Source organism: Haliaeetus leucocephalus, unplaced genomic scaffold (assembly GCF_000737465.1).
Source record: "Haliaeetus leucocephalus isolate CR32 unplaced genomic scaffold, Haliaeetus_leucocephalus-4.0 Scaffold165, whole genome shotgun sequence".
NCBI classification, from domain to species: domain Eukaryota; kingdom Metazoa; phylum Chordata; class Aves; order Accipitriformes; family Accipitridae; genus Haliaeetus; species Haliaeetus leucocephalus.
Genome location: NW_010972601.1, coordinates 17,801 through 82,838, shown reverse-complemented (window position 1 = coordinate 82,838; position 65,038 = coordinate 17,801). Strand labels below are relative to the sequence as shown.

Genomic DNA, 65,038 nt, shown 5'->3' with positions numbered 1-65,038 from the left:
GGCTGCAGGAGATGCTCCCCCCCCCAGTGGTGGGGTTTGGGGGAGAGGGGGGTGACCCACGGCGGGTCCTGGCTCTCCAGTTCCCTCTGCCCCGCGGGGTCGGGATGTCCCCGCTGCCCCTAGGGCACCGGGGGGGGCAAGATCCTCATCCAGGCTGGGGTGGGGAAGAGACACCCCGATGAGGGTCCAGCCTCCGAGTGAAGCCCTGGGACGTCCCGCTCAGGGCTGTCCCCTGTCCTTCAGGGACAGCCGGGGGTCAGTCCGGATCTTGCCCCTTCCCTCTCCCCACCCGTGCACCGAGAACCTCGACAGCCCCCTCGGGCTGCGCTTGAAATGATGAAGGGAGCTGTTGTCGCAGGGATCAAAGGAGATGAACCCTGCTTGCCCTGCCTGGGGTCTCGCTCTCGGCTCGGTTTGCGGTAGATAGTAGAAAGCTTTGGGTTTTTACTGGCAAAGCAAGAGGAAAAGAAACCTCCGTACCCGCACATCTGGAGCATCTGGTGCTGGGGTGGGTGTGCATCACCCCATCCAGCTCCAGTCCTGCAGAGCCTTTCCCTGCCTCAGCTCCGCACTCCCTGAGCGCGCTGACTCCACAGCCCAGGTGCAGACATTTTCTTCCAACGCTTTCAAGTTATGACTGTCAGGAGGAAATTCTGGCAGGCAACTTGACAATTATCTGCTGAGTCCCCGAGGAGCTGATCCGCCTCTCACCGAAACGGAGGGGAAGTGTCTCCTTCCTTCCCGTGGGAGCGCAGGCTGTCTGGAGCGGGAGATGTGGGAGATTGCAGGGGGCAATTACAGTGGTCGGGGGCTCGACTGCTTTAAATGCTTTAATTGCCAGCTCCTCTTCCTCTTCTACATGCCCAAATGCTGGTGGTTCAGGCAGACGGCAGAACGGGTCCTACAGGGATGATCACACAAAAGCTGTGGGGAGGCTTTTGGGGCAGGGGGGCTGTTCAAAATAGCACTCTCCCCATGATTTCTACCTGCACGTCTTGGCTGGCTATGCCTTTTCTGTTAAAGATCTGAGATGGGGAAGTCTTATTTCAAAGAATTTGGGTTTACATCAGCAATTTCTTCCCCCCTCTATTTTACTTTAGCTTGTACTACCCAGAATATTTTCTTAAAGATGCTACAAACTCAGTCATACACTCTCCAGTTTTAAAACGTGCATATGTTTGCAAACAAACTCCCAGTACAGAGTCTCTTCTTACGCGGACATGGGTTTTGAGGCGATATTTCTCTAATTGGATACCTGCACTGGGAGAAGCATTACATTCCCTCACGAGCAAAGGAGAGGGACCAGTCCTTGTGCCCTTTGAATTCTGTTTATTCCCTCTGTCACTGCGGCGATCGTGAGCGAGTACCAGAGAGGCCATCTTAGGCAGAGGGGTTTGGGCTGAATCCTCACTTGCAATTAATGTTGTGTGTCTGCCGATGGGGAGGGGTTGGTCCTCCCTGACCCTCAGGGGCATTTTGGCCCTGTCAGATTTTTTTTTCCCCTGCTTTGCTCGTGTATTTTGTATTTTCCATTTCGGTAGTGTATCTGTACAAAGGCTTAGGAAATCTGCCAGATTGCCTAAATCAGTGCCTGAAAACAACTATATATAGTAACTGATAAGTCACATGAGCTTGGCTCGCATAGATTAGCATTTACCTTTCCTGAGTGATGAGAATATTGTTTGATACTTGTTGATACCATTGATTTTTACTAAAGAAATACAACCCTGATAGCAAGGGACCGGTTTTGAGAGGAGGCTCCAAACAAAGCTAAAATGCCTTTGCTCTACTCACGCTGTTCTGATTGTATCTGTGCATTAAATCTATATGCGTGATCTGATCTCTCGTACGTAGCCGAAAATAAACATATTGTGTCCCGAAGAGGGAAGGATCTGTAAGCCACTGTCTGGCTGAAGCCGGATGAAAGCGTGGTTACTTCCATCTGCTTGTTCCAAATTAATTCTGCGATGGGCTGTGTGCGATACCTGACCCAATGCACCCTGCACTGCCACCCTACGTGGCAGCTGTAAAGCAAGCAGAGTGAAGTACCGATATGACACCAAGCACGTGCTCAGGATCTGGCTGTGGGCACGAGAAACAGGCGGTCTGGAAAGCCCATATGTTATCAGTATGTTAGTTCTATATGCAGAGTGTGAAAACCTGCAAGTACTCTGTGTGTGTATATACAAAACCAGAGGTATTTATGTTCAGGCAACTCTTTCCGTAGCCTCTCTTTTACATGACAATTCGGAAATGCTTAATGAGATCTTGCAATGCCCTTCTAGGGTAGGCTTGTCTTAATCCCATTTTGCAGAGTCTCAGGCTTATGTTTTCAGACGTGCTGAAAACGTGCAGTTCTTCCATGCCTTGAAAGTCATCAAAGCTCAGTCTTTTCAAAGCAGGACCCATCCTTCATCCCCAAACACCATCAAAATGAACACATCCTTGGAAATATCACTGGCACAACTTGGCCAAGGGCTCCAGTCCCTCTGCAGTGCAGTGGGACCGTGACCCTGCCGGGACAGCCTGCCCCACCGCTGCCTCTCCCCATGATGCCAGTATTGAGGAGCAGGGACTTGGGAAGACAAAATCCTCTCCTCTGGCACGGGGAAAAGACAGGGTGCGTCAGTCCAAGGCAGCATCACCAGCATGGGACTGTCCCATGGGAGAAGGAGAAAAGCCCCAGGAACCGGTGAGGATCGGGGCCCGTTTCCATTCCCCTCACTCATGGCTTTCTTGCCACAGTGCCCCACGCCCAGCCCCGTGTTCAGGGATGCTGGCAGAGTGAGGATGATGGGGCTGATGCTGCTTCTAAGGAACGGCCTCGCTCTTGCTGGCAGTGCCTTTAGCAAAAATTAGGAAGCAGAAAATTCTACATTCCCCCACCGCAATCCTGCCCGAATTAGAGCCAGAGCCCTCAGTGGGACAAGGAACGGGTCCCAGGAGGCCCCCAGAGAACTTTGCCACCACCGTTGATACTATGGCAACAAGTGCTAACGCAAAACCCTAAGAAAAGCGCGGACAGAAACTCGGGGGAACAAATTATCTTCGCTTTTTGCCTTGCGCAGTCATCGAGAATGCCGGTGCAAAGAAGGCGAGAGCTCTGCTTTGACTCCGCGTACCAGATTAATTGGTGGGGAATCACACCTCTAGTCCTCCTGCACCTTTCAGTGTTGAAGAGAGACGGTAGCGATGCTCGGGGGAGAGAGAAAACCCAGCAGCCTTTTCAGCGGCAGGCTTTCACGGGGACCTGGCAGGAGGCTCGTGCCTCCAGACCAAGGAACCCAGGCTTGTGCCGTGAGGATGTTTTCCCGAGGTCTTTAAATAGTGATATGAGTCACTCTTTATGAAAGTCAGTGACAATAAGGTTTATTGCTATTTAGTGTCCTAATTGGGCTACTTCTCCCACTGGCTTGTTAGAGTGGAAAAATTTAACACCATGCTAGAGGGATTTTGGGGTGTCAGCAGCAAAGGAGGGGATGGGAACGTGAGCCGCTGAAACGAGCCAGGAGTTTAACTCCTGGACTGACTCTGATTCGAGAGCTCTGCCGCTGACTTTATTGATGCCGGCTGGCGGCTCTGGAGCTATTACAGCTCCAGCCAACCTGCTGCGATTTTTAAATTCCCTTTTTCTTTTTTTCTAAATGAAGCCACGATTCCCCTCTCGTGCTGCGACTGGATTTTGAGATCATCCATCAAGTGGCGTTTTCTCATTTATTTCCTATCTACCTATTTTGTCATTTAGGACAAAGTGGTGTTGTGTTAACATGGGTCCCATTTGTCAAGCTGGAATCGCTGGTGTAATTCCGATCCTCTCGGCAAATTGAGGGCGGTGAAATTTATGTTTTACAGATGGGCCGAGCCCTAATAAGAACATCAGTTTTAGACGGGGTTAGTGGTGGAATTGACAGATAGTGGTGGTTTTATCTAAACTCCATTTCAGCCGCACACCACAGGCGCCAAGAGAATATTGTACAAAACAGTAAAGGAGAAATGGCAGGTGTGTTACTGAAATATGTTAAACCTTGAACTCCAAATTAAAACAAAACCTTGTTTCTGTCATCTAAAAAAAGGGGAATTTTGTCAACACAGTTGTCTTGGCAACATTAAAATGTATTGCCTGCGGTCTGCTTGGAGAGATGCGGTTCGTATCAGATGGGGCGAAGGGGAGAGGGACGAGGGACTTCATTAAATTACAGCAAAGGCTTGGTGCAGGTTCTGCCTCCTCTAGCGTTGCTGCTCCATGACTAGCAGGACACTGGCCTGAAGAATAGAATAGAATAGATTTCAGTTGGAAGGGACCTACAATGATCATCTAGTCCAACTGCTTAGAAGACGTGCCGGTGGCTGCTTGCACCAGCAGAACCAGGCTTTCCTCAGCTGTTTAGTTCCCTGGAGAGGGATGGTTGGGATGAACACAAAAGCAAGTGCCAGGAGTTGGATAAATGTGCAGGTCTTGGGGCAGCTTCAGCCCAACAACATGGCCGTAAGCAATGTGTATTTTTTTGCTTTCCAGAAAGCAACCCCCTGATTGGAGGCAAATGAACCCTCTCAGGGAATGGACATAGATTTATTTGTATCAGAAAGCGAGCATTTATTTTATTAACTATTCTTTTACCAGTGATAGGCATGTTTTCAGTGCAAACACCCATGCCCTGCTGACACAGGGGAGGCAAGGGGGTCTCCAGGGCTGAGACCTCGGCACTTCATCCCTTCAGCAGCATCCTTCCCGAGCCTGCGGGTTCCCGTGGCTGCGTGGAGCGGTCCAGCAGCTCTGCAGCATCACTGGGCGCTGGCACCAGGGTATTGTACAGATGGCAAAGTGCCTCTTAGTTAATTCACTCCTATGTGTAAATCAGGTTTATTGGGGGTGAAGAAAATGTCATGGCCCAGGTGAAATAGGCGCTTCCCAGCCTTGTGCACTGGGGATGGGAAGGGAGAAGCGGAGCACGTCTTTTGGTTGTGAAGGAAAAAGGGCTCGTTCCTTCCCAGGTGGATTTTGGCAAGGTTGGTGGAAGATGGATAATTAGAGATAATTAGAGGTAGCTGGGGAAACATTGTCTATATATTCTCAGGATTAAAAGGCCATGTACATAGATATATCACAGCGTCAGTCTGAGCCGAACGGGAGTTAAGTGCAGAACTGCTGGCACGAGCAAGCCGGCTGCCAGTGAATCACTTTAATGCTCTGTTTTCAGATGCACAAACATGCAGGTTTACAGTAACTGTGCATATGTTGCATCCCATTGCTCCTCATCAGATTCACTGACGCTCCATGGGTCATAAAAATTAAACGGGCATAAATCCGTCAGCCCCGGGCTTCTTCATTGAATGCTATAAATCCCATGAAAACTAATTAAATAGGACAATGGTGTCCATTTAAAGCTGGCACATAGAAATGTAAGCCATTACCGCAGCGAAGACAAGACTCAAAATTGATTTGTGAGGGCAAGGGCAACCCAAATGCCCATGCTGAAGGGCTGGTGTTGGGTACATCCTAGCTCACTGTAGCCTGCAGCTCCTGGCTGGGAGAGTTAAGAGATTGTGTTAAGCTCCTAAGATTGATTTCTCCTCTGCTTTGCTTTCTAAATCAAATCATCCAATTAACATATGTGCTGGAGTTTGTTGCTCAAAATGTTGTCTGGCGACTCTAAAAGCTTTTCGTTATTGCTTTTCGTAGGGCTTGTTTGTTAAGCGAATGCCTTCGTCGCTGCCGTAGGGAAGCCTGTTCTGCTGCTCTTCTCCACGCTGATTAGAGCCTCCAAACAAGCAATGTCAGCGTGGATCGGTGTCGAGATCAGAGTTAACGCTTTTCGTAACGCTTGTTTGGGGTGCTACAAGTTTGCAGCTCTGCGGGGTTTGTTGCTCTTCTGTAATTTCAGTTGGTTTTATGCTTTGGAAGGGGAGGGAAACCGAGGCAGGGAGTGGGATGGCACCATCCGTGGTTGTTTATTCAAGCAGGGTGCCTCGGCAGGGAGCCCATGGCATCGGCCATCTCCCAGCTGTCTTTCAGGGGCGCAGTAAGCGTTTCCACCTGAGCAGCACTCACCCCAGTGAAACTCTTGCTCACCGCATTGCTCTCACTGGCTTTAAGGAGTTAGACGTGACACCTCCGGTAGCTTTAAATGTATGACCACGCAAACGTACTACTGCTCTTGGGTTCATAAATCAGACTCTTAATGACGCTCGTAGGGAGAACTGAACTCGGCAGAGCTGAGCACAGCTCAGCCACCCGCGCTGCAAACAGCCGGCGTCTCCCCGTCGTTTCGCATGGGGTTGAACACTTCAGGTTTCATCTGAAACGTGTCCCCTCTGGGACTAGACCTGCAGATGACCCAGGACACCCTGGGACCTGGGCATGGGGAAAGCCCTGACCCACGCTGGGTGTCTGAGGAAGTCTTCCCTGCGCTCCCGGGTGTCTCCTGCTGCCTTCTCGTGCCCTGAACTTCTGCCCCTCCCTCCCCTCTTCAGTCTGAGTTTGTGCAAGGTTTCGTAGCTGGAAAACGGTTGGACTCGACGATCTTAAGGTTATTTTCCAACCTAAATGGTTCTATGATTCTATGAAAATGCTTGTCCAACTCTTCCCCAAAGGAGCAGAAGGGTCAGGGGCTTAGAGGCAGGTTGCCCTCAATCTCCTTGCCTGCCCCTCTGCTTTCTTGCTTTTTTCTGACCGTCCTTACTCTGGGGAGCAGCAGAGAAAAAGGAAAGAAAAGGCTTGAGTTAGAGGGAGCGAAAAAAAATCCTAAACAGGCAAATAATGTCATTCCCTGTCTTCCAGCCAGCACCCGGCTGCTGCTGCAGAGCCTACAGCTGCGGTGGGGGGAGATACCAGCCGCCGATCTCCCACGGGCAAGAGTGTGTAATGTCCAGGAGTGAGTCACCCTCTTGTCTGGGGGGGACACGCTGGTGCTCACCCCCATCCTGGAGAAAGCCCTGGCTGGGTGCTTAGGTATCGCCTAGCATCTACTTTTTTCTCCTCTTCCCGCCTGTAAGGAAAGGAATGCTGAGGTGTCGGCAGGTTTCAGGGATGGGGAACGATGTGCACCCGGCAATAATGTTGTTCCCTGGGATCTTGCAGGCTGGAGCTGCATATATGTAACAAATGATAAGTTTTGCTGTAAGTTTTTGGAGGAAAGAACTGGAAATTGGCCTGGTGGGAGAAGAGTGAGGGACTGTAAACACTTTGGGGTTTCTCAGCTCTTTGAGGCGGGTGAGGGCCCTTTCCAGTGAGCTCAGCATCACCCTGCTCCCCTGCAAGCACTGCGGTAAGGGGTCGAGCCTGGCTGAAAGCCATCATCTCCTCTGGCTGTTGAGCATCTGCCCCTGGGAGCTGCCAGGGATGCCCAGCGGTGACAGGGGCTCATGCCAGGCAGTCCCCGAGATGGCCCTGGCCCTTCTGAGATGGTCATGATGAGAACACAGGCTTCACCAACTGCGAGGAGTTCGTGAGTGCCGCAGATTTGTCCAGAGCAAATAAGAGGGTTGTCCCCTCGAAGGGAAGCTGACAGTCCCGCACTCGCATGGTACTTACGCTGCTTTCAAAGCCTCGTTCGTCCTTACGGTGTCAGCTAATACGTTAGAAATGAGTCCTGCATGAATCGGTGGCTTGCCCGCACGTCAAGGTGATGGTGACCTTGGGGGATCCAGGGACCGTGCTGGTGGGCTGCTGGGAGCAGGGTGAGGAAAAGATAGACCCTGGGCAGGGAGAAGGACACCGGTCCTTGTGGTTTGGCACCGGCACCAAAGAGCTCGTGAAAGAGGGGGAAGACTTGGCCAAGGTCCTGCTGTGTCCAGCGCTGCTGGTGGAAGTGGGCTCTGGCTGGGGAAAGGATGGAGGGGCTGGAAAGGAAAGAGGAGAGGGACAGGACCTTCCCTATAGAAGCAGATCTCTGCTTCCTTCCATCCTCCCCAAATATGTGACCTTCCCTCCCCAGGTGGCCTGAAGATCTGGAGGAGATGTCCTGCTCTGCTGCCCCAAGCCCTACGAGGTGGCACAAGCCATCACGGTTGGCAGAGGTCCTGCTCCGGTGACCTCTGGCCAGGGCCACTTGCGGGAAGTCACCCAGCAATTAGGCCTTATGTCGCCCAGGTTAATTAGCCCTTGAAGAGGTGATTCCCCACAGACCTACTCAGGTCACATTTAACCCTTTGCACACTGCTACTGCTCTGCAGGGCTGAGTAATGGCAGGAGAAGGGCAATAGGGGTTAAATCCATCAGCCTGGGTTATTGGTCTCTAATTGCTTTATTCTTTACTCGCCTGTAAAAAGCCAGACTGGGGTCAGCAGCCTTCGTCACATGAGGATTAAAATGCTCAAGTGAGTTAATGCCAGGGCAGGTGTCACTGCCCCGCTCCTCAGATCCCTGTTTTTCCCATCTGGGTGCTGGAGGGAGCTCCTGGCAAAGAGGAGCTCAGTTCTCAGTGTCTGAATGTGCAAATGCTGCCCTGAATGTGCTGCTTCTGGGAGACAGGAGATCATTTTCCTTGGCATGTCAGTGGCTCCAGCCTGCAGATCTAGTGCCCTCTGTTCTCTCCCCAAAATTCAGATTTAAAAAAGAAAAGAAGGCATCTGCATTTCAGCTTGCTGCCAAATGTCAGGGCACAGTCCTGGAGAGAAACGTTCTCCAGATCATCTGAGAAATGGGAGGGGATCCCGGAGAGGGTTTGGGAGCTGAAGTTATCGAACACAAGCGTAGGCATGTAAGAACCAGGGTCCCATCAGGAGTCAATGAGACGTCGCTCCCCAAGCCACTTGAGGGCTGTAGAAAGCCATACCCAGCTGCATGAGGTTCCCCCGAGAGCTGGGTAAACTCATTGCATGTTCTCCTCTAGATGGTTTTCCATCAGCTAAAGCAGTTTGTTTGGGAACTGTTCAGAACTGGATGGCAGGGCTGGGCACGGGGGAGTGCTAGCTTTGCCTCCTGTATCCCCGTGCCAGGCTTGAAATATGGGGAGAGGAGGAGCTGAGCCAGGCTGAGGCTGTGATCCCTGTCGCCAGGCTTAAAAGCACTTGCTGCTGTAAGTGCTTTGCTGTAAAACTCAGGGTAAGGGGAGCTGAATGTCCTCTTCTACTGCCTCGTTTTGCTTGTGGCTGCTACTCTTTCTCCTGAAGCATCGAAACACTCTTGGTGTGACAGCACCTATGGAACAGGTTTACTCCTGGGCAGGGACATACGTCCCCTGTCCGGTCACCCTAATCCATCTCGACCATCGGGTGGTTGGATACTCTGGAAAACACAAGGAGACAAGATCCTCAGCCGGCAGAAATCACCGCTGAGCTCCACGCGGCTCTACCCATTGCCAGACCTGCACGGTTTTTGCTTGCGACCCATGGGCAAAGCGGGGAGGCTCCGAGCACGGCTGCCCAGCAGCCCCTTCCCAGGGCTCCCCTTCTCCCCCCGCGCTTTCCCGGCCCCCGCCGAACAGATGGTGCCGATTTTTGCAGGGGGAGTGGAGGAAACAAAGCCCAGAGCGATGGGAGGCTGCAGCCTGTCTCCCAAATGCAGCCCGGGGGATGACATCTGTGGGGACAGGCTGATGCATGTGGGTGTCTGTGGCGTGCTGAGCCCCGTGCCGAGCCGGCACTTACGCCTGCCCTATCTCACTTTTCTTTCTCTTTTGTTGGGTTTTTTTTTTTTTTTGTCTTCCTCTTTTCTAGATAAAGAAGCTCGTGGACCGTTTGCAGGGATGTCGGTGAAGCGAGCGGGCTGCCTTCCCCACTCTGCCCAGCACAGGACCAGAGGCTGACTGGAAAGCTGGCATGTTGCCCCCTCCAGCCCCTGCTTGGCCGCACGATGCCCAGCCCTGCCTGCCCTGCCTGCCCTGCCCCTAGCCTTGCTTTCCACCGGTAATATACCCTGCTTTCCCCAGGCTGCGTTTCCAAGAGAGGTGGCAGGGAATATGCTGCAGAAAGCCAGCCCGCAGCCGAAACCCGGAGGAGTTTTGCAGTGAGGCCAGTTGCTAAAACGCCAAAGAGTTGCCCCGTCCCCGCCCCGGCGTGGATAAGCGTCTCGGACAGCGAATTTCTCTGCGCTCAGTGGGTGTTGAGGTCCTGGTCTGCAGGCTCAAAGAGGGGGGCTGCCATGGAAGAGAATGTGTTCAGCGTGCAGCAGATACAGCCCAACGTCATCTCGGTGAGGCTCTTCAAGCGCAAGGTGGGCGGCCTCGGCTTTCTGGTGAAGGAGCGCGTCAGCAAGCCACCCATCATCATCTCAGATCTGATCCGGGGAGGGGCTGCAGAGCAGAGTGGCCTCATCCAGGCTGGGGACATCATTTTAGCTGTCAATGGCAGGCCCCTCGTGGACATGAGCTATGAGACTGCGCTAGAGATACTGAGAAGCATCGCCTCCGAGACCTACGTGGTCCTCATCCTGCGGGGCCCCGAGGGCTTCACCACTCACCTGGAGACCACTTTCGCAGGCGACGGGACACCGAAAACCATCCGTGTCACCAGACCCCTCTGCCCGACTCCGAAGGTGGTCGACTTGTCCAACCCAAGCCTGCACGGCAAAGAGCAGCCGCTGCCAGCAGCCGACCGCGCCATGGGCTCCCTGTGGACAAAAGAGATCGGGCGGGAGGTGGAACCGATGGTCCACGTTAACGGCGTCTTTACCGGCAGCAAAGGGCAGGATGCCGGGAAGGGGAAGGGGGGTGCTTGTGGTCACCCTTGCCTCAACGGCGGCGTGGAAGACAATGAACTGCTCAAAGAAATCGAGCCCGTCCTGGATCTCCTGAAGAGCAGCAGTAAGGACAGCGATGGAGATGCACCCTCCAAGGTAGAGACAAGAGATATAGAAGTCCAGGTGGACTGGTAGGTCCCTAAATACATTTTTTACATTTGGTGAAATGTGCTGGGTTTCGCTACCCAATGTGGCTGGTTTAGGCGTCAGTGAGCACCTCTCCAGAAATGACTGCTGTCTGACACAGCAGGATGGAGATGGAGAGGAAGGGATGTGAAAAAAGGGGGAAGTGGTTGACGAGGGGAAGATAGAAGTAATGAAAAATTGGGCGTAGGTGGTGGGAGAAAGGGAGAAAGATGTAAGCATGGGATATCGGGGAGACAGCAGGAGTAATGTCTCATGGAAAGCTGAGCTATGTGATGTGGTGGATCACAAGCTGGGCTGGGATTTGTTTCTGTTCCATGTTCTCAATCTCATTTGTGTTAAGTTTAAACAAAATCCCGTGCCTCAGTTTCCCCACCTGCCAAATAAGAGTCATGGTATTGTCTGTCCTTGCTATCCTGCTTTAGAGCTCTCCAGTTGAAATCTTCTATTGATTACTTGCCGGAGAGGGAGAAGGAAGGTCAGACCGGCAGAGTATGATGTTTCCCAGGAGAAATGAGTTTCAAAACCTTCTGTACTTTTGTCAGTCAGGCTCTGTCTTGGGGAAGGGAGAGGGGATCCCCAGTCCAGCTCCAGCTGAAGCCAAGGGGATCTCTGTGCAAGAGTAGTGGGAACTGCCTCGGGTACTCCCATCTTCTGGGAAGGGAGGAAATGTTGCCCATCGAGAGCTCAGAAATGGCCAAACCTTGTTGAAATACAACAGCGGAGCTGCCTGTTCATGCCCTCTGCTCTTTCTAGATCAAGCTAATTATTTCAATATGCATAGGCATGTATAACAAGGGTGGGGACATAGGGATGCTTGCCCTATGGCTTCTTGAGAAGGGTGAAGTCTCATCATGCGGGTGGAACGGTTTCATTTCCGATATCTGCTTCTGCAAGGGGCCATGTGCATAGTATTGCCCTCCTGATCTTCCTCGGCATTTCCCTGAGATGCAGACCATTGCTCCGGAGCCAAAGCAGCTCCCTGTGGCCTTTTGTGTTTTGCAAAATTATTGTTAGTAGCTATTTTGATTTTGGTACCAGCTCTCTCACCTCCTGGCTGTTTATTAGCAATGATAGGTTGCCTTTTTCTGTTGCCTTTCCCCAAGTCCCCAAACACATTTTAGCAGTGTCAAGTGCCGCAGCAGGTTGTGGCTGCCCTCGGTTATTGACTGGCTGTAAAAGCCAGGAGGCTTTTTCAGGAGGGTTCGCTGAAGCTGGTGATCTTGGTTCAGTGACAGAGCGATTTGTAGTTTCAAGTTCCCTTGCTGCACCTGCTTCCTTAGGGAGGGGAAAAAAATTGTATTCTTTTTTTTTTTTTATCAGAAGCAATGAGAGGGGAAAGGCAGAGCTGTGGAGGAGCAGGATCCCTGCGGTGGGTTCCCTGCCCGGCTCGGTGGCAGAGCCCAGGCAGAGCTCCCGTTCATTCCCATCACACCCACACCGTGTGTTTTCCATCTTCTTTTTTTTTAATTTTCGGTTGTTTTCGCGTCGTCGTTTCCGCTCTCCCAAATTATGCCTTTTTTTCTGCGGAGGACATAGTTACTCAAAGCCCATTAGGGTGGTCACACTGAGTCAGAGAAAATACAACTGCTCAGCTTAGCGCCGGCGGCGGGTGGCAGACGTCTGGGGAAGAGTAGTGGGACAGGGCACGCTTGGGGCCACCCCCGCCACACATACCCTCAGGTCTCGCACATTTGGCTGCTTTCCGAAACTATTGGGTTTGGACTCTGCTGTGCAATAGGAGGCAATTTAATCCCCTGAGCCCGGCATGCTCTCTGAGCTGAGGGCTACCTGCCCAGACTGCACGCCTTTTAATCCAGCACCAACCCATCTCTAGGGGAACCTGGTTTAAGCAACTAAAGAATTGAGACCTTGATAGGGTTATGCTTGACTGCAGGTCCAACAAAATGTGCAGGGCTGCTTAAAAGTCCCTTCTGTCCCTCTGTTTTTGCTAAGACTGCTGCGATAGAGCTGGGGGTCACAGCCCAGCAAAGCCCCCGGAGGACACAATCTGAAGAATTTTGATGCAAGGTACAGCCTCACCCTTCAAACCATGTCCCCCAGTGTCCCCATCCCATCCCACCAGCTGCAGGGTCTCTGAGGAAATTCTGCTCCAGCTGGGAGGAGGGATGAAAAATGTGTTTTTTCTTTGAGGAGTCTCTTCTACTCGGACATTAAACCAAAACACTTTGAATTCACTTAAACTGAAGGACCTTGAACCAACAAGAATATTAGCAAAGTGGGTACTTCACCAAAACTCCACTCACTTTATTTTTCAATACCCTTTAAAAAAAAAAAAAAAATCTATGTAATCTGTGTACCTTGGGACTGAAAATCCACTTTTTGGTCAAAATTAGTCTTCAGTCTTTTGCTTGATGAAAAGCTGTAGCCTTGCTCTTGTGGTAGGACTCTGTATGAGCGAGGAGACCTCGGCTAGAGCGGAGAAGTGGGAAAAGAGATATACTGCAGGGAAAACTTGTCAAGAGCCGCTCTGCAGGGTAAAGGGCATTTCTCAGCCGCCTCTCCTCCCACTCCTGCGACGTGCTGGAAATGATTCATCTCCTCGGCTTGGTCTCAAACAGAGCTGGGGCATCGTGAAGGTCTTCTACAGTGAGAGTTTTCTTGGTCCATAGGAGAAGTGCAGAAAGGTCAGGGAGTGATGGGGAGTGGATAACTGGGGAGATTGTTGGTCGATGCCAAAGAAATGCCCAAGGAAATAAGCAAGTCTTATCAGATTGATGCAGCTCTCACGCCGTAGGCTGTGACTTCTCCAGGCTGGGGGGGAGCAAGCAAAGCTGGCATTACTCAAAACAGGAATAGAGCTCTACCTAGACACTAGGAGGGTGCAAAACCTCACTCAAGGTTGAGCTTGACAGCTACAGCCTGGACCACTTGACCATCAATCCAGCTGGAGATGCTCGTCTCGGCACCAATCCTGTTCTGTGTCTGTCTTCGCCTGGTGCTGACCTTCACAGCCTGCAGCACTCTGTCAAAGCCAGTCCAGCTCGCAGAGCTGTGACAGCTTTCCTAGGGCAGAAAAGAATGGTACAAGTTTGAGGTTATTCACAAGGAGCCAAACACTTCTTGTTCAAGGTGGGCTTTGCCAAAAACGATTCAAATTACACCTGATACTTCGGGCTTCCAGCTCATGTCTCTCATGTTACTTCCAAGGAAAACTGGAAACTGTGAAGTTTGCATTGGGGGAAAAAATCAGTTCATCTCCCTCCCCTGCACCCCTGGTCTGCACTCCCCGAGGGACCTGTCCCTGCAATCACCTGGCCTTTGCTCCCTGCTGATTGCCAGCTGTAAGGTGCCCTGGGTCCATCGTGCGTGTCCGTGGGATGGGCTGCAGCCACAGCTCAGTGTCTGCTACTTGGCTCAAGCCATCTGCGATGAAGTTGATCATAAAACAGAGCATGGAAGTGGGGCACAAGGTATGATGAGAGCTGGCATTTCTGCCATGAGGCTCACCGTGGGCTAGAAAACAAAAATAGAGTTTGATTCACTCACTGCCAGCTAACCTAGGTCTGTTTTTCCCTCTGAGCTCTAGGGAGATTGTCATGTCCCATCTTCCCTCCCTCTCCCCCCTCACTGAGTTGCCAGTATTTATTTTTCTTCTCAGGTCTATTCCATAACATGAACAGCATGATGGAAACATGGCAGTTTCGGTCCAAAAAGCAGCATCAGCAGCCCTGAGAAGGACAAGTGTGCTGAGAGCAGGAATTCTGTTTATGAAGGGTTTCAAGGTTTCAGGCTCCATCCTGCATTGGAACAAACCCCGTAATTTTGCAGTTCTCGGAGAGAAAATTCTCTTCCTCCCACCTCCTTTGCTGCCGCCAAAATCTCTTTGTGTTGCTCAAAACATTTCATTTGCATTTCTGATGTCTTCATTATTCCGTACTTGGACATGAAACTTTAAAACCTCTGAAATGAAAAGGTTCCCTGAAACTATCATGTTATTGCCATTCTGCAAAGCAATGAAGTAGGAAGCTTTGGCAGTGAATAACCCTCCCCTTCTCCCTCGGCGGATTCTTCTTCCTCGTCACTCTGACTACATCAGTCTAATCCAGAGAGGCATTTTGTGCCTGCAAACAGCATATTCCACCCAAATATACCCCTGCGGAGCCTTCTCAGACCAGTCTCCAAAGCACCCTTTACCCGCTCAGCCCCCTGTGCTGGTGCTGCTTCTTACATCCCATGGGATGGCTGTTCTCCTTGTATGTGGTCCCAGCAGACAAACCCGTGGCCCATGTGCGAGTCTGCGCTCTCCCGGCAGACCCGAACTGTGTTTGGCCTCCAAATAAGATGCTGAGGCTGGAATCCTCCCGATGCTCTTTGGGCACGGCTGGGAAGGGACGAGCGTGGCGGTTGCAGGTTGCATCCGACGTGGGCTGAATCTTGAACGATACCAATGGGACTTTGGGATCACTTGGATCTGTTCCCAGGTCTTTATCTGGCAATGCCTACTCAACGGCATTTACCAACCTCATATTTCATAGACCTCTCTCCAAAGCAGCTCTGTGCAGCTTCCTCGGTTCATTAGTCCCTAATCCCAGCAATGGGCACAGCCCAGCAATGCTCTGACCTTCTGAGGGTGCAAGACCTTCTTCAAGCCATGCCACGTGCTTGTCGGTGAGGCTTTTGTCCTCTTCCTTCGGTGTTGTTCAGTCTTCCCCTTCTCATTTAGGAAGTGTTTTCTTGCTTTGATTGCTCTACCATCGCCTTCTCTGGGCACGCTGGCCCCGCTGCCTCTCCAGAGAGTCATCCCACCTTTTGGAGTTATTCCTTCTGCTTCCAACATTCCCACTTCCTTCCTAAGTTCTGCTCCATCCTCTGCACCCTGCAAATCCCAGATCTTGCCCGATCCCTTCTCCTGCCTCTCCCTCAAACAGGTGCTGTTGTGCCAGACCTTGCTTTAACCCTCGAGGCGAGGAGTCTGCAACCAGCACATTTTCCAACTTTGCAGACTGCGAGCTGCCCCAGGGGCATGAGAGCCAGGAAATATTAACTTCTGAGGATGCAATGCCCTCCAGAGTATGGTTTCCCGTGGGGCAAAGGAAAGGTGAGGCGAGAACCATTTACCCCAACCTCTAGTACTGGAAGAAGGACCAATACACAGCGGAGCCTTGCAGCCGTCTCCAAGGACATACCAGGAGAGGGGAAAAAAAGTAAAAAGGAGGTATTTCTCTCCCGAAGCTCAAAGCAAGCGAGCTGTGCACGTGTGAGCTTCCCACGCAGTCCCAAGCTCAAGCATAGGGTTTTCAGCCACCGGGACAAGGGCCTGGAAGGAGTCCATCCCCCGCGGTCACAGCATAGGGTGCTGCTGTCGGCATCACAGCACGAGAGCCATCATCGGAAGCGTGGACATCGGCATCCGTATCGGTTCATCCAAACTGGCCCCTGGGGATTGCAGCAGCTAGTGGTATCTCTCATCTCTGCCTGGGAAATCAGAGAGATTCTTCTGCCAAGCAAATTCAAAGGAGCAAAGTGACAAATTTTCTTTTTGCTCTTTTTTTTTTTTTCTTTCTTTTTGGAAAAGCTTTGGAGAAATTTCTCAAAGGGCTGCCTCAGCAACTTCCCTTCTGCTTCATCACTCTGAGCACTGCAACATCATCAAATTAGTCAAAAGAAAACAGTGGTGCCTCTCATTTCTCCAAACAGCCAGATGCTCTTTCCGAGGTGAGGCTGTGCCTGTGCACCAGTGGGGGAGGGCAGGATTCCTCTTCCTTTTTTTAAGTAAGTAACAAATTTTGCTTTCAGAACAAAAGATGACCTCAAACAGTGTCCCTTCCCAAAATCCTGCTCTGGATCCAAGAGATCTTGCTAACACTATTTAATAGATCTGGCAGCAGGACCAGGTCAGAGAAGGATCTCTGGATCCTGGATCTGGCCCTTGGGAGAGTTCAGCCAAACAAGTGCCTCCAAGGACAGATCTTCAGCATTGCTTCCAGTGCCTCAAAGATCCTAAAGTGGTGATTTAAAAAATCTTGTTCCATGCCCCAGAGCGCCTAGATAGGGTCTGATGGTGAGTCGGGAGGATTTCTCCAACTGTTGCTGGGGGCCGAGGGCAAGGTCCCCCCTGCCCTGCGTAGCTGCAAATGGGGCTGCTCCCACGGCAGCTCCTCGGAGGTGCCCAACCTGGCTGCCTCGAAACACCCCTCGGAGGAACTGCACCCTCCCCATCACCCATCAGGAACCTGTGAGAACGACCCTTTGGGTTCTCCTGTCAATAAAGTGCTTTTGGAAACGTTATCGGGAGGCTGAGCTCAAGCACGATGTTCTGGTCATCCTACTGGTCTCCTTGAGCGTGTGAGTGGCATCCTTGTATGAACGGGGCAGGCAGGTCACCCCGCGTCTCTGCTGGGGGCTGGGGAAGCCGAGTCAAGAGAGGAAAATAACTTACCCAAAAGACGCTGTTCCTGTCTGAGCTCGCAAACAAGGCAGTTATAAGAAACGGGCAGGAAATATTTGTAAAATGAAGCAATTGATTTTTTTTTATTTTTTTTCCCCCCATCTGGGCTAGGACTGGGGTGAGGCTGTGGCTGCTCTGAATGGGCTTTTCTCTCCCTGTCTCTCTCCAAAAGACAGAGCCGGATACTTCTGGGCAGCCTCATCCGGGAGAGGTCTGCGCTAGCTCAGTGCAGGGGCACGCACCCGCAGCCCTGCGAGGGACGGACCTCCTCGCCTGACACCGAGCACGCTGCAGCACAACAACCAGCACTGAGACGAGAGATACAACCACTAATTTAGTCTAATGGCTTTGTTGCAGCTATGCTTGACTGTGCTTTTATAGCAGAGACTAAGGGTAAGGGCAGCACCTCGCTGCCTTGTTCACGCAGCCGTAAGTCCATCAAGAATACCAATAAGCAACCTGTTTCTACCCCAGCTGCAAACATGCAATGGGATGTGGAGCATTTGCTCCTGAGCATCCGACCCTTAATGCCCACCTGGACTTCACTGTTCCTCAGGACAGTGCATCTCACTGTCGGGTGATACTCGAGGCCACTGAACGGGAGCAGCTTCAGCAACACTTGTAATACACAAAGTAGCCAACCACAGCGATGACTTAATTCAAGCATCTGGTCTTTTTCTGTGCCGTTGGCACAGGTACCAGCATTTATGGCTTTGCTGGTGTGCAGACAATGAGATTACATGTGCAGCCTCCCAGCCGAGACCTCCAACTGCTGCTGCCGATTGATGGATTCCTCGCTGAGGTTCCCTTGTGCCGGCAGACGCCCATTTAGACAGGCTTGCAAACACCTTCCTGGAAACAGCGGGTCGTGCCAGGCGCCTGCAGGCATATGGTCAGTGTCATTTTGGAGGCATCTGTGGGATATCTGGCACGCTGGGGTCTGTCTGCCCAAGCCTCTCCTGTCTGCATAGAGGCAAAGTCTGTGCCCCTGGAGAGGTACCGTGGTCCCTCAGGAGGCAGGTTCCCTCTGCTAAGTCCCAGGCACTAGTAAAGCCAAAGGATTTCTTCCATCGCCTTATGGATTTAGTGCTTGTGTCTTGATTTTAGGCCAGTTATGGGGAGCAGCATGTTGGGGTTCATCAGCTGCAAGATATGGCTCTTGTACGCCCATCATTTCATGTGCTCAGTGGCTCTGTGTTGACCTACCTCCACTCTCCCTGATATGATGGGGCTTAGGGCAAGAAGGCAGGGACGTGCAGCTGTGGAAACGAGTATTCTCCAGGAGGTTTAATAGCTGGCCTTGACTTAGGGGGAAGAGCCAGGTTTGCTGAATTTTCATCCTACTAATCCTCTGTCTTGCTGCTGGGAATTCTCTAGATGGAGGTAGGCTGGACATGTCAAGAGATCCTGAGCTTCCCCTTTGGATGGGCTGGTAGAGGGCAGAGTGGGTACTGCGTGGTTCGTGGTTGTCCCCAGCCTTGGGACTGCATGGCTGTAGCAGAGAGCTGGGACCTGTTGTCTTTGGCTGCGGCTGTGCTGTGCAGCGGGTGCGGTTTCTTGTGTTTTATCTGATTGAAACCCTTTCATGTACTCGTAGGAGCCAAGTCACAAAAGAACAGCTTTCTTTTCCTGGGGGAGGGGCATAGAAAACCCAGTAAAAACTGCCCCTATGGCACCTGTACCTCCTCGTTTGCACCAAGCTGGCCACTTTCACCCTAAGGCAGCCAATGTTTGGAAGGTGTCCAGGAACCTAGTGAAATATTTTGGCAGCTGAACATTGCTCTGTAAAGGCAGAAAAATTACAGAAAACTTAAAGCACTGGGAGGTCATCTTTAAGTGAAGTATTTTCCTTAAACGGTACCTAAAGAGATGAGCTTGGGGGCAAGGAGGATTGTGAAACGGAATTTGTGTGTACATATGTGTCTTCCTGACAGTGTCAAGAATTATGTCCTGAGTGCCAGTGTCCTACTTTGGTCGGTGCCCAAAGCCCGCCGTCATTAATGGGAAGGCTCGTTATTGACTTTAGTGGGCATCTGAAAGACTTTTTAAGAACTGACAGCAGGAGCAAAACAATTGCCAGAGTGCATTACCTCGACGGTCTATCGAGCAAGGGCGAAGGCAGCGTGGCTGCGAGCGGTGGGGCTGTGCCTGTACTGGCGTGGGGCCCCGTGCAGCCCAACCCACGGAGCTCCTTCCCACGTGTGGCCTCACCAGGGCAGTCGGTGCCTTTGGTGCGGATCCTGCAGCCTTTCTTCTCTGAATATCACGTCTCTAAACCCCATTTGTTTTTCTCCTTTGCGAGGGCTCATATGGCAGTGGTTTTCCATCACCTGCTTGGATGGCATTTAGCAGCCTCACAGACAGCCCGCGGTATGTTCCCCAGGCAAAACGTGCGCGGTAGACTGTGTGTGCTGTGAGTTACATCGGTCTAACTGCGCAGGCCAGGGCAGCCAGCGCTGGGGACATCCTCAGTCCCCCAGCCCTACCAACGTCCCCAGCTCTGGGGAGGCAATCCATCAGTTTCCTTAAGTAAAATCACTTGCACTCGCCAGCATTTGCAGCATTTGTAAAGGTCAGGAAGAGGAGAAAGAGCTGTTTCTCCCTCCTGGGAGCCACCTATTTTTCTTGGGTTTTTTTCCTCTCTTCCACTCATAAGCACCAAGCTGCTCTGCAAACCTGGCTGGTTTTGCTATGAGGTTTGCTATGAGGTTTTGCAGCTGGAAGCACGTGCAGCTGTCCTTTCCCCTGCTCCCTGCTTGCTTTCGCAGCGCTCCAGCTTGGGTTTTGGGGGCAGAAGGACGGGCGAGTAACCCTGCTAGAGCCAGTGTCGGGGCAGGGGTTTCCTGTTGCTTTGCAGGCACCGCGCTCACCCGCGCAGCAAAATTTCTATTGTGTTTGGGTTGCCCTCGCCACCGTGATTCATCGCCTCGGCCGAGGCAGAGCATTTCCTCCCCTCCTGCAGGGCGATGCATGAGTTTTCGCTCCTGTGGGAAGAAGCTGGAGCAGGTCCCGGAGCCATCACTCCAGGACCTGGCCCCATGGTCCCAGCACCCAGCTGCCCTCCAGCCCCCTGACCCAAATGGTTTTTAACCCTTCAGTTTCAGGGAAGGGGAAAACAAGCCGCAGAAAGCCTTACCGGCTCAGATGGAGAATGACCGTGTCTTCGGTGACCTGTGGGGGAAGAGCAACGTGCCCGTGGTCCTGAACAACCCCTACTCCGAAGCAGAGCAGGTAAGAGCCCACGGCTCATGCTGCTGTGGGTGGGAAGGGGGTTTGGGGGTACATGACCCATCCTGGTGGGCACACACAGCACAGAGATCCTTCAAGGCCTTACATGCACTACCCTGACATCTTTGATCCCAAGAGCTGGATTTGATGGGGCATAATGACCATGATTTTGTCCAGAAGCCGAATTCCCCATGGTTCGGGCAGGGTATGGGTCACTGGAGAACGATGGTCTTCATCCAAGGGGCCAGAGTGGGACGGGAGCACAGCCAGGGACCAGGACTCCAAAACCTCCCTCAGGACTGTCGTCCCTTTTTGTGGCAAAAAGCCGAGTTGCATCGTTAAAGTCATTTTGATTCATATGACGGTAATTCAATAGAGCACTTCAGATAATATGTTGTGCGGTGCCTTTTCATCTCCTCACACTCCACAGACATAAATTCTCAGGCTTCCTTGCCAAAAGTGGATTAACTCCACATTTGTAGCACAGCCAGAGACGTAAGGCAGACCCTGGCAGGCCAGAAAGATCACCTCAGGGAAAACATGACGTGCGTGAGCACTGCCAAGCCTGTTCGGGCAAATGTGTCTCCCTGATGGGATTAACCAGCATCAGGGCAGGACACGGGGGACCAGTCTGGGAACCATTTCGTCTCCTTGCCCCACCATGTTTCTCAGGGTGATGTTGTAAGGACTGTTTTCCAAGGGAGAGGAGAAAAGTGATTTAGCGGTCACATGAAGACTTCTGAGAAAATCAGTATTATTTCCTCAGCTTAGGAACGTCCTCAGCAGATACCTCTGGCGGATGCCTCTTCCCAGCTCCAACAAGCTGCAATGCAATGCTCCTCACTGACACGCCACGTGCAGACCACCACAGGGTGGGTGCGCTCGTGGTGTGGTAGACACCCAGATGTTGAGCCTGGCCTTGACACCCAGCAGCACCTCAAGGCCACGGCTCTGCCAGCAGATGTTTTCCCATTTCACAGGCATTTTGCAAGATGCAAAGCCAGAGGCAGGAGGTGAGGGCACATGGTGACGTGGTCCCTTCATGCCCATGGAGGTGACATGGTCTTGGCTGCGGTGGTTTAACTCTGCCCATGTCCTCATTCCTCCTGTGCCGGGACCACCGGTGTTTCTCTTGGGAATCCTGAGCAGAACGATGTTCACGTGTGTTTTTGCAGCATGCACAGCGTCAGAGGCTCATGGGACACACAAGACCTGCTGTGTGGGTGCTGATGCACATGCAGAGCATCTGAGATCGTGCCAGAATTGCTGCATGGTTTTAACCATCCTGGTTGGGTGCTTAGATGCAGTTGGGAGCAATTTCCATCCTCCCCTCGCCTGGCTGCAGCTCAGCATTGCGGCCAGGTCTCCGAGCTGCATAGGCAACCTTACGGTGGGTATTGTCCTCCATCGGCACACACAAATGGGTGCATCCAAGAGCTGCAACACACTTTGTTCGGCCGCTGGAGAGACGTCCCTGGGCAGCCCCATGTCCCGCCGCGCGGTTAATGCAGTGTGGCAGGGATCACGAGCCCGTCTCGCCCAAGGACAGGTCACTGCTCTGGTCCCTTTCCCCCAGCTCTGGAAAGACACTGTCTTTCTGCCTCCTTTGCTAAGCTCCTTGCATGTACGTGTCTGTTACCATAAGCACTTTATAACCTTCTGTGTTCAGAGCTTAATTTCTCTCCGTGTTAGGGCTGCCAAAACCCCCAGTCTTAAGCTGCTATTAAACTCTTTAATATTTTTTTTCACTAGATGTGCAGCTTTCTTTTTATCCTTCTTATCCCCAAATCGCTATGCCTGCTCTTCTGGAGGCAGTTTGGTTTTCCCCCTGCTCCCTGCAGCCATTCCCCTGGGCTGTATGTGGTCAAGGCAACTGAACTTCTTGCAAGCTGCAATAAATACTGTTAACACAGGGGCAAGTCAAGCCAAGCGTGAGATTTTATACACGTTGTTCTTTCTGTAAAGCAGGATTTGGTGGATTCACTTGGCCTGGCAGCGAATGCTCACTGAGGCTCATAAGGTGCTGAAAAATCTATTGGGCATCGATCCCTATCCCTCTTTTTTTGTTTTTTTTTTTTCAAAATCCCGCAGTGTGTTTTGCTTGTTTCCCAGGAGCCCAATCCCCCTGGCCCTAAACCTGACCGATGGAAAGATGCTGTGACTGCACCAGCCCAGGTCCTGTGTGAGTCGTATTTCAGTCCGTACAGACTGATTTGTTAGGAGCTCCAGGGTAACAGGGGGTGTGTGTGTCCATGTAGCTAGCAGGGGAAGGGAGTCATGTCAGCTCCACACTTGTAACAATGATTTACAGCTTTATAAAAGCAAAAAACACACTTTCAGCTACTGGGGTTAATGCAGTCGGGAAAGAAATGTCAGCATGCCGATATATCTATGACCTGGGCTAATGCTGCAGACCTCATCCTCCCATAGTCGATGCATTTCAGCAGGGCAATATATGCCATCATCACAGGGACGCCCAAAGTCCAGCTGGGATGTGGGAGGAAGGCTGAGGACCTGTAGAGCCCGCTTGGGTCTGCAAAAAGGGAGATGCTCCCCGCCATTCTGGCCCCAAGAAGCACCCGGGGCTGAGTGCATTTCTCCTGTGCATCTGTAAGAGCTGCAGACAGCTCGCAAGCTGCACGCTGACGATAAGTGCCAACACACTCCCTTGTAAAAGATGTTTGCATAATGCATGTGCGCCCCGACTGCTGCGTTAGTCTCTCCGTTTGTCCCACTCTTGAGTCACTAATATCACAGCTGCCTAATTAAAACATGAAAGGATCTCACACAACCTCCCTGACAGAACCAGGGGTAATATTTGGCTTCAGCTTTGCCGTGCAGGGAAGGCACACACACACACACACACACACACAGAGCACTCTTTCCCAGTTTCTTCTGGGTGTTGCTCTCTCCACAGCTGCTCTGCGAGGCGGTTGCCAGACCTGGCACCTTTGCTTCAGCCCGGCTGGCATCTCAGGGATTCGGCATGCCTCTGCACCATGGCCCTCTTTCAGCAAAGATTCAAACTTTGCCAGTTCTTGCAGGGAAAAGACAAAAAGGAAAGGGAGCAGCTTTGAGAGAGGTTTAAGGTAGAACATCTGTAGGCAGATGTTAAGCAGCTGATGTCCACCAGCCTGGACCATGAGCTTGCTTGCTCCAAGGATGGGGTCAATGCTACATCTGGATTCATAACACAGCTCTTGGGCCATACCTGCTCTAGCAAGACGTTGTTTAGCAGCACACCTCCTAAGCTGCACTGAAGCCCCATCAGCAAATCAAAACTAACTCAGAATAAAAAAAGTGCTGCTGGATACAACCAACACTATCTGCTCGGTACTTCTACTTTCTGTTTGGCAGGTGGAGGTACGGGTAAGGACTGGTTTTGTTTGCATTTTTGAGCAGCGGTTTTCAGCTATGTTTTACCAATCTCATAGAGCAATCACGCTCAGAAGGAAGGTGGCAGATTATGCCCCTTGGTCCTAAGGGTGGCCCAGGTTGGTTCGGAGAGCACAGGATGCTGGTAGTGGCTCAGGAATGGTTTAGTTCTCTTGAAAGAATAAAACAAGCAGAAAAAAATAACCAGGAACTGCCGCTGCCATAATTCAGGTCAGATTCCCCAAAACTGAAAAAAATGAACTTAGAAATAGTGCTTTTCCAGAACAACATTTAGGAGGTTCTTCTTATTTACTACTGGTTTTGAGCTCTGTATGAAGTCTTATATTTGTTTTCTGCAGCATGGGAAGGGGAAGCTGAGATCCACTGTGTGGTCATCTGGCTTCAGGGGCTAGGACTTCAAAACGCTCCTTGGGAACATCACAGGATTTGTGACATGAGGAATGTCAGAGAGACCCGTGACAGCATAGCCTGAGGGCATGCAGAGTGGCTTTCAGGTTATAAAGCTCTCCCTTCTCCCCTCTTGCTCCCAGTATATGCTTTCAGTGCATGGTATTACACTGTGAGCCTCAGGCTGCTTGACAGCAAAATCTTTATTTTCCAGGGGAAAAAAGTGTGGACCATATGGTAAAAACAAAAACTGGGCAAAAAATATGGCCAACATTGCCACCAGGGCAATGCAGCATTGTCTGCTGAGCCCAGGCATTAGTCTCGCAATCGATGAGGTATCAGTCTCTCTCTGCTTCGGAAAAGCAGAGCAATCCTCTGTCTGGCAAAGTAAGAACAAGTTAGATCTGGAGCCTCATCTGCTTTTGTCATCCTTGCGGCCCCTGTTGCTTTCCCTCCTGGGTTTGCTTATCAGCAAAAGTGCTTGTTCTGAAACAAGAGCTTCTTCCACCGTGTGCTGGCTCTTCAGCAGTTGGTCCTTCAGGCTGTAATGCTGGATTTGTACTAGTGCTGCTAGTCCATGAGCTGTAACCATGACATGAGCCCAGAACCACCAAAAAGGAGGGTGAGACGCTCCACAGCTCTGCTGAAGGCAGTGCCGTCTTTAAAAAACTTTGCAGATGCACTAAAAAGGGACACAAGCTACAGGATTCATGTAGGAAGGCTACATCAAAACTCGGTCCAAGCCTAGATCTGCTTTGCAGAGGTGCAAGCCTTCAAATGGTTGTGAAATATAAGTAGGTTTTGACAGGATGCTCTGGTGTGGGATCAGGTCTCCCCTTGAAACCTGCAGCAACACCGTTGCGGTTGCAGTGACTGAATTACATCCTACTATAAGATCTGATTCCTAGAAGACACATCTCTGCTTTCCAGGGCCACTGCGGATCAAACTGTCCCATGATACACTGGCAGACACTGATTGCTCTTTAATTTTTTAAGTGCTTGGGGGGGATAAGGGTCAGAATAGGAATACTAGACATTTTCTGTGAAAACATGTGCAAATACAAGCACTTGCAGCCAGCTTTTCTCGTTACAAGCTCTCTGCTGGCTGAGGCTCTTCCTTATGTTGGCATGTAACTCAGGATGTGCTGGATGAGCACGCCCTGACACAGAGTATTCGGGGGGGGCTAGAGATTCAGAGCTGAGGCTGAAGTAATCCAACTATGCATAATTCAGCAGCCCTCCCACTTGCATAATTTATCCATCCTTATTCCTGCGATCTTCCAGCATTGATATCAAAGGAGTTGTGCCTTTGGCTTGCTCAGAGGAACGATCGGCTGTTAGCTCTATCACACAGTGCTCGTATTAGTGAGGCAGAGCTTGGCATGTGTAAAAATCTGAGCAGGTGATGCTCCTTAAAAAGAAACATCTAATATATTTTAGAGAGGTAAGTCTTCCCCTGGGAAACTTGAACACAACGTTCTCCTAATTCACTTCTGTCTCCATTTTTTAACTCCTCTTCTACAGGTTTGGCTGTTCTGTAAACAGAGATGATTTCTCAATTGGATTGTGAGTTGGTTGCTCCACTGTAGGATTCTAAATGTTGCCAATATTTGGATCATATACCTTGTCATGCTATATTACACTAGAATTCAAGCACAGGCATCCATTAATACAAGATGCTGCTTGTTGTTGTGGCCTTTTTCCTATATCTCGTTGATGAAAACTAACCTTGTGCCTGGTCTTCACTGTTGTCCAGCCACCACCATCTGGGCGACAGTCCCCAACTAAGAACACAGTGAATGGAAGTCCTTCCAAATGCCCGCGGTTTGTCAAAATCAAGAACTGGGAGACAGGCTCTGTGCTTCATGACACTCTGCACCTCAAGACAGCAATGGTGAGTAGAGTTGATGGGACTGGCTAAAAGTTGTCTGAGCATAATTGAGTGGCTCACAGTGTTTCCAAGATGGCTTTACCTGGAAATGCAGAACTGGATGAATTCAGGCCAACCTTCTTGTCTCTGATGGTGTCTGAATTTCAAAACTTTGGTGCAATAAGCTGGGTGAGATGGAAGCTCGTCTGGGATAAATCAGGAAAAGCACATGACTTTATGCCAAGCTGGGGCAAGAATTTAGTGAGCCCAAATTGTCCGTATGGGTGTGACAAGAGATGACCACATGTGCTTGAGCTGTCTTACACAATGTTACCGATAGGTGTGAAAACAAATAAGCTGGAAATATCCTTGTTTGTCAAAGATGCCACCAACTTCTGTGTAGGTAACTGTTGACTTCATGTGACCGAAAGTGCTGCAGTAACCCAAGACACGCTTGTCTCCTTCTGTCTCCACAGGCCACCGCGTGCACCGAGCAGATCTGCATGGGCTCAGTAATGACCCCCAGCCAACACGTCCGCAAGTCAGAAGATACCAGGACAAAAGAGGAGGTGCTCCTCTTGGCTAAGGACTTCATTGACCAGTACTACTCCTCCATAAAGAGGTAAGTATTGGCCGGAGAAGGTCGCAGGTCCTGGCTGCTGCTTATGCTGAGATATCACATAGGATCTGTTTTTCACACTTGTGAGTCAAGGCAGGGTGAGACTGTGGTGAATCACATTCAACTGCTTCTTCAGGGGAGTTTCATTCCTAACATTTGTTGTGTACCTCTGTGCAAATTACTGACCTCTCCCATTTGCACTTGGTCATCTGTTATCTGAAAGCACACACGTGTGTGTGTGTATCCGTGCACACATGCACTTAAGAAGGAAAGAACTCATGCCCAGGTGGAGAGCAGCAGGATTCCCTGCCCTCCACCCAGCTTGGTGACTGCCATCTCCTCCGTTCCCCACATATGCAGATCTGGCTCCAAGGCCCACATGGAAAGACTGGAGGAAGTGACCAAGGAGATTGAAGCCACTGATACCTACCAGCTGCGGGACACAGAGCTGATCTATGGAGCCAAGCACGCCTGGAGAAATGCAGCCCGCTGTGTGGGCAGGATTCAGTGGTCCAAGCTGCAGGTGAGCACCAGCACAGCTGGAGACAGCTGGCAGGCTGCCTGCCAAAGGAGGCACTGGAGTTTTGGAGAGGCAAAACTTGCTCTTCAAATACCTGGGGAAGCACAGCATAGGTACAGTTGGGGGTGTTCGGCTCACACAGCAGCTACGCTCTCCTCGAGAGCTTTGGGGATGCACAGGCTGGGAGGTCAGTAGGAGCTGGAAAAGCACCTGTGGGGTAGGTGTAGCCTAGGTGTCTGTGTCTGAAGTGGGGCCAACTGGAACCTGGCACTCTAAAGAAGATTTTCCAAAATCAGATACTGCTCCAGTATCTCACATGCTGCTTCCAAAACTATTGCTCTGCCTGGAGAGAGGCAGCAGGACACACTCATCCTTGGTACAGAGATGCTATGGCAGGAGAAGATTTGGCTCAGTGCCCGTTTGACTAGCTGGAAGCATAGGGTAGGAACTGAATTAGTGGTTTCTAGTGGAATCCCTTGGTACGGAGATGACGTCTCCCTCTGTAACCTGGAGCACAGCTCAAGTGCTGCTGAGCAATTCTTGTGCCTGCTTTGCAGAGGCTATAGGCACTGCCTGGGGCCGGGAGGCTGGGCCTCCTTTGCTCCCAGCTCAGCCTTCAGCTCTTCGCTTCCACTGTTTCTTTTGGCATATCTGAACCTTGGGAGGAGCCATTTCTGCAAGAAGTTGTCTTCAAGCCTCCCGTTGACCCTCTTTCCTGGTTTCCCCATCCTTTTGTAGATGTCCCATCCCTGGAAAGATTCAAGGTCAGGTTGGATGGGTCTCTGAGCAACCTGGTCTAGTTGAAGATGTCCCTGCTTACTGCCGGGGGGTTGGACTAGATGACCTTTAAAGGTCTGGTCCAACCCAAACCATTCTGTGATTCTACGATTCCCCATCCTCTCAGTGGATCTCAGGCCTGACTGATACCTGTCCTGTTTCAGCTTTGACTCTTGATCTACAAGAGACAGAGAGCAGAAACCAAAACTGTTGGTGGATAAGCCAGGAACAGCAGCAGGTTGAGAGCACTGCCTGAGCAGCAGATGACTCATCTCTCCAAAGCAGAAGGGGCAGCTGGATTAGACATCCACATACTGTAAAGGCAGGGAACACATAATTGTGGAGCTTTAGGTACCTAAGAAGTCACAGTGGCCTCTAGGGCTTTCCCTGTGCTGTGTTTCTTCTGCTTGGCTCTGCCCTAGGAGTTGGAGCATCCTGTAGCATCACCACAATTGCTTCCACTGTTTCAGGTGTTTGATGCCCGGGACTGCACCACAGCCCATGGGATGTTCAATTATATCTGCAACCACATCAAATATGCCACCAACAAAGGGAACCTAAGGTAAGTCACCAGGGAGTCACCAGGTTTAATATCCAAAGGCCTCTGGGTGGGGGTCAACCCAGGGCTGAGCCCTGCTGACATTGTCTCCTTTAGCAGCTGCTGCACAACAGGATGGTTGTAGCCAGCACCCGTCCTGGGGAGCAGTGGAGGGACCTGATATCAGGGGAAGGTGTCCTGCTGGTCCAAGTATATCTTTTCTTGCTCTCTGTGGGACCTCAAAGGGCAGATTTTCCAATTTTTTCTCCTTTCCTATATTCTGCATCAAATGCAGAGCACGGACTGCTCTTCAGCTCTCTCGGAAACCCCGTGTTAGCAGCCAGCTTCTGCCTGGAGCTGAATTGCTGGAAACATCCCAAATTTGAGAGCTGGACTGCACCTGGCCATGACTTCTTCTGGTGAAGGAAATATAATAAATGTTTGGGGCTTGTCCAAGACACAAGCAGAGGTGGTGCCCAGGGTGGTGGCAGGCAGGGGCAGCACCTTTCCCGCGCAACACTTTGCAATTCCTCCGATGACCCCTGTCCTGTGCCCTCGCAACATCCTCGGCATTCACCAGCGCTGCCTCTTCCATCCAGATCTGCTATTACCATCTTCCCGCAACGGACGGACAGCAAGCATGACTTTCGCATCTGGAACGCCCAGCTCATCCGCTACGCTGGCTACAAGCAGCCCGATGGCACTATCCTGGGAGACCCTGCAAACGTGGAGCTGACGGAGGTACCAGCTGAAGCCACCCTCCCTGGGCACCACGGGCATGGGGCTGGTGGGGGCACAAGGAGACTCCAACCAGCCCAGGAGTGAGGAGGGTGCTGGGTCGAGCAGGGTTTATCACATCCACTGTGGTGCCACAAAGTGAAGCTGGGTTTGTCTCACCCTCATATATTTTCCCAGGAATAAAAACTGTTCCCATGCATGCAGGTGTTGGCCATAGCTGCACTGAAAGGCTCTTATTTCCCTTTTGCTGAGAAGGGGTCACTTAGTGTGGCTGAGGGAACTGTTGCAGGAAGATGTGTGTGGCCACCGCTGACCTGGGACAGTAGGAATCAGAAATAAGATTTGCCTTATGCTGCTGCCTGTTGGTGCTGCCCACCAAGCAGCAATGCTCTGCTCTGCTCTTCCCAAACTCCTCTGCTTTTCTCACCCATTTTCTCCTTTACCATTACAGGCACAAATAGCATAAGCAGCTTTTGCAGAGCCATGATCCTACCTGGGGATCTAGTTCTAGGCTCATTTTCAGCCCAAATCCCCCTTACTTGGCCATGGGTTGGCTATGACAGGCAACCCTGTGTCATACCTCCCTTGGATGGAGGTTATTACTCAATCGTAAGGGCTGAGCAGAGATGCTGTTAGGAGACCCTGCTCAGTGCACGCAACTCCCTGCCCATAATGCTTGAACAGCAGGTGACCTGCTGGGACTTCTAACCCCACCTTTGTTTTGCCTGTAGATCTGCATTCAGCAAGGGTGGAAGGCACCGCACGGGCGCTTTGATATCCTGCCTCTGCTCCTCCAAGCCAACGGCAATGATCCAGAACTCTTTGAAATCCCCCCGGAGCTCGTGCTGGAAGTGCCCATCCGGCATCCCAAGTAAGTCAGAGTAAGCCCCAAAACTGCTCGAGGGGATCAGCAGGACTGAGCTCCTCTGGTTGCACCCTAAGCCATCTCCTGTGCTTGGCCTTTCCTTGTGGCAGTTTGGATGCTTTAACCAAGACCCTCTTCCAGGTCTTCCCTCCACTCTGATGTAAAGCTGGAAGAACCTGGAGGTGGAAAACAAGTTGTGTCCTTGTCTTAGGGCTGGCTTCCCTTTTCCTGAAGTCTGCCAGGACATATGCCACTCTGTAATGCTCCTGATATAGCACTTTGTCCCCTTAAACAGCGCCTCAAGGAGATATTGCCTCCAGGAACCATTCTGCTCGCATGTCCTTCAGCGGCTGGTAGCAAAGCAACCTCCTCCATTCCCCTGCCTGCACTGGGGAATGACTGATTGCCTAACCCTGTTGTATCCCGGCAGGTTTGAATGGTTTAAGGACCTGGGTCTGAAGTGGTATGGTTTGCCAGCAGTTTCTAACATGCTCCTCGAGATTGGTGGCTTGGAGTTTTCCGCCTGCCCCTTCAGTGGCTGGTACATGGGCACAGAGATTGGGGTCCGGGACTATTGTGACAACTCTCGCTACAACATACTGGAGGTAATTCCCCCTCCTCAAGAAGGCCAGGCACTCCTGGGGTGCAGTGGGCATGTGTGAAGTTACTGGGGAGCAGGCAGGAGACTGGGAGAGTGTTGCCTTGAGTGGGAGAGTACAGGACATCCAAGTCTCCCTTAGACAGGGCAGTTACATTCTCCTGCAGCCACATGGCCAAGGGTGTGATGGGCTGGCAAGTGTTTTTTGTGCCCTATGGGACCATCTGGTATCTAACACAGTGAGTGTGATGCCTGTTGAGCTCCCCATAGACTTCTCAAAGCACCTTATAGATCAGCAGGCACCCGGTCATGTGCTTGATTGAGGTCAAGTGCTAAGACATGGTGGGGCTGGGAGGGTACAGAGACACTTGGTGACTCCTCAGTGACATGCCTGCCCATGGGGACCCTCCAGCTGTCCCTGATGGAGTGCTCTACCATGGCTTGGGGGCTCCCAACACTGGGGACAGGGTGAGTCAGAGACAAAGCCAAGCCATGGGGAGGTGCTGGTGCAGGGGATCTGCGCCCACGAAGGCTGGCTCCTTTGCCCTTCCAAGGGGCACCTTGTGTCACTTGGAGGGGCTGCGTCCCTCCCCAGTTGCTTGAAGGGGTGAGAGCTTTGTGTGTGTGTGTTCACATGTCCATCTGTGACAGTGTCGGGGAGGGAAGGACTCCAGGTAGAAGAAACAGGCTGAGAAAGAACAGAGTTTGGGAGCAGGAGGGCATCTGGCATAGGAAGGTGTGCGAGGGTCTGTTCCTCCCAGCACATGGATCACCACCATCTCCTGCTGTCCCACAGACCCACCCATTTTCTCTCCTGTCACAAAGAGCAACTGCTCTTGATGGCCCTTTTCAGCAATATTTTGTCATCTTCCTCTGCCCGGGGGAGGACGGGAGGCCTGGCCTTGCTCCTGCCATGGAGAGGAAAAGGCAGGACCATATTTTCTCAGAGGAAGGCAAAATGTCAGCCCTTCATTGCAAGTGTGCTGCCCTGCCCTGTAGATGCCTTGTGTCAGCCTGGGTCCCTCCTCTGGGTTCCTCTCCCCAGGCAGACATCTTCAGTCCTTGGTTCTTGACCATTAGAAGTGTTCATCTTTTATCACGTTTTGTTACAGCAAGTGGCCAAGAAAATGAATCTGGATATGAGGAAAACCTCCTCGCTGTGGAAGGACCAGGCCCTGGTGGAGATCAACATTGCTGTGCTGTACAGCTTCCAGGTACCTGAGTAGCAGGACTGAATTTTGTTTGGGTCAGGCTTGAGGGACACAGGGACTGGATGGGACAAGTATGGAGACATCTGCCCCAGGACAATGGCAGCAGCTGATACACTCAGCTGAAATTGGGCTGTGCCTTCCTAATTTTGGGCTGTTCCAGGAGCCTGCAGTGAAATTTAATAATCTCTGTGCCCTGGATGTTGCAAAGACAGCACTACCAGCATCTGAGCTCTGCTGGTCCAGAGGGAGTGTCCTGAGGGGGCAAGATCCAGCCCTTCTGTCCCATCCCTGAGGCAAGAATTGGCCCAGGTTCTCCCCCCGCCTGCACTTAAAGGTCGAGTAGCAAAACTAGTCATTGGCAACCCAACTGCAGAGGGTGGGAGTCCTTCCCAGAGCTGGATCAGAGCTGATCCTTGAGTTGTACAAGCCATGGAAGAGTTCTCTAAGGGGCTGAGCAGAGGATGCTCCATCCTGTTCATGCCATCTTAGTCTTTGCTTGGCCCATGACACATAACAGGAGGAACGGCCATCCCATAGCACATCTACTCAGAAAGGACAAGGGCAGCTTTACAGTCTCCTTGGGAAGACCAGGGTCAGCAGCCGCTCTATGTCATCTCCAAAGGTACGGTCCTGTAAGACCATGGGAGTGAGGCATATTTGGGTCAAACAGCTCCAAGTGTAAAATCTTGGCTTTTGCCTTCTGGGCCGTATTAACCCACAGCTGTTGGCTCTGCTCTCTTCTCCCTCCAACAGAGCGACAAGGTGACCATTGTGGATCACCACTCAGCCACTGAGTCCTTTATCAAGCACATGGAGAATGAGTACCGATGCCGTGGAGGCTGTCCTGCCGACTGGGTGTGGATTGTCCCACCAATGTCTGGCAGCATCACCCCAGTTTTCCATCAGGAAATGCTCAACTACCGTCTCACACCCTCCTTTGAGTACCAGGTACTGTCTGCACCCTGCCTTCCACCAGGTGCTGTGTGCCCAAAGGTATAGCCAAGAACAGGGTGGGAGCTGGAGCTCAGAAGATGCAGGAAGGAGAGGGACACCACCTAATCCCTTCTACAAGCTGTCCCTTGAGGCAATGAAGTCCATGACCAAGTCTAATTGATGACCCCCCCAATGTAGTGTAGTAATCCCCTGGATGTTACACCTTTTCTCAGGGGCAATGGGTTTTTGTCCCCTCCGTGAGAACATGGGATACCTGAGGCCCCAACTTTCACCCTTGCATCAAGCAGAGTTTCTCCCTTTGGAAATGCCTAATTTTGCACTTTGATGGGTAGGTGAGGAAATGACCTGGCAGTCACTGTGTCCCTCCTCTCTCCAGCCTGCAGGTTTGAGTGGATGGCTCTTGCCAGCTTGGGGATCTAACAATTTGATGGGGAGCTCCTGCCCAGCAGGCCAAGCAGTGGGCTGAAATGCTGGTGCTGGATTATTTAACACTTCAGATTGTGGGAAAAAGGGCCCCAAGCAAACACGCCCTCATTAGCCAACCATCCCTGCTCCGGTGGTTTTCACACAATGTGACCTTTAGTCAAGAGCCCTTAAGGAACAATCACAAAACAGGAGCAGTCTGTTCATTTCTGTAACCTACCCACCAGGAACCCCGATGGTTCCTGGCCCTGATTTTAGACAGCCACCTCCAAGGGCACTGAATTAGCTTCTGTGCTTTTGTTCCTTGCTTCAGCTGCCTCCCCTCCCCAAAGGGCCTCTTAGGAAAAAAAAATCGAAAAACGTGGGCTGGGGAGGGGGAAGGATATGTTTCCACTGCCTCTCCCCTTCGGGCATTGCCTGCCTTCTTTTTGCTTGTGGCCTATTAAAGCTCATCTCAGAGGTGAGAAGGCATTTGGCCAGGTGCTGTTACAAGCCAGCAAAGTTTTATTACATCGCAATTTTTCTGTGCGTACTCCATTGCCCAGCTGCTCCACGAAACCCATGGGGCTCCAAGGATCAGGGACCTATACAGGAGATTGAGAGCTGTGAAGAGGCCAGCTAGTCCTCCCCTTCGTGACTAGAGGAATTCAACGCTCAGTGCTGCGGGTACAGTATTTCTCAAAGCTCTGAGTACTGCCCATCAGCTGCTGCTGCTTTTCTCTCTCCTAGCCGGACCCCTGGAACACCCACGTCTGGAAAGGGGTCAATGGGACACCTACCAAGAAGAGGGCCATTGGCTTTAAGAAGTTAGCAAAGTAAGTACCGGTGGGTTCTAAAAAGCCCTGGAGTGTTTGGGGCCAGTCCTGGTTTTGGGCAGCTCTACTTGCTGTGCTGTTTGATAGTGCTAGCCTATGGTTGTATGCAAATGGATGGGTTGTGAGCCTGGATCTCAGGCCACTGGAGGCTTTAGCTGCCAAGAGGGACATTTGGAGAAACAGGCAGTCCTTTGAACACCCCATTAGACCACCAAAAGGTATGTGACCAGGTGAATACCAGATGTTGCATATAGTCTCTTCTCCCAAGCTGGTTCATTCTCCAGTAAGGTGGTCTTCAATGCTCAGGAATGGCTTTCTCACTTCTTGTGGTTATGCTGCCTCTTTCTCCTTTCGCAGCCTCCTGGGGCAGAGAGATCACCCATCACTGTTCAGGGCCATGCTGGCACGAGCGAGATGAAACTCCTGCAAATATTTCTCTTTTTCTCACTGACTCTTCAGCTATTTGAGGAGCACTTGTCTCCAGTGGGTGCCTAAACCTCCGAACACCCACATTGCAAGGAGGGGGGAGACAGGAATGAGGAATCTCCCTACAAGTAGCCGATGGATCAGGGCCGAGCTGAGATTTGCACTTTATGGCCAGTTGACCCCTAGTAATGGGCCACACGAGTCCCTCTCCCCTGCCAAAGCTCCTAGTCAGCAGGGGCGTAGGAATGAAGTGTAATTTGGAGCCGTTGGCTGATCCTGGCCCAAATGCCTCCCCCGTGGGCCATTGGCAGAGAGGTGCTTGTAGGAGCTGCTGGCTTGGCGGCAGCCGGGTCTGCCCCGGTATCTGTGGCCAGGCTGCCAGGTGGCCTTGTGCTGTTCACAGCATCTCCCCACGCTTCAGTTTCCCCGAGTCCCTACTATCAGTTTGTTCCCACTCTTCAGCTGTCACCTTCTGTAAGCTATTTTCCACGGTGCATCCATAAACATGATCAGCAGCTGATGAATGTGCTGCTTAGGCTGACACTGGTGCCTGGGTCTGGGCTGCAGCCCGGGGCTGGTGGAGAGCACAGGAAGATTAATTGAGCCATTGAATTAGAAGAAACAATGCTTTTATTTGTGTGTGTGCCATTGATAAATGATTTTATAAAAATGTGAGCGTGGCAGGTAATTTTAAAAAAAATAATCTCCATTGTTCCCGATGTAGGGCAGAGGAATTATTTTTGTAATTCACCATTAATCCTGCCTGGATCTGAGCTAATCAGCTGAACAAGTGGCGGACCGAGCCCAGCAGTCCTTGGCACTGGTTGCAGCATGATCTTGATGCCTGTTCAGACAGGCTGTGCTGGTTCTGGCCAATTCAGAGCGTTCAAACCTGCAGACCCTGCCGGTCCTGACCCTCCCTTGGGGCCACTGTAAGCCCTGGGGACAGCGGACACCATCATCCTGGGAAAGCAAAGGGGCAACTTGAATAGGCAGAACCCTGCTGAGGAGTGATTGCATAGCAGCAAATATAAATGTTCCTGAGGCTGACTTTGATATGGAGGGGAGCTGCCTGGAGGAGGCAGGACATACCAGCCTGGTGGGATTTCTACCTCTTCTTCCCCCCCCCCCCTTTTTTTTCCCCCAAGTAATTTTCCAAACCTAGAGCATTTCTTCCCTTCTGGGCAGGAGGGGCAGGGGGAATCTGGGCTTCTCTTATCCTGCCAGTGGAACCAGTCCAGCTGCAATCTCCGTTCCCCATAGCTCATCTGAAGGGGATGCAAGAGTCCTGCTGAACTTGATCACCCCAGGGCAGGGTCTGATCACTCTGCTGAAGTGAATCAAGTAGCCCTTATTCTTGCAAAGGCCACAGAGATGCTCTGTGCTCTCTCTGCCCCCCTAAAACTGCCCCTTCCCTATTGCAACAGCCCAGGCTAAATCCAGCCCTGCCTTTCTGGTGGCCCCATTTAAGGTCTTGGCGGTGCATTTAGAAAAGGCGAAGATATTCTGCACTTAGCAAAAATAATGTTGATATGATTATCAATGGCCCTAAAATAACAAACTTGCCACACCAGGCTCGGTGCCCCACTATGCATCCCAAAGCTGGCTCATGACAGCCTCCCTTGTCCCCCATCACTGATGCCAACCCAGACAGCAGCGCTAGCAGAGACAGGGACCCAGTGTTTCAAGCTCTGCGTCACCTTGGCCAGGATTAGAGGGGCCGGTGACCTCTCAGGGCCCCTCTGCCCTGCTGTCAGAGCTGAGCCAGTGGGGAAAACTGGAGCAAATGCATCCAGTCATGATTGCAGCCATGGGAGGCAGCTGGCTAGACACAGCCCTGCAAACACTCAAATAAATGTGCAACCTCTCAGCCTCAGGAGGGCTGCTCCTCTGAGTAAAGTTCATAGCGTCGCTGGAGTGCAAATCAAAGGGACTACAGACAGCTTCGTCTGACCTCAGTGTCTCGGGGCTTTGTGTGCGATGTGTGGAGCCCAGGCACTTCTGCTCGGCTAGGACACCTCCTGCAGAAAGGCAGCCAGGTAGGATTTAAAGACATGAAGAGATGGAGAAGCCACTGTTCCTCCTATAGCTTGGGCTCTGGTTGGCCTCCAGTTTTTTCTTTGGGGTTATCTGGTCACTGCTTTCAGCGATTGCTGCCCCTGATTCTTCCTCTGTTTCTCTGTCCCTGCAGAAAGAGCAATTCCACACTTGGTTTAGCATTTTCCTCCCTATACCCATTCAGGTGCTTCAGCCCTGTCTTCAAGCCCCCCATCTAGCCTTCCTCTCCGACAAGCCAAGACAGACAGACTCTTCCATAGCCTCCCTGTTTGGCATATAACAACAACAAAAAAGTGATGCTGCAGTTTTTAAGGCAGGCTGTCCATTTAATAATAAATAAAATGGTGTGAATAATCTGAGCTAGGGGCACCAACAAGGAAAGAAGCTCTCTTACCGGGATTTTTTCTTGCTTCCTAGAGCTGTGAAGTTCTCAGCCAAGCTGATGGGACAGGCCATGGCCAAGAGGGTCAAAGCAACCATCCTGTACGCCACTGAAACAGGGAAGTCACAGGTCTATGCAAAAACTCTGTGTGAAATCTTCAAGCACGCTTTCGATGCCAAGGTATTGTACCAGCTCCCAGCCGCCGCGAGATTACGTGCGCATCTGGGTGGCCCAAGGAAATACGTGGCTGTTGGAAAATACATGGCTCAATGCATGTGGAGCTTCCCAGCTGCCAAAGGTCTTCAGCAGCTCCCAGGATATGCCCTTGTGGGTCTGGATTGAAGCCTGCACAGGAATTTTTCCAGCTAATTCCCAGCTAATACTCCTGCAGGCATTGTAGCATACCTATGCCTACTGCCTCTCAGGTGGTAGCCCCATGGTTTGTCCACGTCCCTTGAGGCTTTTGTTCTCATCCTCCCTGTGTGGAGATCTCTGCTAGTGCACTGGCACGGAGTCAGCAAGGATATGCTGCTCCCATCCCCAGGGGGACTGGGGTCCATCCCAGGAGACTGGCTGGTGGTAGATCTCCCCACCAAAGGCTAACATCTCTATCGCTCCCAGGTGATGTCCATGGATGAGTATGACATTGTGCACCTAGAGCATGAAACCATGGTCCTGGTGGTCACAAGCACCTTTGGCAACGGAGACCCACCTGAGAATGGAGAGGTAGGACGGAGCGCAGGGATGGGTGACTGCAGCGGGGATGTGAGCAGGGGAACGGGGAGAAGCGTCCTCTTTCTGCTCAGCCTGAGCTGGAATGGCCCAAACCAGGTGTGGGTGCTGTGTGATACCTGGTGCTGTGCCTGCCTGCCTCCAGCCTGCTCTGAAATAGGGATATCTACTTATTCTCTGCTGTGAGACAAGTAACTAATCTGTTGCTAAATTCCTGCTGTACAACTGATGTCAGTGTCACACAAAAGGTGCCAGCCCCTTGGCTGGGCAGCTACGACCTCGTCCAGCCCCGTACAACAGCCTTGCAGGCTGCTGGGAACACCAAGCAGAGAGCAGAGCCACAGCCCGGGTTTTGGTCACGGCTTTGTTTCCTGCAGAGACTGGCAAAACTGATGGCCTTTTTTTATTTCTTCTTTGTAGAAATTTGGCTGTGCATTAATGGAGATGAAGAATCCCAACTCCAACCTGGAGGAGAGGAAGTAAGAGCACCCCAAACCCCTCCCTTCCCACTCAAAACCCCAGCAAGCAGGCAGCCCCGCAGCCAGGACAGCCTGCTTCTCTGCTTCCCTCCTCTCCGAAGGGAGTGTGAAATCCTCACGCAGGTTTCAAGTTTGCAAATGTCCAAGGGATGGGATGTGCCTGGAGAACCAGGGGATGGAGCAGGTGGAGGTCCCAGGGAGGACAAAAGCACCAAGCCAGGCATGCCTGTGGACCCCAGCTTGTAGTTACCTGGGCTGGCATTTTAAAGCTTCCCTCTTCAACTGTAAGAGGCAGGCATTTATGAAAAAAAAACCCAAAGAAAAGCAAAAATTACTCCCAAATCTGAGAGCTGAGGCTGTCCAGGAGACTCCAAAATAGTAAGACTTGGAGGTAGAAGGGAGTTCCCAGCTATGTGGATGTAGGTGGGGGAGGCCTTGAGAACCAAATTTAACTTCTTGCATCGTGTGAAAATATTTCTCGGGAAAATAAGAGCTGTTATAAATTCTGGCTGTGATGTTTCTAACAGCGAGTCTGGAACCGGTAGCTTGGAGACAGGCTCTGGGTTTTTAGAAAATCCCCCATCACTGGAAGATGAGCCTTGAGCATCTCGGTGCATGTCCCAGAGGCTTGGAAGTGAGGGCAGCTGGCAAAGTGTTAATCTTTTGGGGCCTCCTCTTATTTTAGCTATTAGGTACAATATATTTCACTTAAGTGGGACACTGCTCTGCTCTGGAGTCTTTCCTCAGTCAACACAGCGATGCTTGCAACTGGCAAAAGGCTGTTCCTTAATTAAGGAAGAATTAGCACTGGCCGTTGGTACAGTGCAATTTAACTGCCTGACTTTCTGCTTGAGCAGTGCAGAGCAGTGCCGGTGGGACTGCAGAACGGTGACAAACCCTGCCGGGCAGGGCAGGGACCAATTTGTACTTCTCTGCTGCTGGCGACGCAGCAGCCCCGATGTGGTCTCCTCGCAGTGCAGCCAAGTCATCTGATGGATCCCCGCAGGGCTCACGAGCCAAAAACCCATTAGGTTTCTAATGGCCTCGTGCCTTAATGGGGACAGCTGACAAAATGGGACGTGCAGGCTGCCCTGGAGGTGTCTGGATGGAGAAGGGGCATTTTGCATGTGGTTCTCACCCCAAGGATCTTCACTTTTTGGGGCTGTGCTGGCGAAACATTGGGCTGGGTGTGGAGGTGTCACCCACAGCAAGCCAGGCAGATTTGAGGAGGACAAAAGCACCTGAGCTTGGTGCTGGCTGTCCCAGTCACCTCTAAATGTAATTTAAGGGACTGGCAGGGGGTTCTAAGAGCCAGGACAGCCTGTGGCTTGGTTATCTGACAGCAAAAGTAGTCAGAGTGCTGGAAACAGCAACCTGCGAGGACAGATCAAAAGGGTGAGAGCTATTTTATCTGGAGAAGAGGAGACAGAAATGTAGTGTGGTAGCAGACTTCACATACAGAAAAGGTGACTGTGGAAGTGGAGGGAATAAATTATTCCCCGTGGCCCCCCCGGGACAGGCCAAGAGGTCATGGCTCTGGATGGTAGGAAGAGATCATAGACTCATCAAATCACAGAATGGTTTGGGTTGGAAAGGACCTTAAAGATCATCTAGTTCCAACCCCCTGCCATGGGCAGGGACACCTTCCACCAGACCAGGTTGCTCAAAGCCCCATCCAACCTGGCCTTGAACACTGCCAGGGATGGGGCATCCACAACCTCTCCGGGCAACCTGCTCCAGTGCCTCACCACCCTCACAGGGAAGAACTTCCTTACATCTAATCTAAATCTACTCTCTTTCAGTTTAAAGCCATCACCCCTTGTCCTATCACTACATGCCTTTGTAAAAAGTCCCTTTCCAGCTTTCTTTAGGTACTGGAAGGCTGCTATAGGGTCTCCCTGGAGCCTTCTCTTCTCCAGGCTGAACAACCCCAACTCTCTCAGCCTGTCCTCATAGGAGAGGTGCTCCAGCCCCCTGATCATCTTTGTGGCCCTCCTCTGGACCTGCTCCAACAGGTCCATGTCTTTCTTATGTTGGGGGCACCAGAGCTGAAGGCAGTACTGCAGGTGGGGTCTCAGGAGAGCAGAGTAGAGGGGGAGAATCCCCTCCCTTGACCTGCTGGTCACGCTTCTTGTGATGCAGCCCAGGATACGGTTGGCTTTCTGGGCTGCAAGCGCACACTGCCGGGTCACGTTGAGCTTCTCGTCAACCAACACCCCCAAGTCCTTCTCCTCAGGGCCGCTCTCAATCCATTCTCTGCCCATCCTGTATTTGTGCTGGGGATTGCCCTGACCCATGTGCAGGACCAAGCATGACATATTCATTTCACAAGGACCTATTCATTTCAGCAAAAACTGCCGGTGGCCTGACCTTGGGCCCAGCACCCAATTGGGAAATTTGGGCTTCACGCCCATCTAAACCAGTGGGCTGTGCTGCCCTGCCTTCACCACATAACCCGGGGTGAGGACACGGCCCAGGGACAGCAGAGAAAGAAGTGGGTCCGTCCAGATGGAGTGAAGCAGAAAAGTGTGAGAGGTCTGGGCAGAAAGGAGGAGGCTCTGGAGCAGAGGTGAGGCACAGGGCTCCTCGACCCTGGCAGTTATTTTGCTCAGGGGTTGTCTCCTGTGCGTGGTGTGCCGGGTGCAGGAGGTCTGCTGTGACTCATCCACACACTACTGCTTCATTGCTCTGGCAGTATATTTAGAAACTCTTGTGTAGAGCAATTTTTGAAGATGGTTCAATTCAGAAATACTTCTGCTGTTGTCAGATTTTTTTTCTTCACTCCCCTTCCCCCTCCTCATCCCCTCTGCTCTCACTCCTTTTTTTTTTTACTTCCTATGAATGAAAAAACCTTCAGAATATCTGTTCATATACCCAACCTTATGTGCACCCAGGGAAGGACAGGTAAAGCCAAAGGTCCTGTCAGCTCTGCACCACTGGGGACAATGTGGTGGCCAACACTGGGTCAACCCACTGGGAGTTACTGGGGGACCTCATGGAGCAGACCAGGTCCAGCTGGGGGGATGCAACATATGGGCTGCTATGGCTTAACCCCGGGAGGTTAAGCCACCGCTCTAGCCACTGATCATGGTGCCTGCTCCTGAAATATTGAGCCCTGAGCTCTGGTTTGGTCTCGTCCACAATCTGGTCCTCTCTGAGCACACAGCCCAGCGGGAACCACATGCACATTTGTCGCCACTGTTAATACTTGATGCTGTTGCTGTTCACAGGAGCTACAAGGTACGGTTCAACAGCGTCTCCTCTTACTCGGATGCACGGAAATCCTCCAGCGATGGCCCTGACTCCAGGGACAACTTTGAAAGCACGGGGCCCCTGGCTAATGTCAGGTAAATAGGACAGGGTGGGAGGCAGCAATTTCTTGCTGCAGAAGGGACAGAGCAGAAGCTGGTGCTGCACAGAGTCCCTGTTTCCTACGGCACCTCTTTCTTTCCTAAAACGTGATGTATTTTTGCAATGTGCAGAACCCTCCATGCTCCTCCACCTCTCCGCAGGTTCTCCGTGTTTGGGCTGGGGTCGCGTGCTTACCCCCATTTCTGCGCCTTTGCCCGGGCGGTGGACACCCTCCTGGAGGAGTTGGGTGGAGAGAGGATCCTCCGCATGGGAGAAGGGGATGAGCTCTGTGGCCAAGAGGAGTCCTTCAGGACCTGGGCCAAGAAGGTCTTCAAGGTAACCCGCTTCCCTTGTGCTCCAAGAAGGAGGGGGGGGGAAAGACACAGGGACAGAGCAAAGCTGCCGGTTAGAGCTGGATCGAAACCCAGCATCTCCTTCCCTACACTGGGACACCCGGCCATCACCCTGGCCCACAATAAAAAGGCTGTCCATATTTTGGTGGAGCTGACGCTCTGGTTTGTGCTGACTGCCAAAGGGTGAGCACTGTGTTGAACTCCTGCATTATCCCAGATGCCTGGGGAAGGAGGGCACCACGAGCCATGCCCATGGCCACTGGTACAGCCCTAGACCATTGGGGGCTCCTTCTCCATGTGTTGGCTGAGGTGGGGTGGGACAAGGGGGGTCACGGGGCTTGGTCAGCAAGCCCGGGGGCAGCGGGAAGATGCCTGAGAGCCTGGTGCGTGCTGCAGGCAGCGTGTGACGTGTTCTGCGTGGGCGATGACGTCAACATCGAGAAAGCAAACAACTCCCTCATCAGCAACGACCGGAGCTGGAAGAGGAGCAAGTTTCGCCTGACCTATGTTGCTGAGGCCCCAGAGCTCACACAAGGTACAAAGACGGGGGTCATTCTGGAGGGCTCTGGGCGTGGGGCAGGTGGAGGAGAAGACATAGTGGGCTCAGGTGGGGGCAAAGGGACCAAACCTCCTTACTTGTTCTGTGTTAAACCCCCAGCATTTCAGTCTTGCCTTTCCCCTCCATCCCATGCCCAAGGAGCAGTTTGTGATGGTCTCAGGCCCCTCTGGCTGGTCCCTGTCTGTATCTGTAACAGAGATGTTGGGATACGATCTGATCTCCCTCCTCCTGACCCCATTTTTTGAAGTAAAGAGCTGGAAACCTGGGAGCTTTCCAAACTCGCTTTGTCCAAATGCCGCTCCGCCAAGCGTTGCGGTGCAATGGCAGGTCCAGCCCACCGACACCTGGCCCCTCAGCACGGCTCCTGCAGCTGATGATCTGCCGCACTGGCTTAGCTCTTCTTGAATTCAGGCACTTTGCTACCAGCCAGGTGGTACTGGCAGCGAGAGGTGCATGCCTGCATGTGAGGGCACGTCCCCGCTCCTCGTTCGGGTGCTTTCGGAGCTCTCCTCAGTCACTAACAAAAGGGACATGTGTTTGGTTCTCCTCTGGGGTTTCTGATCCCCCAGGCTCGCTGAAGCTTTGCAGGAGATGGGGGCAGAAGGGTGGTTGAGCCCACAGTCCGCTCGCTGCAGCTGGCGTCAGCCAGCTCCTGTCCAAAGGGCTGAACCTGCGGCAGCAGCCAACAGCCCTGCGAAAGCCAGAAGCTGTCTGCCTTGGCCATGCTCTGCTGCGTTGCTTCACTGACTTCTCCTCCACAGGACTGTACAGCATCCACAAAAAACGCGTCTATGCAGCCCGGCTTATCACACGCCAGAACCTGCAGAGCCCAAAGTCCAGGTAGGAGATGCGGCTGTCCTGGGAGTTGAATGCACTCGTGGTGCACCCAAGCATCTGTGCATGCGGTGCTGCAACTATCCGTTGGCCCCTGAATGTCCCATGGATACCGTCTTTGTGCAAATCATCACCAAGGCTGGAAGCCACGCTGAACCTGGTGAAGGGTGGTTCCTGCCTTATACAGTGAAATCTCTGCCACTACATAAATCAGCCTCCTGCCTGTAAGGATGAGAAGATGGGTGGCTGCATTTATGGAGTGGTAGGGTGCAAAGAAAGGATAAAACTGCTGAAGCAAGAGGTTAAACTGTTTTTCCCTTTTAAAAAGTCCCTGAGGGTGAGTCAGTGGCAGGAGGAGGTGGGCACTGCAGTCTCCTTTCTAGCTCCCTGCTGCAACTTTGATGACATGCTCAGCGGGGCACCAGGGCTTGGAGATGCCACCACTGCCCAGGACACCCAGTGGCTCTTGAGGCCAGAGTTCAGTGACTCCCTGAAGGTGTCCCCCAAAACACATCCTGCTTTTTCTCCTTTCTCTGTAGCCGCTTGACGATTTTCCTGCGCCTCCACACCAACGGACACCAGGAACTCCAGTACCTGCCTGGGGACCACTTGGGCGTGTTCCCAGGGAACCACGAAGACTTGGTCAATGCCCTGATCGACAGGCTTGAAGATGCCCCTCCGGCCAACCAGCTGGTGAAGGTGGAGCTCCTGGAGGAGAGGAACACAGCTCTAGGTAACCAGGACCATCTCAGCGTAGAGGTGGCCTCTCTCCTCCTTGCCCATCCCCTATAGCAGTTCTTGTAGCTCCTCGGGGAGGCAGGTGGCCCCCAGGAGAAACCATTTCCCATCTCACTGCTGTGTTTGCCTGGATTGGGAGCACCTCCTTCAACCGTCCTCTGCCCAGAGCCATTGCTCATCTGCACTTGGGATGTAGAGCAAGGGTTTGAAGGGTGAGCAGGACCCTGGGGAAGATATTTCCTTATTCTTCAGAAAAATTAAAGGTGTTTATATTCTCATGGAAAGAGCAATATCTAGGACTGGAAAGAAGAGTTACAAGATCTTGATGGACCATCCCAACACTATATTTCAGGGATAAATCTGATACCCTACTGCCATGCACAGTGTAACAGGAGATGGAAAACTATTAACTCAGAGTGGCGGAGGCTGAAAGTGGTGGAGTATCAGACTCGTATTTGTGCTTATTGTACAGCATCTCATGTGTAGCATGAGAGTATCTCATTGACTCTTCTTTCCAGCTCTTCATCATTCACTGTCTCAGAGCTGATAAGGGGAACGAAAGCAAGAATTTGTCCACCTTGGCTCTTACGCTCAGCTGATGCCATGGTTGTGCTGAATTCCCTCCTGGCAGGTGTCATCAGTAACTGGACAGATGAGAACCGTGTCCCACCATGCACCATCTTCCAGGCTTTTAAGTACTATTTGGACATCACCACCCCTCCCACACCCCTGTTGCTGCAGCAGTTTGCTTTGTTGGCCACCAGTGACAAGGAGAAGAAACGTCTGCAGGTCCTTAGCAAGGTAAAGCCTCAGACCCCAAACCCCAAGGCCCTGGAGACAACCACAGCCCCAGGGCATTTTCATCCCACACTGTGGTTAGGCTGAGTCTCTACCTGTGAACAGCAGGGCTCCTCCTGCCTGCCTTCACTGCCACCCACTGCACCTTTGCCATAGACTCGGTGGGATATCGGTTGAGGCACCTGGCTTGAAAGAGGTTGATGCTGCAGCTCTCTCCTCCCTCCCTCCCTCTTTCCCTGGCTGCAGGGCTTGCAGGAGTACGAGGAATGGAAGTGGTCCAAGAACCCCACCGTTGTGGAGGTGCTGGAGGAGTTCCCCTCGGTGCAGATGCCCTCCACGCTGCTGCTCACACAGCTCCCCCTCCTCCAACCCCGCTACTACTCCATCAGTTCCTCCCCAGAGATGTACCCAGGCGAGGTCCACCTCACCGTGGCAGTGGTCTCTTATCGCACGAGAGGTACCATGCTCATGCAGGGCTCAGTGGAGACAGGCTTGGTGTGGAAAGCAGGGAAAAAGCATTAGCACATGGGCAGCACCACAAGGTCTTTGGCAGACAGATGTTGTTTTAAAGCCTTTCTACCTGCTGCAGTGACTAGATTCCTTCAGCCCATGACACTGCTGTCCCATGTTACAGAGAATGGCCATCGATCAAAGGGCAGTGTATTGCAGAGATGCCAGATCTGGGTCAGGTACCAGCTGTGGTGGCTTCAAGATCCATGTAAGATCATCACACCAAAATCCACATTGCCACAACTAGCCAAATTTCTGTACCTGTGCAAGCACTGAGGTGTCCAAGCAGCCCTGGTCATGGTGTAGATGGACACAGCCCCGTCGCCCCTGCAGCAGGCAGGACACAGGGGAAGACACTGGCCGTTCATCTGGAGCTGCCATGGAGGGCTTGTGTCTGGAAGCACCATAGCATGATGCTGCTTCTCCCAAAAAGGACCAAAGAGAAGTTGGGTGCTTCCTAAGTATTGTGGAAGTCCAGCTATCCCAGGGCTGGGTCCTGGGTGATCTTGGGTAGCTCCACAGAGGGATTCGAGTGCCAAACTTCTGCCAAGTTCGTGGGGGATGGATGCAGAGATACTAAAGTTTTCAGTGAGGCGTGTATGTGGGAAATAGCAGGGAGGGTTTCAGACAGAAAAGTAACTGGAGTAGTTGACTGGTGTGCCAAGTACAGACCTCCTTTTCTCCCCTCCTAGATGGAGAAGGACCAATCCACCATGGAGTCTGCTCCTCTTGGCTCAATCGGATACAGACCGATGAAGTAGTGCCCTGTTTTGTAAGAGGGTAAGTGGTCCACACGAGGCAAGGGGTGAAAAAGACGGGGTGAGCCCCCTTGCAGGATGAGCTCTTTGCCCTCGATTCTTCTTTACAAAGCACTAAGGGCGCAGAGAAAACCAGGCTGGATTTGTGAGCAAATGAGTCCCTCTTGGGTGCAATTCTTCTGCACTAAAATGTCACTTTCTGGGATTTCACCTCGTTTTCTACCCCTCCCTCTCTGGGTGGTGTCTCAGCTTGCTGTGGGCAGAGGCGAGGGAGGGAGCATCCTACTTGGGTTTAACTGGTGTCTTCCATGTGTGCAGCGCGCCCGGGTTCCACCTCCCCCAGGATCCCCAGGTGCCCTGTATCCTCATCGGCCCCGGCACCGGCATCGCCCCTTTCCGGAGCTTCTGGCAGCAGCGGCTTTTTGAAATTCAGCACAAAGGTGGGTTGACGCTTGTTCGTCCTGTTTCTCATCTCAAGCAGTGCTCAGGAACCCTGGGCTGGTGGCGTGGGGATGGGGCTCCAGTCTCCTGCCTGGGCTGCCCCAGCAGAGGCAAAGGGCTTCTTGAAGCAGCGGCTGTCCCAACTGCAAGTTTGGAGGCCAGCCCAAACTCCCCAAAACAAATGCCATGAAAATCCTGCTGTAAAACTTTGCGAGTTTTTTATGGCAGTACTATAGTGCTGGCATTGGTTTTTAAAGGCTATTTAATGCAGATTTATGTAAAATATACATTATTCACTGATCATTTAGAGCATTTAGGAAAAAAAAGTTTAATATCTCCCCAAAACCTGGCACAAGCACCCCTGCCATGTGACCCCAGGCCGTGTACTGGCTCAGGCAGTGCATTACCTCCTCCTTGCTGGTTTTTCCTCCCCCCCAGTTTGGCCAGGGAAGGCTCCTGGAAGTCTTCAGCAGCATGCTGGGGCTGCTGGCAGATCTGAAGGGAGGTGGCTTGCAGAAAGGGGGGTATCGGTGGTCCCCAGGCTAACTGTTTGCCCCATCTCTCCCCCAGGTCTGAAGCCTTGTCCTATGGTCCTGGTATTTGGCTGCCGGCAGTCCAAGATCGACCACATTTACAAAGAGGAGACGCTCTTTGCCAAAACCCAAGGTGTCTTCAGAGAGCTGTACACAGCCTACTCCCGGGAACCGGACAAACCAAAGGTGCGTGGTGGGCACTGCTCCGGTCCTGGTGCACAGCCCCGGGCAGCCGTGGCCAGCCAGCACGGTGTGGAGGTGCTGGTTCCTTGGCACAGCCACGGCAGCTCATGCCCTGGAGTGGTCTGGTTGCATAAGTGTGCAGGATCGTGCCCTTCCCAGCGCAGCCCCGTTCCCAGGGCGCACCCCCATCCCTGCACCAGCCTGAATGCGTGCCCACGTCGCTCACGCTTTTGCCCTGGGGAGCTGCAACCGTCCTCACCAGGTGGGAGCAGATGGGGAGGGGAAAGGCACGTCTTCCCAAGCAGGTGGGCAAGGAGGGATGTCACCCGGTGGCGTGGCCCAGAGCCAGCGCAAACATCTGGTCCAAATTCCCACCGCTGCCTGAGCAGGCCTGGCAATGAGATATATGGTGAAGGTGTGAAAATGCAAGAGCAAAAAGACGCTTTGCTGCTTTCCCCAACTCTTTTCTATCATCGTGGGTGCTGTGAGGTGCAGGCATGTTCCCCCAAAGACGCATTGCACTGCTGCCTCGAAGGCAGCTGGTGCGCACAAAGCTGGCCGGAGCGTGCAGGTGGATGGGGCTGGGACGCTGTAGTTAATCTCAGCTCCCACCTCCTCCTCCTCCCTCAGAAATACGTGCAGGACGTGTTACAGGAGCAGCTGGCCCAAACCGTGTTCAAAGCACTGAAGGAGCAAGGAGGCCACATCTACGTCTGCGGGGATGTCACCATGGCCGGGGACGTCCTCAAGACCGTTCAGCGCATCGTGAGGCAGCAGGGCCAGCTGTCGGTGGAGGAGGCAGGCGCTTTCATCAGCAAGCTGCGGGTGAGTAGCGTCCGCACCGCGAGACACCATGCAAGCTCCTGCCACGGGCGCTGCACCTGGTGCCTCCTCCTGCAGAACCAGCAGCACCGAGGAGACGGGTGCTGGAGGGGGGGGGGATTGCAGCTCCCACTCACGCTGCCTGCACCCGGGCAAGGTCGGGAGCGTGATCTTCCAAAGCTTTGGGTGCGCGGTGGAAGTCACCTTGCTTTGCAGGAGCTCTGCTCCGGGCTGCAACCCCTTCAGCCCACGCTGGACTCCTGTGATGAGCCTGCTGCTGTGCTGAGCAGTGGTACAAGCTCTTTTGGGCACCCGTGGTAGCCCAGGCAGGGCTTGCTCACCTTGCTTAGCCCCCTCTGTCCCTCCATCACTGCAGCAATCTAACAGGGCAGCCTGTGGGTCCCCCTCCCCAAATCTCCTCTATCTGTGTGGATGATGCCCCTGGACAAACACGTTGCTGCAGACATTGCAGCTGAAGCATAAATGAGCTCAGTTTGGGACACAGGCCCAAGGACAGATGCTTGAACGGCTCTGCTTCTGCCCAGGAGGATAACTCAGCCCGATTCCTATGGGACTGCCCCTTCTGCACCATGTCCCCACACTCCATCCAGGACCTGAGGGAGCCCAGAGACACATTTTTAGCTGGTTTGCAAGCAAAAGCTCTCATACACGGGCTGGCCTGGGGCTGCTTCTCCCCCTGACAGCCAAGCAGTCCCTGGGTTGGCAGCAGTTGACAAGGTCTAATGCACCAAGCAGCTCTGCCACTGCCCCACAGTGTGACCTTGGGAAGGTCATTTCACCTCCCTGCCTGTTCCTGCCCCTCTGCGCTGCTTGCTCCACCAGCTCTTGTGACAGGCCCCGGAATATTTGCTGTGTGTTTGGCACCTACCCACAACACAAGAGCTTTCTGGTGCTGCAGCAACACCAACTGTTTGTAAATACTCTTTTTTTTCCCCACTGCCCCTCTCCCAACCTCTGTTTCAGGATGACAGCCGGTACCACGAGGATATTTTTGGAGTCACCCTGCGTACGTACGAGGTGACTAACCGCCTTAGATCTGAGTCTATTGCATTCATTGAGGAGAGCAAAAAAGATACAGATGAGTGAGTTGACATGTTTATTTTAACCCCTGCAATTGTCTCCCAAGCGCGTGGGTTGTGGGATGGGGAAAGGAGCTTTTACTTTGGCACACATGTGGTCCTTCTTAGCAAAGACTGAAGAAAAGGCATTTGATTTTTGCACTGGAAGGAGAGGCTGCTGCCTGGCAGTCTCTCTGAAATAGCTGTCACCTCACTAGGACAAATCCCCCCTGGCCTTCCCAGCTTATTGCACCCGCCGTACCAATGTGCTCAGACCTGACAGTCCTATCCAAATGGTGATGCAAAGCAAAAGAGTCCTGCCCGCTGCCTGCCACTGCTCCCCTGCCAGCAAGCTGGTGGATGACAGAATGGAAGGTTTGCAGGACCAGTGGCGAGGGGTGGCTCTCCCCAGCTCCAGTGCTGGCTGGGGGGGGGCCTGGCTGGCTCCAGGGGTGCAGGCAGCAGGTACCCACGGTTGGAGAGGTCTCCAGGCTGCTGCATGCCTGGTTAGGAAAGATCTGGAGACTTTTCTTTCCACTGTCGCAAAAACCAAAAGAAGTAAAAAACCTTGACATTTACTATGTTTGTTTCAGCTCTACCATGTCCTGCCATTTGCTCAGCTCTGTTGTGGTGGGATTTTCCCTGGCTGAGCAGGATTATTTAGGATAAAGGATGGGCAGCTGCCTGCATCTTGCTCCTTGCCCTGGTCCTCGGTAGCCTGGGGTGCAATCCTTTCCCTGCACTCCTGGCTGTGCCAGGTAGCGCCCCGCTGACCCAGAGTGGGTTTCCCAACATCCCTGAGGTTTGGTAGGAATTTTTCTCCAATGCAGCACATACTCTGGGGTCTGCACTGTATACAGAGTGCCTCAGTTTCCCACCTCTAGGTAGGGATAAGGGTTACTTACCTGCCCACCTCACTCAGCTGCAAAGGGCTCTGTAAATTCCTGTCTACAACATGGTCAGGGTGCTCAGATGCTCCCCACTGCTCCCTCTAAGGTCAGCCTTTCTCCCCTTTCCCTTGCAGGGTTTTCTGCTCCTAACTGGACCCTTCGCCCCAAGGGGATGCCAAACCAGTCCCAGCACCTGCTGCCCCCTCCAGCCGGAGGGCACTGGGTTTTGTATTTCACGGACACGGTGGCTCCTTTTCCACGGGGAACTGCCCATGGAAAGCGCTCTGTCTCTCGTCCTGTTGTTGTGTCCTGATGATGATGATGATGATTTTTATTTCCTTTTCTTCCTCTTTCTCTTGCTCTTGTCCGGTGGCCGTTTCTTTTCACCCCCTTTCCCTTCCCTGGATTTCCCCACTGAAGTACGATGGCTTTATAACCTGCAGTGGCTCTTAACAGAACTTCACATTTCTCCTTCTCTCATGAGGGCATTTTGCAGCTGCATGAAATCACCACCTTCGTGATCATCTGCATTTTTGGTGTTTTGGGGGAGAGCAGAGGTGGCAGGGGCTGGGCAATGGCTAGGTCTTGTTGCTTGACCAGAGCTGGGGTTTGTTCCCCCCAGGCTCCTCCCTTCCCCAGCTCTGGGCTTGGCTGAATCCTTGCATTTTCATGGCTTTCCTTTCGACTTGTACAGACCTGGGCATATGCCCGAGGCTGGGGGCAGATGATGTGCAATGCTCTCCTGCCTATGAACTTTGTTCATCCCCAAGCAGCCTGGGTACAAATGTGTCTGTTTCGATCCAAAGGGTGGGGATGGCTCTGATTCACCTGTCATGATTTCTCCTAAGTGGACTCTGTGCTATGTTTGCCTCCTTCTCTGCTCCCTGTTCCCCATGAGCCTCTCCTTTTGCTCAGTCCCCACTTTTGCTGGCATGAAAGTCCTCCCACAGAGGAGCAAGCACTGAACACGCAGGCTGATGTGTATGCTAGGGAAAAACTCACGGCAATGGCTGCTGCTGGGCCAGGCTGTCCTCCAGAAGGCTTTACAGGAGATATGTGATCTGCACCCATGATGCTTGTGGGAGAGATTGAGGGACCGGCTGCATCCCAGAGCTTTGCATGCTGTGAACGTGTGAACCCTCTCCCAGGTGAGACTGGAAAGCTACAAGGATGGGAAAGAAGCGGCTCCAACCCCACCTGCAAGAGGCACCTCCTAGTAACGAAGCCTATTTGGAAGGCAGAACTTGGAGGGTTATGGAGGCTCCTAGTCTTTGGTGAGGATGTGTCGACCGAGGACTCTTGAAAGCCCAGAGAGCATCAGCTCCACCTTAGCGAGCAGTTCTGGGACAGCAAACCCCAGCCACTTCCACAACTTCGGGAGCAGAAAGTGCCAGCATGGAGCGACCTGCCTGCCAAGAGAAATACATGTGGCATCTCGGTGGCAAGCCAGTCCCCTCTGTAGGTTCTGCACCACCTGCCAGCGGCACGAGCTGTCTCTGCCGGGACATCTCATGTGAGAAGGGAGGTGAGATCGGCTGCAAAGATGCTGCGTGATTCTGGGCTCTGACACACTCACACCTCAGCCCTGCTGCAAAAATCTGGCCCCAAAAGCAATCTGTTAACACGATCACAGAAAGGTATCAGTCCCTTTAAAAGAGAAAAGCTGTCTGCAAGGTAAAGCATGCGTGACCTTGTGTGTCCTTCTTCCTTCTCCTCCCTTCCTCACCCTGAAGAAGGTTTGTCCTCCCTCATTGCCAGGACAAGGACAGCAGGGCACGGTTGCAGCTCTTGCTGGAGGCAGGAATATGGGGTTGACATTTTGAGCTGGTAGATGCTGGTCCTTTCCTCCTGCCCCTGCTCTGCTGTGCGTTGATGCTTGTATGGAGCAGAGCACCAAAACCGGCGACAGCAGAGGGTTTGTGCAGGAGCTGCGACAGTGAGCTTGCTTTCAGAGGGCTAAGGTTAGCTGCCCTAAGCCAAAGTCAAATAAAAAGAGCTGCAAGAGGTCTGCTGTTCTCCCAGCCCATGGTTCAAGCTGTGCTGGCTTCCCTGGCCCCAAGCCGTGCAGTTATTCCCACCCTCAGCCAGGACCTCCTGCCCTTTCCTGCTGCTTGGCTGGCCGCGTCTCCAACTGCTGTGACCATCTTCTGCAGCTTTGACTCCCTGAATGCTTGAAGCAGCTCCAGCTCAAAACCCAAGAGCAAAAGGCCTCCAGGCACTGGGAGAATTTGAGATCCAGGTCTCAAGTTTTGCTGGTCCCACCAGAGCATCTAGCATGGCGTAAAATGCAAAGGAATGCTGCCACGGTGTGGCCAGAGCCGAGCTCGCTGGGCTGGCAGGGCAGTCGGAGCAGGGTTTGGAGCCAGGTACAAGGCCAGGTTTGTGTCACTGCCTGGGGACTTTGTGACCTGAAGGTGAAAGCAGGACAGGGCAGGAAAAAGGGAAGCCCATGGTCCACCTCTGTGGGTTGTGCCCTAATCCCAGGGCAGGCAGTGGAATGGGGGAGCTGGGTCCCTTAGCTGCTGGGATGGGTGAATTTGGGCAGAGGTCCTGTCTGTGGGAGACAACTCCCTGGCCCTACAGCAAGCCTGGCCCTAACCCCCAATCCCATGGCTGCAGAAACAGAGCTAAAGAAAAAAAAACAAACTCATCCCCTTCTTCTGGGAAATTTCATTCTGGCTCTAGACTTTGTGCTCTGGTCTTCCTTTTAGTAGAAGGAGCGATGCAACCTGAAGAGGAGGTAGTGCCCAAAGAAATGCCCTTGCCTTCATCCTCTTTCCAGTTCATCCTGTGTGGCTGGCAATTAGTTTTCTCCTGTCCTGCCTTCTGCCTGTATCGCTACAACATCTCCCATCTGGAAGTCATATTGCTGCTGGAGTCTGTGTCTGAGATGAATTGGCTTGCTTTTCCTGCACCCCAAGTCTTGCCACCTCCATCTCCCCCTTCCACCTGAGCTGCCAGTGAAAACAGCGGGGAAGCGCAGCGGAGAAGGGAACGGGGCTGTGCCTTGCCTTTGGTGGGATCTCCAAAGGGGTCTGTGCTGGGCAGACAGCCAAAGCCGTCTCAAGTTCAACAGGCGTCGGGTAGGTGAGTCCTTCAGAGCCCTTTGGGAGGGAAATGCTGGTTTGAGTCCAGCCTCCCTGTCTGGCCCTGGAGAAGAAACACCGTCCCTGCCGTAAAGGTCCACGAAGTTAATATGTCCCCCAGGGCTCTGAGCTGCCTCTCTGCTCCCTCTGCCTGAGTAGGACCACTCGCTCCTCACAAGCCGCACCACTGGGAATTTTGATTCATTGGTTTTTGTTGCGTCAGTCTCAGACGTCTTAACTTCTCCTTCATCCCCCTCACCTGCAGGGGCTTCGCACTCCCCTCGAGCTTAATTTTCTCCCACAGTGAAGGGGGAAATAAACTTGTGGATCTGCTTTATCATTCCACAAATGCAGCTCTTCCACCAGTTGTCTAGACTCTGCTCGTCTCGGTGTGACATTTCTGATGCGTGGGTGTAGCCACAATATCTCTGGCATGCATAAACGGCAGAGAGCGAGGTGGGGTTTGCTGCAGACCGGTGCCATGAGCTGCTTCGGGGTGTCATGCATGGATGGGTTATGCCTCTTGGGCACTTGGTTCACAAATCTATCACCTCCGGGTACCTGCGGCCCATCCAGGCTCCTGCACAGCTCCACACGGCTCCCGCGGCGAGGGGATACTGGACCTGATGGACACCCAGCCTGATCCAGTGTCCCAGTCCCTCTCCTGGAGGATGTCCACGATCACCACTGCCCATTGTGAGCAGCTTTGCTCCTTTTCACTCCCCAGGTATTAAACATATAGAGGCTCTTCTCTAAACAGGAGATTTGATTTACAAGACACCATGAAGTGGTTTTTTTCACAAAGGTTTTAATCCATAGGTCTTTCAAACATCCACAGAAAGTTATTATATGAACTTGAAAACTCACGGGAAATGGTTCTCTGTTTTCCCAACCTGCTGTGTCCACTAGCAGGGAAAAATAAGTTGTTCATTCAGTGCAAGGGTATCTACTGCCTGTGCTGTTGATGACTTCAGAGGTTTCATCTCCCCAGAAGGACTGCCTGGGAGTTTGTTGTTCTTCTATTTATGAGAGACAGTGGGGAAAAAATGAGATTTCTCTCATCAGGAGTAGACTCACAAAGATGAAACCTCCACGATTGTTGCTGGGTAGGCCTGAGCTCGTTGCACTAGAGGAACCAAGCCAGTCACATCCATACTGGCCAGAGAAATTGGGTTTGAGTTTGGGCTGTCCACACTCTCTGTCCCTGTCCTGTGCCTATGCATCCCCAGGGGCAAGCAGGGGACTCTGGCTCACACTGCTCTGGGTGTGAACAACGTGTCCATGCACGACCGGCAAACTCGCAGTTGCGTCCTGAGCAAACGTTATTGCACCTATGCAGAAGAGGAGATGGGAAGAGACAGGAGCTGCATGAACCTGTGTCCAGCCTAACTATGATTGCTCCGTTAGTTCCTTTACTGTTAGTACGCGATGCCTCTCACCCCGTCCCAGGCTGCAACCCAGGCTCCCTCTATCACTTCCCTCTGGAGATCCCTCCTTTCTCCTTCTCAGCCCTGTCTGCCCAGCCAAAAGGTGCAGTGAGCTGCTCGGCAAGGGCAGGTCCTGGGAACGGCAACGGACTTACAGTGCCTTGTGCTGGGAAGAGACTATTGCACTGGGATTGCCCTCCCATTCCTGCTCTCTCCGGAGATGCTCCTAGTACACAGAGACTGGGGGCTCAGGGGAACAGGTGACTTCATTTTACAAGTTAAATTCTTGGTGGGCAAATTGCCCCTAGGATAACTGAGAGCAAATTTACAGCCCTGCTCAGCCGTGCCGTGCAATTAGTCTCCCAGTGATGGGGTTTTATAGGGGTATGGAGGTGGTGCAAGGTTAGAATGTGGGTGAAAACTGGACACCACCTTCTGCAAGCACCACAGGTCTGCAAATACCTACCACATCCACGGAGACCGTGTTTTTATTAAGCTGGGGGCAGGGGGGAGAGGGTGTTTGTGCTTGAAGCCTCGTGGACTTGCACCAAGCCCAAGCCAAAGCTGCTGCCTCCCGACTTACGGCCACTGAAGCCATTACAGTCCTCCGATTCATACCTGTGGGGAAGCTGCAGTGAGTTCCCAGCATTTTTTGGAAGGAGAATTTTATGCTCAAAACTAAATTTTGTTCCTGCTTTCACTGGGGACCAGTTCTCAGCTTCAGAATTGCTCTGATAACTTTGCAATTGCTTTGATAGCTCCAGAGAGGAGCGCAGTCCCTTTACAGAACAGATGGAGACACATTTTCAGGACCATTCAACTTTGCTGTAACTCTGTCTTCGTTATGACAATTTCTTCTGCTATAACAGGAGGAGCAAAATTTGGCCAGTGATGAATGCTCTTGAAAACCGTATTCCTGAACTTTGAAAAAATTAGTCTAGAATCCAAGTCCTCCCAGACACAAAATGCCTTCCACACCCACCGGCTTCAGTGGCATTGGGGATTTCAGCAGCTTGCAGGATCAGGCTTTCACAGCAGCAGCAGCGGCAGCAATTTCATGACGGCAGTATTTTTGCGTGTGTCAATCTGCACTTGCACTTGCCTGCAATGCATGACTCTAGTAATCCATTTGAAATCTACCCTCGACAGGGAGATCTGAGCTCTAGCTTCTTCCATATGGCCGTGTGTATTTAATAGGAAATCAGGGGAGTGGGAAAAAGCTCATGAGATTGCTGCTTTAAAGCACTTGGTTCCAGAAGTAAAACAGACCTTACCAGAGGTCAAAATTGGCTTGATTTTAGCATGGGTACAAGGGCAACTCATGAAATATTTAAGCACTGTAATGCAGATACACCTTTTTCCTGCTGTGCCAGGAATGAAGTAGACTAGAAACTCTTGGCCTCCACCCCTACAGATGTTTGGCTGTGATGGAAGTTTGAGCCATCGAAATCGCAGGAAAAAAAAACAGATTGTGAGTTCATAGCTGAGCAGTTGCAGCTTGTTTAGCAGTGAGAGCGTCTCACTGCGAGGGCTGCTGCTTTCCTGCCTTACTCATCCATGTACCTACCTGGCCAGATTTCAGGGAGGGAGGAGGGAGGAAGCACTTCAAAAGCAAGAAAATCCAACCTGTGAGCCTTGCCCTGAGAATCCTTCATTTAACAGGAGCCTACAGGCCAAGGCTTTGCAGCTACTCCTCATTACCACAGCGGGGAAGTGGGCAAGGCACGAGGGGCTTCTCTTGTATCCACGGGCCAAAGCTTGCAGAAGCTGTTCTGGGGCTGTGGAAGAGCAGGAGTGTGGAGCTGGGCTGCAGGTAGACCCCTGCACGGCCTGACTGCAGTGTTTGCATGCAGCTTTCTGTAGGGCTGGTTCAGAAACCTGCTCGTGAATAACACTGGGCAAAGTATTTTTCTTCCGGAGGCATTCTTAATACTTTAAAATTTTAAAGACTAAATACTGAAAAAAAAATTATCTAAACCAGCAATTGATTTGGGCTTCTTTTTGTTGCTTTGTTTTCATATATTGGTTTTGGGTGGGGAAAGCAAACAAAAAGTATATCAAAATGTTTTGGATTAAATCAAATATATTGTTCCCACAACAATTTCTAATGGAGATTTAAAAATTTTCCAAGGGCAACAAAACTGCCTTAATATGTATTCAACTCCAAGAAGAGACATTAACACCACTTGCTTCTGAGCCTGCTTTTTACTTTTCTCTCTGTGTGATCGTGGCATGGAATCATGTCTTAACAAAATACACTTTGCAGTACTCAACGGGATGTCCAGAAACAGAAGACAGTGTTTCAGAATCTCCCCGTGCCCAGCATTGAAGTGATGGCTTTGAAGCCAATGAAATTCAATGCAAAATTTCTGCTTTGCTAGAATTCTACAAATAGGCAAATGTCCACAATTCCCAAAGTTAAATGTGCTCTGCTGCCTTGAGATGCCTTCAAATAACCCTGGGATCTGTACGCTGAAATGAGCTTGAGAATAGGCTCCCTGGTCTGCAGCAACATCCCCAGCTCTTCTAGAGTGTACACAATTCCCTAGGCAGTAGATGAACAGAGTAAGATGACTTTCAGCTAGGACTCATTGCTTTTTAGATTGCGTGTAGTTAGAAACATGAGTTCTGCCAGCTGCCCAGGGAATTTGATATTCAGTGCCAATTAATTTTTGTAATGGGAACAGGGATTTATTCCCTCGATTCCCTTAGGCACCTTTGAAAAGCGTAAGCCTCAAAGGTTGGTTTGGAATTTTTTTTTTCTGGTGGCCTTTTTCCTGAAAAGCAGTGGTGCCGAGATGAGAAAGGGGACCGGTCTGTGAAGGGTAGCAGCTTTGGGGCAGGCAACTCCCAAACTTCCCATTGCAGAGGTTTTCTAAACTTTCCAGGTGTGGGTAAATTCTGCTCTGCTAGATGGGACTCCAACCTCTCGCTGCTCTCTGGTCCTCCTGCTCCTTCCTCCTTCCCCTCAGCACCTCCTCATGTCACTGTGCCTTCATTTGGTTTATAAAATGATGCCATGATTTAAGACTGGCACATTGTCTTTACTCTCACTTTGCATCCCATAAGACAGGTATGTGTGGAGAGGGGCTTAGCTTATTTTGTAGCTTTTCGTGTGATCCTAAGGTAGGTTTCTTCTGAGGAGTAAAGGGGTGGGGATAGTGGGAGCAGGAATGAGCCAGTGTTGTATTTGATCATACCAGTGCTTTAAGCGGTCAGGAACATGTTTTTCCCCTACCTCTGAGCTCTCAATGCTGCTAAAATCTCTGCCATTCGTACAATGTACTCCAGCCCCCTCTCTCGGACTGACTCTGGCTCTGTTTGCAAGATATCCACACTGTTCTAAAGCATGCACCTCTTTCTGTATAGTTCCAATCTTCTGATTTTATGGAATACTTATGCCTGTTTGCATTACGGTCAAAATAAAAAAGTGAACTAAACTCTAGCAGACCTTGTTCTTCTCTTATAGCTTGAGTTTCAATGCTGAAAGGCCTCTCCTGATATCTTGGCCTTGCTCTGGTTCGCTACCTGTAATGCCGGAGCGCTATAAATAGGATGGTGGCGTCATTCAGCATTATCTATTGATCTGCAAGACAGGAACGCTTTCTTATAAGGCTGCTTGAGTCACAGCATTACATGTTTCACATCATTTATAGCACATCCACTGGGAAAATGCCACAGTCAAGTAAGGAGGGCTGTCTGCGCACAATCCAGGGCAACTTTTAATGCTGGAGCCTCGGTAACACAGCAGCAGTACTCCTAGGAGAACCTGAGAGACCTGGGCAAAAAGAATGGCTGCATGTGGCCAGGTGAATGAGCCAGAAGTACGGGCATGGCTTTTTACATGGGAAGGTAGTGTGCTGTTGCAAGGGGGTAGTAATGTGCCTTTATTTAAACAGATCCCTTCTTAGGGCTCCCTGCAGAGCAGCAGGACACAGATGTGATCAGGGCAGAGAGATCCTAAGTTGTCTGCAAGAAGCAGGCGAGAGGACGAAAGGCATCCATGTGCAGGAGCGAAGGGCTGCTCCCCCGCCAGCGCCAGGCCGGCGTGAGGGGCACGCGGCATACACGGCGGCACTTTTACCTCAGACATCGCTGCAGTTACACCTCAGACGCAGCGGCAGCGTGACCTCGGAGACCACGACGGCGTGACCTCAGACACTGCCGTGGTGTTACCTGAGGCACAGCAGCAGTGTGACCTCGGAGACCACGACGGCGTGACCTCAGACGTGGCACCAGCGTGACCTCAGCCACGGCAGCGGCGCTGCCTCAAGACATCGCCATGTCGTTACCCCAGACGCTGTGGCAGGCACCTCGGTGCCACCTCGCACACCGTGCTGGTGTCACCTCCGTCCCCACTGGGGTGCTGCCGCAGACATGGCGGCAACATCACCTCAGGTTGCCGCAGACATGGCGGCAGCATCACCTCAGGTGCTGCCGCAGACATGGCGGCAGCATCACCTCAGGTGCTGCCGCAGACATGGCGGCAGGGTTACCTCAGCCAGCCTTTCAGCTCGGCCCTGCCAGGCCCTGTTAGCCCGGGGGAGACGGGCACAAACCACTCGCATCCACCTGGCTCCCTGCAGCCCGCCACGGCGTTTGGAGGGTCTGGGGGGCTCCCCAGGCCCGCGTCCCCACCGACCCTGGGAGCTGACACCTCCCGCCGGCGGACAGGCACTTTGCAGACACTCCCTAGCCCCCGCCGCTGCCCTTGACCCGGAGAGGCGGCGCGCCGCGCTTCTGCGCCGCGGCACTTGGCAGACGCTCCCTAGTGCCTATAAAGGGAAGGCGCCGCTCCGCGAAGCGGCCGCACTTGGCAGACGCTCCCCGGGCCGTTCCTCCGCCTTCGTTCCGCGCCGGAAGCGGGAGACGCTCCCTAACCCCTCCCTCCGGGGGAAGGGGGTCGCCCAGGTAAACATCCAAGATGGCGGCGGCGGAGAGCCAGGGCCCGGCGGCGGGCGGGCCGCGGGGCGCGGCGGAGGCCGAGGCCGACGGGACGATGGGCCTGACGGACCTGCCGGGCGAGTTGCTGGAGCTGATCCTCTGCTGCGACGTGCTGGGAGCCGCCGACATCGGGCGGGTGTCGTGCACCTGCCGCCGGCTGCGTGAGGCGTGCCAGCCCCGCGGCAAGGTGTGGCGGGAACGCTTTCGCCTCAGGTGGGCACGGCCCGGCACGGCACGGCCTGCCGGGGAGGGGGGCTGCGCTGGCTGGATGCGGCTTGGCGAGGGAGGGCGAGGGCTGCCCGGGGCCGGGGGGGGAGGCCGTGTCAGCGCAGGCCGGGCCCCGGCCTGAGGGGGTTCGGCTGGCAGCGGGGACGGTGGGACCCGGGAGGGCCCGGGTGCTCCTGGGGAGGTGGAAGTGTCCCCCCTCCATCCCATCCCATCCCTGTCTGTCTTCTGTTCCCGGCTCCTCGAGGTGCATGCTGAACCCCTCGTGGGTTGGACGAGCTCTGCAGCTCTCTGCTGGGCGTCTGACAGCTGGAAATGTGGGTGTCCTTCCCGAGCAGGGATGGCGGGGGCTGTTGCAAGGCTGCTTCCCCTCCTAAATCCCAGGGCGTGCGACCAGGCTGAGCCTGCCGCTTGGAGGAGATCCATCTTTGCAGGCCCTTGCTCGGGGGGAAACCATCATTGTGGCCCCTTCCACAGCCGGGCACTTGAATTACTTGCAGTCCCCAGATCCAGCCTGGGGTCTGGCAGCGGTACGGACATAGGCCCACATGGGGTTATCCATTGGCCTCCCTGGTCCCGCTGGCAGCTTCCAAAACAACCACCAAGACTTGTCCTGTTGCAGGGCTAATGCCTTAACAGCAAAGAGAGCTGTTTCTTTGCAGTGCTTTTGGGAGAGCTGTTTTCACAGAAACCAAAATCCTTTGCATCGACTTTTGCTGCTTGTGAGTTTAGTTTCCCCCCAAGGCTGTCACAAGGTACCTGATGAGGGCGTAGCTGTGTTGTAATCGGGGAAACTGTTAACACTTTAGCTGGGAATAAAGCATGAGCGTTGTATCGCTTATGCTGCGCTGGTTTCAGCAGTTCTAGAAACAGCACTCCTTCACTGGGGCCGCCAACCTATCTAGAATGGGGCATGCTCATCTGCTACCTGGTTTCGTCTGGGTTTTGGCACAGCAAAAGTAGCAATATTGCTTTCTCTAATTGCCACTTGGCGTCTAAAATTTAGCATGACTCAAATGAGAGGGTTATTCTCTTTTCACGGGTGAAAAAGGCTACTGAATGATTTTCCCAATTCACTGAGCTATGGCTTGGGATGGCTGGCCAGATACTTTCACCAATTCAGTGGCCCTAATTTGTGAAGCAAATGTGAAAGTTTAAAAGTGGTTGAGATCCAGCAGCTGAAATTGGATGTAGTAGGTGATTAGCACATGCTGCTGTCCTCCCTGTCTTTGATAATAGAACTTTTGGCAGGAGTTTGCACATTGACCTTGTCGTCCTGGCTAGATTCCATTGTGAGTAATTGCACTTTATCTCCCTAAAATTTTAATTGTAATTTCAACCCAAGAAATTATTGTCTCTCATCCTGAAATAAACAATTGTAATTGTTATTATGACGTGGCTGCATTTCAGCAGTAGATGAATGGCTAGGGAACCATCAGGAGAGAGGTTGTTATGTAATGTGAAGTTATTTGGTTGGTCTTTGACTTTATTTTGTAACTGCAGTTGCAGTGTAGTTTTATTATTAACTGGTAGTAAAATATCTTCCATGTGTGGACAGACATAACTGCATTTTGGTCAGTTGGTAATAATTTTTATACAGAAGTAGTACTTTAAACATTTGGCATTCTCGCTATTTAGAAAGGTAAAAATATAAAGATAGATAAAAGTATGTGTGTGTGTATATATATATATAATATTATATGTGTATATATATATAACCTGAAAAGAACCTAAGGCAATCCATGTAGCTTAAGGAAAATGTTTTGTAAAAAACAGTAATAATGAACAGAATTTCAAAATGTGAAATAAACCCCCCTGTAAATTACAAGAGGCCTTTCTCTCAGCTTGCTTTCCCATGCTGTCCAAAATATTTCCATCTGTGCTGATTCTTCTTCATGTTTCATAAACAAATGATCATGGTATCTTCAGAACAGTCATGGGTATTGCTGCGCTGGCATGTATTTTATTGCACAGGGCTGCGTTGTTGCAGCATGTGCCCACTTGATTAGAAAAGGTGCTGCTGCTAATAGCCTCCAAAATGTTACCTGAAGTTAGGTTTTTAGTTGAACCTTGAAACACTTCTTAGTAAGCTGTGGAATATGTTTTAGCTTTTGGACTTTTAGACTCAGTAGTGCAGGTACAGCTTTCTTTTACATGAAAGGTGGTGGTGGGGGGGGGTGTTAAATAATTCTTTCTTGTATTAAAAATGAACTGCAAAAGCATTTAGCTGTCACAATTTGACTTCAGAATTCTGTTTTCCTCCAGTAGACTTTGCCATCAGCAAGGGCAATAGAGGGAGCTCTGTTTTGTGCATCCTTTTAAGTAGTAGGGGGAACACAGGATAATGAATTCTCATTCTATTAGGTGACAGGTTAGCTTACATGTGATACATCTTCAGAATGGCAAACTTTTTTTTTATTATAAAACCCTGCCTCTCTTCTACTAATGTGATACCTGTGTTTATCTTGAAAAACTCTAGAGGAAATCTCAAAAGTTAGGATATTTAGATATTGAAATACCTGAAGTATGAACCTGTTGAAGGTTTTGTGTTGGCAGGCTTCAGGAGAGCTTATTTCTAAATAGCCATTAATATGCAGGTGAAATCAGTTGGATCTATGCTTTGATGTTTGAGTCAGTCATTGAATTAATTTATACAATTATATTTAAAGTTGTACTGTGTCCTGGCAGTGTCTCAGCTCCTCAAGTCATGTGGTTACAATAAACAACATTTTACAGTTCTGGAGGTTCTCAGTGATGTTGAAATACTAATGAAGCTGTTCACTTATATCTTGTTGTGTAGATGGCCATCGCTGCTGAAATACTATAGCCACACAGACAGTGTTAGCTGGCTTGAAGAATACAAAGCACGGCACAATGCTGGTCTAGAAGCCCGGAGAATTGTAGCTTCCTTCTCCAAAAGGTTCTTCTCAGAACATGTAAGTCATCTTCTCTATGTATGTGCCACAAGTAGCCTCGCTACTTGTTCAGTACTTTTTATTAGTTTGTCTTTCCTCTTTCTTCACATCTTTTCAACTATGCAGTCAGAAGGTTTGTATATCCTTACTTTGTGTGAAAATGCTAGATCACCAGCCAAAAGGGGAGAGACAGTTCAAAATCCAAAGGTGGGAACTGCAGACTCCAAAGTGCACTTTGCATATCACATTCAGCTATTGCTGCTGCAGCTTTAAAAACTCTTTGCTCATTGCTGCATGTTCAGACCTGGCTCTGGAAACTTCTGAAGGACTGATAGTTTATTGACACATACCACGGCCTATGAATTTATCTCACTGCAGACCTTGTGCAAGGATGCGTTCTGTGAGTTGTCAGAAGTCATTTGAAAACAGGACCAAGGCGCAATAGGTTCACTGAATTGGAAAGTATATTTAAGTTCTTTACTTGGCCATGACACCAAGATGCTTTTGCATTCAGTGTGAAAAAGGTGAAGATGTAGTCTCTCAGAGAGACTTACCTGCATGTGGAGCAACAGTTATTTCATTGTCTGTTTGCTTAGTTGATGGCTGTGGGTTTTGGCTAGCTGTACCATTTGGGTCAACTTGAAGTTCTGTGAAATAGGCATAAACACTGCCCGTAACTTTGGCTGAATTAAAAAGTTCACCCTTCTGTGGTTCCTTTGTGAATATGTTGTGGCCCAGTAGAGAATTCCCCTAAGATACAGGAGACCCATGTTGAAATCCTCTGAGCTGATTTTAAGCAAAGGTTGGCACCTGGGTTTTTACACCTGGAGAAAAAGGCCATGGGGCCAGTAGGGTGTTTGAAGATGCATATCTCTTAGCTGTTCTTTTTGAACACTTCCACAGTAGTTGCAGCAAATAGATATTTGACCATGGAGAGATATGTGTCAGGGCATTAACTGGGGGCAGAGGCTCCTGGATTCCTACTGTTTTAATCACGTATGCAAAGAGTACTGAGAGCCTATTCAGCAATACCCGAAGGCCTAATAATGAGGATACTCTCCTGTGGGGCTAGAAACTGCAACTTGATTCCCTGCTGAGAATTGAGGGGAAGAGACTTTCAACCCAGTTCTGCTAGATCCTGCAGAGTACCTGCTAAGATACTGTATGATGGGAATCGTTTTCTCCTTACTGTATTAGCCCATGCCCTATACTGAAAAGCTTGAAAGCAAATAGATTTCTTACAGTTCAACCAAAGTTTTAAAAAGAATTCTGGAAGAAGATAGCTCTTCTGAATAGAGATATGTAAGTGACTGTTTCAAAAAATGAAGGTTCCTGCTCCTTCATTCCTTCCCCCAGGACCAGTCTTCTACATGGGGGAGCATATGTAGAGGTTCCGTCAACCACAGACAAAAGTTGATTCCACCTTAAAATTACTTTCAGCTTGGGCCCAGCCTGCATAAGATCTGGTATGCTTCTGCTGGTCCATACACCCACTGTAGGAGCCCTGAATGCTGTAGTAGTTAGCTCAAATAGCTGTAGGGTGCTACTGGGGCTCTCAATGGATCCTTGTAATAAATCCGTAGAGCAGAGACTGAGTATGTGGTGAGCTGGACGTTTTTAAGATCTTACATAAATTTTAAAAAATAGAACAAAATTGGTTTTGAGACTTTTTATGAAATTATGTTCTTTTGGGAAGAATCTGTTGTGCTCTGCATAACTCATTGTCTGGTTTGACAGGTCCCCTGTGATGGATTCAGTGACATTGAGACTCTTGGGTGCCCAGGTCATTTTTTTGAGGATGAGCTGATGTGTATCCTTAACATGGAAGGAAGGTAAGAAAGAAAGGGGTTAGAAATGGAAGGGATTTTTCCCCTTTCACTGGTTAAAGGAGAACGGTACTGTGGTGGATGCCTGATCTCAGCTTCTGTCCTTTTGTCACTCTCATAAAACATCCCCAGGCTTACCAAGGCTGGGAAGTATTGCTGTGTGTTTAATTTCACAGCAAATCTAATATTCCCAGAAGAAACCATGTAAACTGTTCTACAAGAAGGAGATCCTCTGGCTTTGTGTTGCTGTTTGTTGCTTGTTTCCTTGCCAGTTCATGACATCTCTCAGGACATGTTCCATGTACCCTCTTCTCTGTGGTAGTTTTGGCTTAAGGAGTTCCCATCCTCATGTTTGTTTTTTATTTAAACCTGGATCAGTTCGCTGAACTGATTTGCAGGATGAGGCCACAGCACTGGAGGGAAGCAGGAATACTCAATAAGGTTTGCCACCATGAATCCCTGTATCATGAAACTAGAGCTTCCCCCCCCCCCCCCCCCCCTCTTTTTTTTTTTTTC

General features: G+C 51.6%; 2 protein-coding genes across 3 annotated transcripts in view; both read left to right on the top strand.

Moving 5' to 3' along the window:
• Nucleotides 1-10,081: 10,081 nt before the first annotated feature.
• NOS1 (nitric oxide synthase 1 (neuronal)) lies at nt 10,082-49,237 on the top strand. Its single transcript, XM_010563367.1, has 27 exons — nt 10,082-10,809; nt 20,333-20,465; nt 26,002-26,139; nt 26,592-26,737; nt 27,095-27,257; nt 28,502-28,593; nt 29,169-29,310; nt 30,039-30,178; nt 30,603-30,777; nt 31,883-31,984; nt 32,735-32,929; nt 34,088-34,173; nt 37,075-37,219; nt 37,661-37,765; nt 38,192-38,250; nt 41,481-41,597; nt 41,763-41,937; nt 42,351-42,489; nt 43,275-43,353; nt 43,887-44,080; nt 44,717-44,886; nt 45,130-45,340; nt 46,086-46,173; nt 46,470-46,591; nt 47,163-47,311; nt 47,939-48,133; nt 49,115-49,237. The coding sequence occupies exons 1-27, from the start codon at nt 10,082-10,084 to the stop codon at nt 49,235-49,237; spliced, it is 4,311 nt and encodes a 1,436-aa protein (XP_010561669.1).
• Nucleotides 49,238-59,579: 10,342 nt separating this feature from the next.
• The window catches only part of FBXO21 (F-box protein 21), a 21,674-nt gene continuing 16,215 nt past the window's right edge, over nt 59,580-65,038 (top strand). For both annotated transcript variants that reach the window (XM_010563315.1, XM_010563316.1), the window contains exons 1-3: nt 59,580-59,769; nt 62,582-62,717; nt 64,434-64,528. In XM_010563315.1, the coding sequence (XP_010561617.1) occupies nt 59,612-59,769; nt 62,582-62,717; nt 64,434-64,528 (389 nt within the window). In that variant the 5' untranslated portion in view covers nt 59,580-59,611. The remainder of the gene's footprint in view (nt 59,770-62,581; nt 62,718-64,433; nt 64,529-65,038) is intronic.

What these genes read in the sequence shown, in the direction of transcription:
- NOS1 (XM_010563367.1), top strand. Translation starts at nt 10,082, where the DNA reads ATGGAAGAGAATGTGTTCAGCGTGCAGCAGATACAGCCCAACGTCATC. An exon ending in ACCAACAAAGGGAACCTAAG is followed by an intron (nt 28,594 to 29,168) that starts GTAAGTCACCAG and finishes TCTTCCATCCAG; the next exon opens with ATCTGCTATTACCATCTTCC. An exon ending in GGTCTCTTATCGCACGAGAG is followed by an intron (nt 45,341 to 46,085) that starts GTACCATGCTCA and finishes CTCCCCTCCTAG; the next exon opens with ATGGAGAAGGACCAATCCAC.